This window comes from Nelumbo nucifera, chromosome 4 (assembly GCF_055504915.1).
Source record: "Nelumbo nucifera cultivar China Antique chromosome 4, China Antique-T2T, whole genome shotgun sequence".
Taxonomy (NCBI): Eukaryota; Viridiplantae; Streptophyta; class Magnoliopsida; order Proteales; family Nelumbonaceae; genus Nelumbo; species Nelumbo nucifera.
The window spans coordinates 8,026,890-8,098,978 of NC_142652.1; the positions used below are offsets into that span (position 1 = coordinate 8,026,890).

A 72,089-nucleotide genomic window follows, 5' to 3' on the forward strand; every position below is an offset into this window, starting at 1 on the left:
AGGGATGAATGAGAGAGAATGATTGTGGCCATTGTTGTTTTGCCCGAAGACTGCTCGACGAGGCGATGAGCCCTTCATTCTCTCTCCCTCTCGGCATAGTCGTCGCAGGTGATGATAGCCACCGATGAAGGGCTCCCTCCCTCTCTTTCTCTCCTTTTCTATTCATCCCTTCATTCTCTCTCCCCCATTCACCCTCGTCCCTGTTTCATCACCGTTGTTGTAGCAAGTTGCAGCAACGCGCGGACCCCTCCACGCACTTGGATACAGATGGGTGCTCTGTTCGCTACTTGATGGCAGCCCTTCTACGCACCGGCTTCATACTCAAATCAAATGGGTTTGGTACACGGTTTCTCTCTGCTCTGCTACAACTTTCGTCTGAAACTTGTATGCAAACTGAATTGATGAAGACCAATCCTTTTCGCCATTTGAGAATCCGAGAACCATTGATGAAGATTTTCGAGTGGCGGATTATGGTACATACAATGAAGACGAAGGGGAAGGTTTTAAACTGAAGCATCGACGACGATGCTGCAGCTACGAAGATTGGTTTTCTTGGTCTGACTTCTCTCCCCTCCACACACTGGCTTCTCTTCGCTTCGCTACAACTTTCGACTTCTCTCTTCTCCATGCACCGGCTTCTCTCCGCTCCACTACAACTTTTGTCTGAAACTTGTCTGCAAACTGAATTGATGAAGACCAACTCTTTTCGCCATTTGAGATTCCGAGAACAATTGATGAAGATTTTCGAGTGGCGTATTCTAGTACATACAATGAAGACGAAGGGGAAGGTTTTAAACTGAGGCACCGACGATGATGCAACAACTACGAAGATTGGTTTTCTTGGTCCGACTTCACCAACAACTACAATGGTTCTCGCTGATGCTCTCGACAATCTAGGCTCCGTCGAATATGAAAAGATGCAGAATCTTGGTCACTTCGATGACTCCAAGCAAGAGCAGAGCAAGATTGAAGCTGTTATTCACCAGCGATGATCGGTATAAGTGGAGCAGTGGCATAGATGAACGATCCGTTTCCACCATTTCTAGAGGCGTTAGCAAGCCAAAGGTGGGTTTGCTAAGCAACGATGATCGGTATCTATTTGCATTCGCAGATTGAGAATGGAGAGAGAGACCGAAAAGAGACAAAGGCGGAGGGGGAGGTAATAGAAAAGAGAGAGTGGGGGCTAAGGGTACGAGGGCAATATTGGGTTTTAAAAAAAATGTATAGGTCACGTGGGGTCAAATGTGCATTAATTGTGATGGAGCATTAACGGATGCTAATTATAGGGGTAGAGTTAGTCAATTATCAGAAATAACGTGTTAATGAATTTTCAAACACTTAGTCAATTAGCTAAACCATAACGGTAATTTAAGAAATTTACCCTTCATTTTCTAAACGATAGAGTTACTTTAATAAATTTGCCATATTTTAATCGAACCTATCAAATTATTGGTTCGATTATACCCCAATTTACCATGCGCGTTTTATATCAATAACCGAATGAACTGTGCGTTTTCATCTCCGGCCATTTGCGTCCACGATTCTTTTTTTTGAGAGGAATCGGTCATTAAACACATCCCCGCCAAAATCCTCCAAATCAATATCGAGTAATTCGACTATCCTTTTACAAATTTATCGTTTCTCGAAGGATTTCGGAACCCTAACCTACATCACCATTCCTCTCTCTCTCTCTCTCTCTCTCTCCGCCCTTCAACCGGCCTAGATTAGGTTTGCATGAGAAATTGACATCACTATATAGATCAGGCACTGCATAGAAGATCTACAACCGGCGTAGATAAGATCCGAACGCAGACGCCTCTATCGATATGGTGAGGGCAAAACCAAGATCGTGCTCTCCTACTTGTTACAGGTATCCTAAAACGAAGAAAAATAATAAGGAAAGTTTTAGAACTCAACCGTTGGATTAGTTTATAATCTAACGATGGGTGTGGTCCAGGTTTTACTTATGAAAGGTTTGTTTTGGGAAAACTTTTCTGGTTTATTGTTTAGGAAAAAAAAGAAAACAAGAGAGGTTTTGAGAAGAATGTGATAGGTGTAAGAGCAAGTTCTCTTATATTTTATTTTTGTATAGGGAGTAGAGTAGGTAGGTGAACAAGTTAGGTTGCAAGGTAAAGGTATTGTATATTATTTCTCATTTTCTTTTATAGTGAAGAACGGTTTCATCCCTAGGCATAGATGGTAAGGATCGACCACCTAAATCCATTGTTTTGTTGATATTACTTGTTCTCTTTTTTGTCTTTGTTTGGATTTCCTTATTAATGTTATTAGATTTTTTGTTTGCTATTTCATTCAATCACTTTATTGGTTTTATCCTGTGAGTGGTTAGTCTAACAAAGTAGAATCAGAGCTCCCAGGCTGGTGTGCATAATGTGTTTGTAAAATTACTTAAAATATAACAACAAAAGATATACATTCTTAATTACATATTGAGAGGTTTGGTGGTAGAGGAACTTTTCCCTATGATAGAGGAGGGTGGATATCTTGGTTTAACAACGCTTAGAGTGAAGTGGGTTAACTCGAAATTGACATGTTTATTAATCGGGTTAAACGGGTTGACAAAATTTTGACACGAGCACAATTAAAGTCAACCCAAGCCCACTAACTTCGTGTTGTGTTAGAGTTGTGTTCACATGTCGTGTCAAATATTGCTAGTCTTAGTGGTATGCCTAGATCTAAAGTTAGAAATAAGGGTGAGGTATAATGTTATAGGTGCAAAGAGTTTAGTCACATGAAAAGAGATTGTGTTGTATGGAAAATGAGTGATGATGAATTTGGAAGTGTGGCAATTGCATTGGATGACAAGGGAGATGTTCTCACAATCTTTAAAGTCATGCACATTTCTTCTATAAATGAGTGAGTTTTAGATTTCAGATGTTGTATGTTTATTCCAAGGGGAAATATTTTGATATTGTAAGAGTTAGCCGAATGAGGGGTAGATTAGTCTTTTCCAGCCACCTTAAGTTATGTGCTTATGTGGCAGTTCTAATTAGACTTCCTGTCCCATACTTAAGTGGGGACAGTTTAGTCTTTGTACTTAATTAATTCCCTAATCCATATTATGGTCGAATGGCTAAACCAGCAGGACGTTGCTCTCTAAATCTCCTCCCCTGCTCCTCTCTGGTCGTGACCTCATTTTTTTTTCTTCTTTATGGGTTGAAAACGGAGAACACAGATTCGACCTAGGTCTGAGAACACTTCAGTCTTTCCTCTGCGTAGAACTTGATTGTTTTTCAAGAAAAACAACTCCAGAAGTAAGTGGATGGTCGACTGAAGCTCTCCATTAGAGGTTGGTTACCTTTTTTTTGTGCTGTTGGTATTTTTGGGTTGAAAGCCTTCAAAATCTTATTGGACTGATCAGAACCTAGAGAACTAGGTTGTTTGTAGCCTTGGTTCTTGGAAAAAGGTCCAATAACAGGCTGTGCTTACAGTGGCTGAATGGTGTAAGGGTATGTTTGACCCTTTTATGTGGGTCTGTAGTTGTTTTGAAGCCTTTGTTGGTCACAAGTGACCTGAATTGAATGACAGGTTACTACAGTGGTAGTAGTTGATGTTTTCTTTGGACTTGTAGTGCCTTCTGAAAAGGTCAAACAAATCTATACCATGTGTGACAGCTATGGTTGTGTGGTGGTGCTTGTGATGTTCAACCTCTATTGAGCAGCTTCAAGAGGGCTTGTATGTGGTTAGTGAGTTGCTGAATTAATGTCAGTGTGATTTATGGTTTTGTGAAATCATTAGTGGTGTGAACAAGAACAAAAGTTTGTGTACCTATCAACTGTGTTTGGGGACGGTTGTAGTGTCTGGGACATCTGTGCGTTTGGGGATTGATTGATTGTGGTTGGTTGTGAACAATGGTGATTGGTTGTGACTTGTTGTGAGTCTATCATCTGTGTTTGGGGACTGCTGTAGTGTCTGAAACATCAAACTCTTGACAACAGTACTTAGTTGGCGACTGGGAATTCAGATTAGAAGTAGCATTGGAAGGGCATCATGGCAGCAATTGGAGATGGTTGTAGTGATCAGAAACCTAGTGTGGTGATTCCCTTTGACTATCTGGGTGTGTAGATGACTTCAATTAAACTTAATGGTGAGAACTATGTATCATGGGCCAAGTCAGTGGAAGTTTTTTCAAGGCAAAGAGGAAAGTGAAGCATGTGAAGGAAGATAAACCACCAGCTGACTCTTCAGATCATGACATGGTTATGGAATAGTATGAAACCTAAAATAAGTGCCAATTTTATGTTCTTAGATACAACTAAGGACATATGGGAACATGCCAAGAAGCTTTATTCTGGGCAAGATATCACTACGAGAGTATATCAGCTCTATTAGGAGTATTTTGATCTGCAACAAGGGAGTAAAACCTTAGAAGAGTACTATGCCAGCATGAAAAACATCAGAAATGAACTAAATGTCTATCACCCCTAACTCTGGATGTTAAGGTTCAACAACAACAAAGGGAAGAAGATAGTGTTGGACTGTAAGAATCTAATATCACTTGGCTAGTTGGACTGTAAGAGTTATAAGATCTTTGTTGTAGGTGGAGTCATGAAAATCATATGCGATGGTATGGTCTTGATGAAGGGAGAAAAGTGCATGGGCTTATATAATTCTTTTAGGAATCTGGTGGTTCTTAAGGCCTTAATGAGTTGTTGGAAATGGAGTGTACAAGGCAGTGCGGCCACACGTGTGGTGGGGGATTTTTTTCCAGCTTGTAGGGCTTGTCCCTTTTCTGCAGACCTTTGGGCTTGGCTACTTTCGTTGTTTGGGGGTAGTTGGAGTCTACCAGCAGAAACTCACATGCTCTTCAACCATTCTACCTTTTATTGGCGTACAAAAATAGGGAGGATTATGTGGAGATGTGCTCGTGCTGCTTTGACTTGGACTCTTTGGGAAGAAAGGAATCTCAGAATTTTTCAAGATAAGGAAAGGAACAGCCAAGATTTGAAAGACTGTGTGTTAAACAGGGCAATACATTGGTTGAAGACCTTGGAAATCTTTCATCAATTCTCCTTTAATGACATTTGGAGAAATTGGTCAGCAGTAGCAAGGTGTTCATCTTTAAAGGCCAAATCAATTACAAGCTGGTCTCCTCCACCCGAAGGCTCAATTAAGTTGAACTTTGATGGAAGTAGCATGGGTAATTCAGGATTATCCGAAGTGGGGGGTGCTTTGAGAAATGAGAAGGGAGATATTTTGTTGCTCTACTCAGGTCCTTTGGGAATTGGGAATTGGGAATTCCATCAGGGCAGAACTTTTAGCTGCTATACAAGGGGTCCAATTTGCAAACCAGCTGGGGGTACAACACCTAATAATCGAGGGGGATTCCAAAGTGGTGGTGGGTTGGTTGAAAAATTCTGAAGAGGCTATGTGGCGATACAAGAATGAAATGAAGAAATTTAGTTGGTTGACAAGGAATATGTTGGTCACTGTACAGTGGGTGGGGAGATCAACAAATACCTTGTCAGATGTGTTAGCTAAGCAAGGGATAAATAGGGAAGAATTATTTTGGGCTTAGTTGTGATTCTTGTTTTTCTTTCCTAGTTTACTTGTAAGTTTCAAGGAGGGGCTGCAGCTCGTGCCTCTCGTTGGGATGATGTATGAACTCACTCTAATTTGCTTCTGAATCAATAAATTTATTATTATTCATCAAAAAAAAGCAAGGGGATCCACTCTCACCCTTCCTTTTTACCTTACTAGATCATTACTAAGGTCAATAGAGAAGATGCCATTAGGGATTGGAGAATAGGGAGACATCAAATCCCAATCACCCACCTTCAGTTTGCAGATGACCTAATGATCTTTTGTGAAGGAGGTTTTAGCGAGAAGGTAGCAAACCTAAAGGAGCTAATCAAAGGATTTGAAAGGGTTTCTAATCTGAAAATAAGTGGAGAAGAGTTGCATAGCGGGTATAAACTTGGAGGTTGGGGAGATTGAGGTTATTGCAGAGTGCCTTGAGTGTTCCATCTCTTCTTGGCCTATGTCTTACTTAGGGCTTCCATTAGGGGCAAATCCTAGGGAGAGTAGATTTTGGACCCCAATGCTAGAAAAGTTCAAGAAGTGATTAGCTTCGTGGAAGAAGAATTATATCTTTTTAAGAGGGAGAATCACCTTAATAAGAGCTACTTTGGCTAACTTACCTATTTACTTTATGTCTGTTTTTAGGATACCAGCTAGGGAAGCTAGGAAGCTGGAGAAGTTGATGAGAGGCTTCTTGTGGGAGCCGGGACAAGAAAAAAAGGATCGTTTGTTAAATGGGAACATGTTTGCAGAAGTAAAGAAGAGGGGGGTTTGGGTGATTGAAAAAAATCAAGCTCTGTTAGGGAAATGATTGTGGCGATGGCCATTGGAAAGTGAGAGGCTGTGGCATGAGGTGGTGGGAAGCATTTCTGGGAGTTTAGAGAATGGATGGGATGTTAGTGTATCAAGGCAGGCTAACCTGGCAACACCTTGGAAGGCCATTTACAACACCCTTCCTCAATTTCTCAATTTTATTAGGTATGGAGTTTGTGTTGGCAATGCTGTTCGCTTTTGGGAGGATATATTTGGGTAGGAGACACCCCTTTAAAGGACATTTTCCCTTTGTTATTTTTTGTTTCTTTGTATAAAAAGGAGGTGGTCTTAAAATTTGTCTCACCATTGGGAACACCCTTGGCTCCTAATTGGGATTTTGGATTTCGTAGGGGACCAAGGGATGATGAAATTGAATCTCTCTCTGACTTGCTATGTTGCCTTAATCAGGTTTGCTTGGATCTCTCTAGGCCAGATAAAAGGGTGTGGGCTCCTAGACCCAAAGTAACCTTTACTTGTGCTTCTTATTTCAAGTCCATCTCTCAGCCTTACGCTCAACAACCCTTTTCGTCAAAGGAAATTTGGTGTAGGCCAGTTCCCCCAAGGACTATGGCGTTTTGCTGGGAAGTATTCTATTGGAAAGTAAACACTCTAGATAACCTACAAAAGAGAAGACCTTTCCTTTTTATTTCTCCCAATTGGTGTATCCTCTGCAAATCTCATGGGGAGGATTGTTACCATCTACTAATATCTTGTCCTTTTTCTGCAGACCTTTGGGCTTGGCTACTATCGTTGTTTGGGAGTAGTTAGAGCCTACCAGTAGAAGTTTGCATGATTTTTAACCATTCTACTTTCTCTTGGCCTACAAAAAGAGGGAGACTTATGTGGAGATGTGATCGTGCTGCCCTGATTTGGACTCTTTGGGAAGAAAGGAATGCTAGAATTTTTCAAGAAAGGAAAGGAGCAGTCGAGAATTGAAAGATTGTGTGTTGCATAGGGCAATACTTTGGATGAAGACTTTGAAAATCTTTCACCAATTATCTTTTAATGACCTTTGGAGAAATTGGTTAGCAGTAGCGAGGTGTTCACCCTTAAAGGACAAGTTAATTACAAGTTGGTCTCCTCCATCTGAAGGTTCACTGAAGTTGAACTTTGATGGAAGTAGCATTGGGTAATCCAAGATTATCTGGAAAAGGGGGTGTTTTGAGAAATGAGGATGGAGAGATTGTATTGCTCTACTTGGGTCCTTTAGGAGTTGGAGACTCTATTAGGGCAGAGCTATTAGCTACTGTACAAGGGGTGCAGTTTGCAAACCAGCTGGGGGTACAACATCAAATAATTGAAGGGGATTCCAAGGTGGTGGTGGGCTGGTTGAAAAATCTTGAAGATGCTATATGGTGCTACAAGAACGAAATGAAGAAATTCAGTTGGTTGACAAGGAATATGTTGGTCCCTTTACAGTGGGTGGGGAGATTAGCAAATACTTTGTCTGATGTGTTAGCCAAGCAAGGGGTAAATAGGGAAGAATTGTTTTGGGCTCAGTTGTGATTCCTGTATTTCTTTCCTAGTTTACTTGTAAGATTCAAGGAGGGGCTGCAGCTCACGCCTCTCCCTGGGATGTTGTATGAATTTACAACTCTAAATCAGTTTTTGAATTAATAAAATTTACTATTACTCATCAAAAAAGGCGGTGCAGCCACACAAAGTCTTTTTCATAGTCAAGGTGAAGACAAATACGATATGCTTCCAAGGTACAAATCATGATGAAAGGAATGTTCTTGTTGGGAAAAATGAAGGATCGAGGTCTCTCTTTGGTGTTAACTAGGATTGTTAACTTGAGTGCATGTAAACAGATTGGTTGCTTTCTTTGAATCAAGTAGAGTTAGGATGAAGTGATTTAAGTTATGTGAAGCTAGTAGTGTTTTTACTATTATTCATCAAAAAAAGCTAGTAGTGTTTTTCAAGGCCAATGAATGTTTGCGGTATTTGCGAACATGTAGAGGCACAAATGGAATATCTCCAAGGTAGTTGAAAAATAAGCTAAAGTGGAGATTAGTGGGGTTGTGTCTTATTTTTCAACCATTGGATGAAGTTATAATCTAAAAGTGGGTGTGGTCCCTCCTTTAGGCTAAGGTGGGTTTTACATATAAAACGATTCTTTTGTATGTAGGATTTGGGGGAAGTTTGCTCTTTTCCTTGTTGAAAAGTAAAAAAAAAGAGGGATTGGGAAGAGTGCTCTTGGTGTAAGAATGTGTGTTTTTTTTTTTTTCCTTTTGTTTTGTTCTTTGAGTTGATAGAGGAAAGGGAGAACATGTGTACAAGGGTTAAGGGTTGTAAGCCACAAGGTATCATGTACTATTTCTCATTTTCTTTCATAGTAAAGAACAAATTTCGTCTCTCCTATGAAAATAGGCGGTAAGACTGATCCATGTAAATCTTTTGTATTCTTGGTGTACTTGTTTTCTTTTGTCGTTGCTTGGATTTCTTTATTTTTGTTGCTATTAGATTCTTTTGGTTGTTATTTTGTTGAAGTACTTTGTGGCTTTATCTTGTGGGTGGTCATTGTAGCCTAACAAGCATGACCTCTACAAAATCTACATAATAATGAATTGTTAAAATGTTTCATTTTACAATTTTATTTTATATATTTTAGAAGTCTTTATGTATCATCCAATGTTATATCGGGTATGTGTTGTGTTTGACATCGGTATGCTAGGTGTGTGTAGGTGTTCGAGTACCATAGCCAAACCATAGGTTTAATCAAAGCGAATTAGGTTTTATTATTATCACATAAAAGTTAGTAATAGATATCAAAACTTACTTGATGCTTGTTATGTCTTTCAACATAGAAGACTTAGTTGGTGAATCTCATACCATTTTTCTTTTTCTTTTTTTTTTTTTTATGTGGGGCAAGTTGTGAATCCATGTACCACTTAGTAATCTCTTGTTTTTTTTTTCTGTTGGTATCTAAGAGCATTTCTTTCTAAGTGAGACTGATAGCTTATATCAACATTCCTTCTTTTTGAGATGCATGAACAACTATTCTCGATGATTTAAAAGATGCGCATATGTGCCTAGGCACACAGGTGAGGTGCATGTTAAGGTTTGCACCTTGCCTAGCCCCTAGGCACATCACTTTCAAAAGCTTACGCTTGGTGCACCTTGTGCTTCAGTTCAGGCATGCGCCTTTTGAAAATTTGTGCCTTTTTTATTTTATTTTTTTGTTTTTTATGCTTAGCGGCTGGGCTAACCCCATATTTGCTAATGTTACTCATTCATTCATCTTAATAAAAGATATTTTTAGAAGACAATTAAAATTATAAAATCTTTTTTTATACAGATTAAGAATTTAAGACCTTGATATGGACTTGTTTGGGCTTGTACAAAGGTGGTTCATAGAATTAGGAATGCATAGTGTTTAACATCACATTAGCTATTTGAAGCAATGCAATTGGTTCATAGAATTATGCTTGATTTTATTTTTAAATTTTCATTTTAAATATGTTTTACGTGTTATGTTATGTATCTTAATTTGAGTTAATAGGTTTTTTTAAATATTTATTTTAAAATTTAAGTTTATATTTTTAATTAATGGTATGTTTAATAAATATATTTTATTATTTTATTATTTTTTGGCTTTTTCTTGAAGTTTTTGGCATTTTTTGAAAATTTTAGCATTTATTTTTTGCATTTTTGTGCCTTGCTTCAAAAAGGCATGCGCCTTGCCTTGCGCCTCGCGCCTCGAGCGCAAAATGCCCCTTGCAATTTTAAAACACTGGTTATTCTAGGGATGAGAAGAGAGAACATAAACATCTTTTTCAACAGAAGTTGGGGTCAAGTGGTCTTAGTTAAGTTTATATCCATCAGGGTGGGGTACATAATAGTATAAGGGAGAGAGGTGGACTCTTAGGAATTAGGACTAAGTATTGGAAATGCTTGAGAATTGTCCCTAGGGATGACTTAGGGCTTATTTTAGTCATCCTAGCTAATATAAAACTCGAGTATCAACCACAGGTTATCTGTCACATAAGTCCGGGCTAGTGTTAGCCATAGTTTTGAAGGTGCCAAGGTGAGACTAGGTAGTGTAGGATAGGTTTGCTTGTTGCCTAGTTGACTAGGTGGGTCCCTAGGCATTGCCTAGGTGTTATTTATTTATTTTTAAATAAAAACATTAAATCCTAGGTAAGTCTCTAGGATCCATGGCAACCAGCCACCATCATCCAATAACAAAAAGAACAAAATAAAAAAATAACCCAAAAAGCAACCATCTTTCTCTAATAATTATCAATGTTTGTCTTTTTTTATAGATAAAAGTAATTTTATTAATTAGAATAAAAAAGCACAGTATACATCATACAACTCTCCACAAATAGGTGCGAGGTGCAGCCTCTAAACTACATCATAAAGCTTACATGTGAGCCCAAAATAGTTGATTTCTATGTACTCCTTGTTTGGCTAGAAAATCTGCCAGCCCATTTTCTGATCTTCTTTCCCATTGAACTATAACTGAGATATTTGATATTAGCCATTTAAATCTTCTCAAGTTGCCCCTGTAGGGCCAAGCTGCCATCTCTGGCTCTTTTAGCCATCCTATATTTGGAGTCACCTTCAATCAATAAATGCTCCATTGCCATCTCTTTTGCAATTTCTGCTCCTTGTAGTACAGCTTGGACTTCTGCATTAACTGAATCTCCTATCCCGATAGGACCAGAAAATAGAGCTACAATCTGTCCCTAAGCATTTCTGAAGACTCCCCCAATTCCAGATGGTCCTGGTTACCCAAGTTGCTGCCATCAAAATTTAATTTAATAACACCTACATCAGGAGGCTTCCGTTCCACCAAAGGCTTGTTCTTGACTTAAGAACATTTGGCTACTTGCTCCCAATTCCTCCTTATATCATCGAATGAGTAGGGAGTGAGCAGGTCCAAGGATTGTACCCAACTTATGGCTCTACTTAAAATACTTCCAGCACACAAGTCTGATCCCTCTCCTTATCATTAAAGATTCTGGCATGTCGTTCCTCCCAAACTGTCCACACCAAAGCAGCTCTAACACACCTTCACAAGACTCTTCCTCTTCCTGAAAGTTGTAGGGTAAAAAAGACTACAAATCTGCTCTGGTTCTGTCCACCTACACCCAAAAAGATCAAAAAGCTTTTCCCAAAGGCTTACAACAAAAGGGCAAGAGATTAGTAGATGGTAACAACTTTCTTCATTTGCTTTGCAGAGGGTACACCAGTTAGGGAGATACAAAGACCAAGCCTTCTTTTTGCAAAACATCCAAGGTGTTTATTTTTCCAAGAGAGACTTCCTAAGTCCCAACAGAGGGCTCCCACTTTTGGAGGGACAGGTTTGGACCAAATGTCCTTGTTATGAAAAGGCCGAGGCATAGAAAAGGAACACAAGGAGGTGAAGAAGGAAGAACAAGAAAAGGAGCCCAGGGATAAAGGCTTCCAAATGCGAGTATCTGGGGAGGAAGAGTCCAAGCAAATAGGATCAAGAGTTTTAAGGAGCAAAGCAACCTGGTCAAGCTTAAAACCTCTTAAATTTCTTCTAAAACCCAAATTCCAGTTGAGGACAAGGAAATTGGATAAGGACAAAAACCTTTGAATTGGCTCATTTTTAAAACACGAAAGGGAATACAAGGAGGGAAAAAGGTCTTAAGGTAAAGTCAACAATCCTAACATCCTCCCAGAACAAACCCTATCTAGTACAAGTATCATACTCGATCAAGTTCAAGAAAACAGAAAGCATACTATGAATAGCCTTCCATGGAGAATTTAGCATAACTTGCTGAGGTACACCAGCATCCCAACCATTGCTTGCAACACAATGCACACTTCTTACAACTTTGTGCCAAAGTCTTTCCCCTTCTAGAGGCAACCTCCACAACCATTTGCCTTGCAGAGCTATATTCTTCTTCCTTAGATTGCCTAAGCCCAAGCCCCCTGCTCCTCCTTCCTACACACTATTTCCCACCTAACCACATGATTCTTCCTCCCTTCCCTAGTCTCCCACAAGAAATCCCTCATAAATTTCTCTATCTTCAATATCACCCTTTGTCTCATTCTAAAGACTGAGAGAAAGTAAGTTGGCAGGTTTGTTAGAGTAGCTTTTATTAAGGTGATGCGATCCCCGAGGGTGATATGGTTTCCCTTCCAAACTGCCAACTTCTTTGTGCATTTTTCCACAATCAAATTTCAATATCTTCCTGCTCTTGGACTATCTCCTAAAGGCAACCCAAGTACTTCAAAGGCCAACTAGATGTAGGGCAACCTAAGGACTTTGCTATCTCACTCATCTCCTCTGACTCCAAATTTACCCCCACTACGCAACTCTTTATGAAATTAATCTTAAACTTGGACACATTCAAACAACTTTTACTCGCTTCAAATTCCTAGCCTTTAGTGGGTCTCTAGTATCACAAAAAATGATTGTATCATCCACAAATTGCAAATGTGTTACTACAATACCCTCTCTACCTATCCTCTAGCCTCTAAAAATATCCAAACCATCAACTCTTGAGATGAGTCTACTAAACACATCAGCTATTAGAGTGAAAAGGAAGGGAGAAAGGGGGTCCCCTTGTCTCAAACCTCTAGAAGCTGGAAATGAGTCCCTAACCACTCCATTAACTATAATCGAATAATGGCAAGTTTTTAAACAAGAAGGCTCCTTGACATACGCTTTCTCTCCAAAACCATAGTTTCTCAAGGACTCCAACAAAAAAGATCAATCAGCCATATCATACGCTTTCTCCAAATCTTGTTTAGACACAAAACCTTTCTGTCCCCTTCTCTTGAAGTCCTCCACACATTCATTTGCTATCAAAATTTGATCTATAATATGTCTTCCTTGAATGAAGGCCCCTTGACATTGGCTTATTAAATTGGGTAGGGCTAGTTTTAATCTTTAGGACAACACTTTGGTCATAATCTTATAAATGCTAGTCACTAGGCTGATAGGTCTAAAGTCTTTCAATTGGAATGCAACTCCCTTTTTAGGTATCAAGGCCAGGAAAGTGGAGTTGATCCCTGGACTGATAAAATGATCATCTGCAAACTCCACAAAGACTACCCACAAATCTAACTTGACAAATAATTATCATAAAAATGTATATACTTCATATTAAAACATAAAAAATCAACATATCTTTTTATTGGTAACATGCAACTTTATTGATTTAAAAAAATAATTAGATATGTTTACGAGAATGATAAGTGCCAATCACCCCAAAGTGGCGACCTTTCCCCCCTTTCTCTATCCCTAAAGTGTTTGAAATCATGTTACAAACTTGTAACTAAGACCCATCATAAAGAAATCAAAGTTCATAAAAGATAAAGGTAGAAGTAGGAGGAGGAATTGGACAAAATGTTACGTTCTTCATTGCTTGTCAGTTCTGGTTTTGAAGTGTTCAAGGGTTCTAGATAGCATATACTGATTATTGACATGCTTGTTGATTGAACCTTAACAAATAAAGAATAATAAAAAGAAAGCTAAATGGCTGAAACCTCCTCTGAAGTTTGGTAATTGCAATAACTTCCCCTGAGCTTTTTGACACAGTTGCAAGTAGACCCCCTATGTAGGAATCCTCTAACAAGATGCACGAAAATGTCTAAAATACCCATGCAGTTACTTTTGACCAAAATGTTTATTTTCCAAAATTTTCTGTATATCAATCACTACCCCAAGCTTCTCCAATCTCTTTTCCAAAATTGATTTATTTTTCAAATTTGCCCTTCATTTCACTCCCTCAAAGGTAAAGCTACAACTTCAAGCTCTATTTTTTCTTGTTGTTCGTAAAGTTTGTATTGCTTTTTATGTAGAAATCAGCATTAGTGCTAATTGCTTGGTTATTTTGGACATTTTTGTACCTATTATTAGAGGATTTTAACATAGGGGGTCTACTTGCAACTATGTCAGAAAGTTCAGGGGAGGTGATTACAATTACCAAACTTTAGGGGAGGTTTCAGCAACAGTCAGAAACTTCAGGGGAGGTTTCAGCAATTTACCCTAAAAAGAAACTAGTATATAAACCCATGAAATGAACAATTTAGTATGATAATGACTATTTTATTGTTATAATCTCAAAAATAAAAATATAAAGGTATTTTATAGCATCATATGGAAAATAGCTAGGCACTTGGAAAAAAAGATCATTTGATTAAATGGGATATGGTCTACAAAAGCAAAATACAGGGTGGTTTGGGTGTTGGAAATATAGAAATGAGAAACTTAGCACTTTTGGGAAAGTGGTTGTGGAGACTGCTATTGGATAAAGTTAAACTTTGGCATAAGGTGTTACTTAGTATATATGGTTAATTGGACGACGGTTGGGATGCTAGAGCTGTTGCTAGAACTACAAAGAGATCCCCTTGAAAGGCTATCGATGCAATTCTCCCATAGTTTCTTCCATTTGTCAGGTATAATGTTTGCATGAGTAACTTAGTTAAATTTTGGGGACCTACTTGGGTGGGTCTAACCCCTATATTGATTTCCTTCTCTTTTGCCCTATCTTCCTTTAAGGGGGGCCCATTACAAAATTTGTGGTCCTTTCAAATTCAAACAATGGTTATGATTTGGGTTTCAAAAGGGGGCTAAGGGAGTTTTAGGTTCCAATTTCCATTGGTGCTTGACTTGTAAAACTCCTTGGTGGTGTGTTCTTGGATTCTCTTAAATCTAATGGCTGATTTTGAACCCTTTACCCTTTGGATCCTTTTAACATGCTTATTTTTTTAAGACATTAGTTTATCCTTTGCCTTCATTGCAGTCTTTTCTAATGAAAGATGTTTGGGGAGACCCATTGCACCTAGAGTAGGAGGTTTTGATTGGGGGGTTTACCATGAGAAAATTAACACTTGTGACTTTTTACAGAGAAGGAGAGTAGGAGACATCACTCCTGCTTATCTCCTTATCGGCGTGTTCTTTGCAAGGCAAATGATGAATCCTATTTTCACTTACTAATCTCCTGTCCATTTGCTATTGGCATTTGGGACTGGGATTGGTTTCTTCCTAATTAAGGATATGTGTTAGGGTGTAATAACCGATGTTACAAAGCCTGTAGGAGAGACATCAGATTTTGCAGTTACAATGGGTCTTCACCAAGGTTCATCACTTAGCCCTTATTTATTTGCATTAATCATAGATGAATTGAGTAGACATATTTAGGAGGAGGTCCCATGGTGTGTATGTTGTTTGCTACTAACATTGTCTTAATTGATAAAACTAAAAAAGGTTTAAATGCAAAATTATGTTTATGGACAATGCAATATGACCTTTATTAGGAGGAGGTCCCATGGTGTATGTTGTTTGCCGATACCTTTTTTTGGTATCAAGGGACTTTGCTGATAACATTGTCTTAATTAATAATATGCAATTTAATAATAATAAAGGATTAAAAGCTTTTAAAATAAGTAGGAAAAACGTAATATATGATATGTAAATTTAATAATAATAATAGGAGTGCAAAGGAGGATACACTTAGGATTGTAGATCAAGGGATAATGCAATTTGACCTTTTTTGGTACCTTAGTTTGATAATTGATAACAAGGCAGAGGTTGGGGAGGATGTCACTCATAGAATTAGAGCAGTATGGACAAAATGGTGGGTGCATCTAGAGTCTTGTGTGATAGATCAATGCCACTTAGATTGAAGGGAAAATTTCATATAATAGTTGTAAGGCCAGCAATGTTGTATGGAGCAGAATGTTGGGCAATCAAGAAACTACATGTCCAAAAAATGAGTGTTGCAGAAATGTGCATGCTAAAGTGGATGAGTGGAAAAACTAGAAAAGATAGGGTCAGAAATAGTTATTTGAAAGAACCTAGGAGTAGCTCCAATAAGTGACAAAATGAGAGAAAGTAGACTAAGATGGTTGGTTCATGTGCATAGAAGACTACCAACAAAACCTGTAAGAAGAAGCTATATGTTGCAAGTTGAAGGGGTAGAAGGGCTAGGGGTAGACTAAAAAGAAATTGGGTTAAAGTAGTTAGAAATGACTTAAGTGTCCATAATTTAATAGTGGATATGTCATTAAATAGAATGGAATGGCAAAACTGGATTCATGTGGCCAACCCCATATAGCCGGGATAAGGCTTGGATGTCGATGATGATTTAGGATTGGTTTCTTGATTTGTTTGGTTAAAGGTGGAATCCTCCATCCAACATGTCAAGCTTCTTTGCTCTCACCTTGTTTCTTTGACCAAAGAAGAGAGGTAGAACATATGGGGAAGCCTAAGAGCTGCAGTAACATGGACTGTCTGGGAGGAGAGGAAGACAAGAATTTTCAAAGAAAAAGAAAGGAGTAAGGAGGCACTGATTGAAGATATCATCATCAGAGCGGTTCACTAGCTACAATCCCTAAGAGTTGTTCTTGGACTTCTCAGTGGATGATATCATGAGGAAATGGCTAATACATCAACAATGAAAGTTACGATTAGTAGGTCTTGGACACCACAGACTGATGGGTACATAAAACTAAACTTTGATGGAAGTAGTAAAGCAAACCTAGGCCCTTCAGGTCTAGGAGGCATATTAATGAGTAAGGGCATGCGGTGGCACTTTTCTCAGATCCGATTGGCATTGGTGATTCTTTGAAGGCTAAAGTGATGGCAGTTATGGAAGGGGAAAATAGAGCAAAGGAGCTGAATGTACAAAACTGATTGTTGAAGGGAACTTACAATTGGTGATTAAGTGGCTACTAAACAAGGGAAATGATTTGTGGATGTACAAAAATGAGTCAAAAAAGTTTAAATGGATAATCAGTGGTATAAATATTAGAATTCAATAGGTGCAAAGGACGGCTAACAGCATGGATGACTCTTTGGCAAATCAAGGGGTTGGGATGGATCAGATTTTTTGGTTTTAGTTGTAAAGATTTTTGATATTGATCATAAGCTCTTTTATCTCCAATTTGTACACTTTGTAATTCACCATTATTCCTTTCAATGAAAGTTAATGTTATTGATAAGAAAAGCTAGGCACTTGAGTGAGGTGACCCTCCATGGGTGCCTTGTAGCTTAGGCACCACCCTGATTCAATGGTATTAGGGTTGTGAAATGACCCTAAATTAGGATAAATAGATATTTAGGCGTGTTAAATGAAAGTTTTTTTTTTTTTTTTTTTAATCAATGGTTTCAAAATGATAGTTATGAAACCTATAGGGTAGGGTGATTTATCATAGGGATATAACAATATTTTCTTTTCCCTTGAGGACAAATCTTGGGAGTCAAATAGAAGCAAGAATCAAAGGATAAGGTAGTAAAATATGTTTCAGCAAGCAATAACTTCAAAAAAGAAGAATTTGCTATCAAGAATTTATAAGAAATCAAAAAAGATTAAAAAAGGCAAATGGCAACAAAGCAAGGAATCAAGGAAGGAACCAAGATCTAATCAAGGTCAAACTAAAAGAGTCTTAAGGTTCAAGAAAGGATGCAAAGAAATTAGATTTGAATGCAAGAGATGCAAGAAAGTTTAGATCTTACCCAAGAAAAAGAGCAGAGAAGAAGATGAAAACCCAATATTTATTGCATAAACTATTCACTCACTCTATATCTGGATGGCCTTACAAAATCTTATTTAAGGAAGAGAGGATTGGCTATATCTTAGAGCCACTTTCGTACTATTTTTTTATCAGAAAAGAGATACTTTCCTACTATTACCCATCTAATGGCGTTAAAACTACTGAAGATGGACAAGTTTTGGTACTGTAACATAGGTGACAGAAAAATGATGAACCTACAACTTTAACAGAAGAACTTCATCATAAGCAGATCCCATGTGCTAAGACAACTTGAAGAAAATCTTTTATAACACTAACTCAGTAGCACTCTAAAAAGCTGAAACAAATATCTACATCTAGAGAACTCAATTAATAAAACAGCCAGAAACAAGCATCATATAGAAATTTTTTTCATAACACTACTCTAACCCATTGGCACTTAAAAAGTTGAAACAAATACCTACATCTAGAGAACCCAATTATGAAACTGCCACTGGAACCCAAAGAAAGGAGATTCCAAGCATCTCTCATATGAGTGAGAGTTTTTATCTACTGATTTCATTGCCTAACATGTGTAGGCATGGCATGCCCTTGGTGGAACGCCTTGCCTGGATGCCATGGCTTATATTAAAAAGGCACCTGGCTAGGCTACAAAAGTCACAAAGTTGGCACCTTATCAAAACATTATCACTGTTGCTACATCTTATTACTATGTGTTTTAGTACATCTTGTCATATATTATGCATATTATTTATGCTTTGTTTAGGGTTTTATTATTGATTCATAAAAGATCCAAGGGTTTTAAGAAGAGAAAAAAGAAAGAAGGATAAAGAGTTCTTTTCATTTTTCAGTCGTTACTCTCTCGTTAACTAGAAAAGGGACGCTGATCCTTCTTCTACCATTTTTGATACTCTATATCTCTCTCATTATTATTTTATTGTATAAACTTATAGTCTTCTTTTGTTGCTAATAATTTTTGGCATGAAATTTTCCATTAAATATTTATTTTCTTGATGAGTAATTTTGCACCTTTATTGATTACAGAAAACAATAATATATGTAGAAGTGGGTTCAAGTATTTGAATATTAATTTTGTTATAGTGCTGTTTGAATATAATTGATTTAAAATGCCATGATCTCTTAAATACAATGATTTATTATGTTTTGTGAGGAAAATTAATGTTGTTAGTAAAGAGTATTGTTATTTTTCAATTTATGTGCATGCTGTTTGGTATTTAAAATTAAAGAATTAGTCTAAAACCTTGATTTTTTTTTTTTTAAATAAAAAGGTGTTTCCTAAGCGACTAGACAATCCACTATCCCCTAGAATCGCCTAGTTGCCTTGATGACTATGCTAGAGACTGCGAGCCCCACTTTCCTAGGTTTCTCTTCATTCTCTCTCTTCTCTTGTCTTCTCTTTCAACTTTTTTGAGCTCAACTATCAAAGACTAGGGAAAAAGCAATGAAAAGCCATCATTCATCATCAAATAAAGGATTGATCTAGGTAAGTCTCCTATCAATTCCCTTCAATTCTTAACATCCACATACCTTTTCTAGAGATAAACTCTCTCTCTAAATCACCCTTATCAAACCTTAGTGAAAGCTAGGCTAAATTACTGATAAAAAACAGGTTTGGTTCAGTCATCCCCATACCTAAAGATCCTTTTCATCCCAGTAAAACAGTTCAAAAAAAAATCTCACTAAAATGCCTAGATATTAAAAGCTTATAATTTTGAAACCTTCTCAAAACCCCTACAAGTTCAATCCTTTTCTTTAGTTCACCAACCTAAACATTCCTTTAGAACAGTCCGAAGAAATTTCCTTCTAATCTGAAGATATTGTTTTTTTTTCTCTCTAGTAATTATTCTGTATATATAATTACTTGCCATATAGGTGATGGGGTAGTCTGCGGTGTTCTTTGATCTTTTTTTTTTGGATTTTAAGACCTCTTTTTAGTTTAATGCACAGTTACTGTATAGGTGCCAAGCTTATAGTACCTATTGAGGGGACTCATCCCTATTTTGAATTGAAATACATATACTGATATACCTAACATTTCTTCAAAAAACAAAAAAAGAAAAGAAAAATTCATACAGCCATATAACCCTAAACAAACTCTCATCCAGCTTTCCTATATCTGCCTCTGCCCCTAGCCCCTCAAACCCGAACCTTGGGCTTAATCCCATGTAATCATGATTTATTTTTTTAGTTTCTTTCAAATTTGTTACCAATTGAGTGCTGGAACATAGCAGTCCTACATCAAATTGGTATTAAAGCTATCAATCCTACACAATAGTTTGGGATCAGAGCAGGTAGTCCTATATCATTTGATATCAGATACCAGTCCTACATCAGTGTGGCTTATGCTTTTCATTGACCTCAATGTCCTCTTTTGCTGGAACAATGTCAGCTTTCTTTCTCTTTTGAACTTCACTCATTTCTCCTTATAACTTTTAACCACTGTCACATCAGTCAAGTATTTCAATTTGATCATGGTAATTGTTGTGTGCAGCTGAGCTATATACTGTTGTGATGTCAGAAGCTCTAAGGATTTCAGTGGCTCATGCTGAAGAGAAGGAAGTAGGACCTAATTACTTTGGTTACTATATACGTGAAATACTGGAGCTATCCTCTCAAAAAGAAGATGATCTTTTGCCTCTTTCTTTTGAAGCTTCTATGTTAGCTTCAAAGACATATACAAAGGAGAATGCTGGGGACATAATTGACCCAAATTGTAATGGTAGAGATGCTAACAGCCTTATTGGTTCAAATTCTTTGTTTAGTAATAGCATTGGATATGGACTTCCAGACATCAAGAGAGAAAGACTGAAAGCATCACTTAAGCAAGCTGTGCTTGCCCTGAGTCAGGAAGTTGATGAGGTATATTTGGATATTTGTTTTTAATGCACAGATATTCATGCAAGAACAGATCAATCATAGGTGTAGATTTGGTGAATTGCTACTATGTGCATGATAAATCATATGAATTCTTTGCTTGTTTTAGAAACAAAGTCATGTCTTTTGATTCTATATGGTTTAGCTGGCCTATCTAAGCATTTCAAAAGTCCAGTTAGAGTAAGAGGTCAGTGGGTCATTTATTGGATGAGGATATCTCAGAAGCATTGTCAGTTGGATCTTTAATTAATTATAGTGAACTAAACTTGACTGATAAATTGCAATGGTAATGTATGATCCATAGTTTTCAAGGCGTCTAGGCGATTCTGGGTGACACTGGGACTGGGGCACCTAGTCGCTTAGGCGATAAAAATTTTTAACATAAAAATCTAACTTTTGGCTAGTTCCCTAGTTTTATATACCATTCAGCATGTACATTAATTGAAAAAATAGAATTTCTCTTTATTTAGAACAATAAATTTCCTCTAAAATGTAGCAAATCATCACATCTAAAAGATAAAAATCCTTTTCATATATTAATTTCATTATTTTAAAAAATAATACTGCTATAATAAGGATTTAATAGAGAAATTTCATATCAATTAGCAACTAAAGAAGGCTAGCTTTACATGATAAATATTCAAGATGAGAAGTAAAATAGAAAAAACAAGGACAGAGTTTCTGTTTTATTTAATCAGAGAGAGAGAGAGAGAATAGAAAAAAAAACAGAACCTCTTTATAATTCTTTTCTTTCTTTCTTTCTTTTTCTCACCTCAATACCCTTTGATCTTTTAAATTTCAATAGTAAAACATTAAAACAAAGTATATTGATAATTTGATATATAGTGTATAATAAAATGTATTAATACATACATTAATAAGATACATCAGTATAAATGATATTATAAAAGGCGCCCACCTTGTCATTTTTGTTGCCTAGGCGGGCGCTTAGTCGCCTCGGCAGACGCCTAGTTGCTAAAAGTCAAGGCGTTTGGGCTGGGCGCCTCGGCGACGCCTTGACAAATATAAGGTATGACCATACATTTGCATGATTTTGACAGCATGACTTTGTCCAAAAGGAGTTTCAGTGATTGAATGTTTTGGTATTTTGGCTGTTTTTCATTTTGGTTGGTTAGGACATTTTTTACAGAAATGATTCTATGGTTCTTCAATTCCCCATGCGTCTCAGCTTATGGTGAGTTTTTCAATAATCCTGTAGTTACAATAGTAATGCATAATATACTGTATGCAGATGCTTGGTCCTGTCTTCCGTATGTGCCGGATACAAGCACATCTAAAGGGCAAAGAGCACTTACAGAATTGTTCAAGCACATTTGATAGGGGTGTGGTCCAACCTCCTAGTAAGAAGCAGAAATTATCCTCTACCCCCCATATGAGTGGTATCATGACATATTGTGGAACTGATGGCTGTGGATCCTATCAAGAGGTTTGTATATGTCACTGCCCTGTCTCAAAATTTCTTGTATTCTTATTTTTTTTTTGATAAGTTAAAAGCTTTATCAATATCAATAAATTTTAAGTATTACAATCATCCCTCGGAGAGGCGTAAGATGCAACCTCTCCCAACAATGTAACATTTAATAACTTATAGCTGGGCCCAATACAATAAACTCCTGCTCACCCCCTGTTTAGCTAGACAACCAGTCATTGCATTTTCTGACCTCATCCAATGTACCATCACATTCATGTTCCTCATTAGTCATTTGAATTTCTTGATTTCATTTCTGTAGCACCACATCTTCAGCCACCCCACTACCAACTTAGAATCTCCTTCAATCAACAAATTTTCTAAATTCATCTCCTTTGCAATTTAAACTCCTTGCAGAGCAGAAAACATTTCAGCTCTAACAGAAACCCCTACTCCCACTGGTCCCAAGAATAAAGCAATGACATGTCATATTCTTATTATTTTATACCAACACAAAACTCAATTGTAAAAGAGATACAGGTGCATCTATGCATCTTTCAAAATGGTAGTGGATTCATCTGATGCTAATGGGAGCCTTGGACCAAGAGCCCACAAATCTACACTCATAAACCCATGTAAGGGGCCTGTGAAAAGCACTGGAGGAATTCCTCCAGGTGGGGTGCTAAGGAAACATGTAAAGGCGTACCTCTAGCCTGGAGGTACTTAGAAAGGTATACACATTGTAGTGGAGTCATCTGATGCTAATGGGAGCCTTGGACCGAGGACCCACAAATCTACACTCATAAGCCCATGTAAGGTTCATGTGAAAAGCACTGGAGGAATTCCTCCAGGTGGGGTGCAAGGAAACATGTAAAGGCGTACCTCTAGCCTGGAGGTACTTAAAAAGGTATACACGTATGAGACTTGTGTGTCATATGCTCTTACCTTCTAAGCAATTTTTTTACAAGAAAATATCATATAAGTTGGGGCACCATTTTATCATATGCCCCATTACATATTAATATAATACAAAGGAAAACCCTGTGAGTTTGTTTCTTTAAATTTTTATTGTAAAAGATTGTAAATAGAAGTGGGGGCACAATTGCTTTGATTGCTTTCAATCTTTTACATTCATTCGAGTATGAGATTACACACTTGTTTATGTTAATGCGATGCAATTTATGTAAAATGTTAATTCTTAAATTCTGATTTGCCACACCACATGTATTGATGGCTGATGGTACTTGTATAATAATGGATTATGATATTTCATGTGCTGAGATTTCAATTTGTGATGATTTTATTATTTGAAATTGCAAATATGAAAGAGGAGGAGATGGGTTGGTGGGACTATATTAACAAAAAAAAGAAAGTTTAAGTGGCTGATGCAAGGAATGGAAGTTGTTTTGATATGGACAAAAAGAGATGCTAATTGCTTTGCTGATTTGTTGGCTAAACAAGGGGTAGGAAGAAATCATATGTTTTGGGCTGTTTTGTAAGTGTGTATATTTGTTTGGGGAGAGTTAAGAGTGTTTACCTCTCCTCCTCTTCGTACCTTTTTATTTTCCTTTCTTAATGAAATTCAGTTATTGATAAAAAAAATGAAAATTTCTAATATTTCACAAAACTTCCTTTTTTGGATATTTTCTATATTTATTTATCTGTTTACTTATTTTCAACTATTTAATAATTTAAAAACCCATGATTGGGAGGTTCGTGCATCTTGTGTTCTGGTTTATGCCTCATGCCTTAGGATAGTGGAATGATTTGTGTCGTGTCTCTCTGTTTTAAAACATTAATTAAAAGCTCTGCATTTATGAGGTACCTGTTGCACCTTGAAATATATTTTCAAGAGGTTTTATTTGTAAGGTTGATGCAAGGTTCAGAATATCGATACACTATGCAAAGCTGGAAGAGGTGTATTGATACTTTGAACCTTTTGCTTTTATTTTTTTTTTAGTTTTTCCCAAAATTTCAGAGGGGCTATTTTTATATTCTTTAATTATTAAAGAAAGAATTTCTTAAAACTGCATTAGAATAGGCATATTGTTAGTCAAAAGATACAATATAACAAGCCCTGTATCGGGTGTGTCATATCGAAATTTTGAACATTGGGTAGATGTTGATATTGTCTCTGAGCTACCTTCTAAGTCTCATATTAACTAAGATATGAATCATAAAACTAGTTACCCACATCTCTCTCTCTCTCTCTCTCTGACAGTGCATTAGGGTGCCTCTGCACCATTCATGAGGGTGACGTTTGGTAAATGGTACCATGGCTATTTCTACTTGAAACGCTGCCACATCAGCACCACCTAGGGGTTTTGAGTTTAAATGTGAATTTTCTGTTTGGTTGACACTGTTTTGTGTTGCAAAAGTTGTAAAATGTTTAAAATAAGCATATTGTTAGTCAAAAGATATGATACAATACACCCAATACAGGGCATATGGTATCAAAATTTTGATTCTTGATGCCGACTGAAGAAGTTTCATGTCAAAACGCCTGTATTTGCATTTTGACATGTAATGCCATTGCCTCTCTAAACGTTTGTGCCTGAAATGGCAATGGTACCAAACACAACCTAGATCAGGTGTGGCAATTCCTTGTGGACAGTGGTGGCAGCACCTTATGACTGCATGCCCATAAGGTTAGCATTCATGTATCTTCTCAACTTGCTCTATTTGACTGAAAAATTATCACATCTTGGGATTTCTTCTCAGGAAAAAAAAAACAGGAGGATAAAAGGAATGAGAGAATAGGGGAAAACTTGAATATATAGGTACAGCGCACACTTTTTAAAATTTAAACACTAGAACCATGTTAATAATAGAAAAAACTAATTAAAATCTAATATTCATTATCTTTTTGTGATTCCTTGAATTTAGGAGAAGCCACAATTATTAAAAATGAAATTATAAAGTAAAGTTTAAATTTAAATAAAAGATTGATTACATTAACCAAAAATTGTTGATGATACTAACTTTTTTTAAGCAAAGTTGAACCTTTTAGGAAATTTAGGAAGCAAAAATTTGATTTTTAATGGAAGCTAAATTAAATTCTTTTTAATATGGCTAGATAATCCCCATTGATGAAATTCAGTCATGTTAACTGATCCAGAGGTTCTTTTGTACAGGTAGGTTTTGTTAGATTGCACCAAATCTGTAGAATGAATAAGGTTAATTTAGTAGAAGGAAAATAAATACTTCTAATTCCAAAACTAGTTTTTCTCCTTGTTACCAAAAAAGCAAAAAGGAAATTTTACGTTTCTTTTAGTACTTGCAAACTTTGGAGTTTGGTAAGCAATTGCCTAGTAGAAAAAGTGAGAGTAGATCAAGTCAAACTAAAATATTTAAAAGTTGAAAACCAAACATCGGAAAACTAAAGTATATTTATATTTACTACACAATAGAAATTTGTATATTTGTAGTTTAAGTCAATTGGGATGTTAAAAATTATTAAAAACTCTGAAAATAAAACTTAGATAACATGGATAACATGCATAAATGCTTGATACTGTATATTTGAGATACGATAACATCTACGGAATGATTTAAAGATTCATAGTCTAGCCCAAGACCACTAAATTATTCTCAGCCCTACAACACCATGATGGTCTCCTGAAGTGTAATTTCTGCCTTTTTTTAACAGAAAATCTGGAGATTTCATTATCGGGCAGTTGAGTCGCCTTGTACAGACGATGTTGAGGGCCCTTTACTCCTTCCCCTGCCCCTAGCTTCAGCTATGTAAAGTAGAATTGGAGATTATGGCAATTGAAACTGCAGAATCATTTACTCTATTGGGTTTCAATAGGGAGAACAAACATGCTGTTGTTTCTAATTTAAGAGAACCTATAGCTGTTCCTCTTCTGGCACAGGGATCAGAGTCTGGAGACATGAGCAATGCCTACAGTGATGCAGTTTTATCTAGCCAGCTTAGTGATACCAAAAAGAGATGTGCTGAATGCCATACTACAAAAGCCCCTCAATGGAAGGGTGGTCATGCTGGGCCTAAGGTTTTTGACAAAATCTATTTCCTAGGTTCCTTTCTCATCCTTTTTCTTTTCCTTTGATGTTATATTGGTTTCTCATGGTTTATGTTATTGTTTCAGCCTCTATGTAATGCTTGCTGGATGAGATACAAAAAGAAAAAGATGTCTTTTTCGGATTTGAACAGAGAAGAAAAGGAAAGTGAAGAGGTACTAGCATTGAGATTGTTGTTTCTCTAAGCTTAGGTTTTTGGCTTTAGTAAGAGAGTAACTACACATATATATGATAGGGAAACTGAGAAGTTGGATGAGGAAGGACAACTCTCCCTCTCCCTCTCTCTCTCAGACCCAAAAACTAATAATATGGACTTTATTGATTAAAATTGCCATATTGAATTATTTTAGCTTAATCTTGTTAAATCTTGGCTCGGAAGATCTTGTTTACATTTGTTGATGCTCGGTTTGGCCGAGGACAACACTGTACCTCGGTCCGAGGACGGGTGTAGCCGAGGACTTGTGACCGAGGTGATGGATATCCGAGGTCCACGGTGTCTGATATCATAGGTAGGCGAGGATCATGGGGTTGGTTCTGCAAGGAGAGCAATGTCAGAGGCCTCAGGTGAAGACCCGAGGCGAGGACTCCGACGGTCAAGTTAGTATTGTGGTGCGTGGTGGACGAGGTCTGAGGTGCAGGCACCCTGACGAGGTCATTGGAGAGCAATGAATCTCAAGTGCTAGTGAGAGAGCTCAAGTATTCGATCCTTTACCTGGAGGGGGGTCACCCCATATTTATACTTGAAACCGCCTGGAGGTAGGTGAGCTCGGATGGCGGGGATTGAGTCCGTACGTGGGGTGCATGGCCATCCTAGGCCGCCAAGTGACCCCGCGCTATTGGTTCCTTGAGTTTTGTCAAGCTGGGCAGTGTGCATTCGCCAGTTGGCTCTGCTCTGGTGTCCGCAGCCTGACACGTGTGAGTCCCGCGATTGGTCAGGGCCATCCGCGCCTACATCAACATTCTTATTTGGAGCATTTCCATATGTCAATCTAGAATGGGTTCTGAGAACAAATCCTATGAGGTAGGTGATTGTGGGCTGTCTTGGGCTATGTGTAGCACTGGGTGTAAGCTTTATCATTTCTATTTTTGTATTGTGTTGATTATTCAAGATATAACAAAGATCATTACCCAATGTTGGTCCCAAATATCTGAGATCTTGGGAGGGTTGGACTGGATATGCAATCATATGTTATATTTCTGCGAGACCTTTGTCTATTAGAAACAGATGAATTCTAAGCTGAGTTCCAATCCATGCTACAAGGGATACAAATTGCTAGAAGTTTGAACCTTAACAAATTGCTCATTGAAAGGGGATTCTAAGTTAGTGGTTGGGTGGCTGAAAGAATCCGAGTACAGTAATATGGACTTCTAGGGAGGCTATCAAGAGAATTGAATGGCTGACTACCAATATGGAAATGAGGATTCAATGGGAAAGGAGGTCAACAAATGGACTATCTGACTATTTAGCCAAAGGAAGGGGTGAATAGGGATCAGTTGTTTTGGGCTCAGTTGCAATTCATGTTTTATACCTGGACCGCATCTCGTGCCTTGGGTCCGGATGTATTGATTGTTGTATTTCTTTTGCTTTTTTCTCTTCAATCTTGTTTTAGTAATAAATTCTCTTTTATTTATAAAAAAACACGAGTATATGGAGAGATTTAAATCCAAGCCTAATAAAGTGACCACAAGATCATATACGGATATATCACCTTAGCACCACTCAATTACATGTATAAATCTTCAAAAAAAAAAAAAAAACTTAAATATCATCTTCTTTACTATACAATGCTGATACTTGCCTTGGTTTCACATTCAAACCACCATGCAAAAAATCTAGTCCATTTATTTACTCTCTTCACACCCTCTCTCTCTCTCCCTCCCACCCCTCTTGCACATGCTCCTCAACTAGTATTTATAATTAAGGTACATGTAAAGTGTCAGGCCAGGCTTGATCGAGCATTCTAGGTATCTAGCCAAAATCCTGGCCTGTTCTTAATTGATATACAGTGGACCCAGGGTCAGGTCTGGTCATTGCATCAAAATCTGGGCTGCCCATGTTGATCCCTACTTTTGAGTACTTGCACTGTGCCCCAAGTGACTGATAAAGTGTGGTACCATGTTTTCTTTTTGTTTCCTCAGGTGAAGGATGACTTACTAGTTCTCCTAGATAATTGCGGACCAAGGGCTGTGGAAACTGTAAAGAGATATTCCAATGAATTATCTGCAAAGGTAATTCGATGAAATTATTCTTAATTACTTGTAGGTACATCCATATTGTGTAATGTGCTATCTGAAGTCTGAGCATCTGTGTTTTTCTGTCTGATAGAATTTGGTATACTATGTATTCTTATTTTAAACTCATATAATTTTTACATAACTAGTTATTCCTTACATGAACGAAGATATGTATTATAATGTATGAAATGGATTGTTTGCTCTTGACTTGGTGTTTGTACTTGTAATGTGTTTTCTTCTGATGGCACAGTGGATGCCCTGCATCACTGTCAGACACCAACAGACATTTGTGTCCTTGTGATATGGGTAGTAACATTTTTTTTTTTTTATCAATTATAGGCAGTAACATGTGGCTCATAATATTGTTAAATAGTTCACTCTTAATTCTTGTCTTTATGATATTAAGTTGTTTGGTTTGAGGCCTCACTCAATGCCAAGACCATGTAGTTGTAGGGACCTAAAAAGAATGATTATGGATGTGTCTAGCTGAACTAAGTTACTTGTTTCCAGCTAGGGCACATGGAGCAGCAGCTTGAAGAACTTCTTGACATAGTAATGTCAAAATGCAGGTATTGTATTTTCATGTAATTGAATGCATATACTGATTAATAACAAGATCAAAATGCTTAATTACCAATGAGAGCAATATAAAGTAGTACATCACAATGAGATGAAGAACCAAAAAACAAAACAAAAACAACCACCAAGGTTGACCGCTTTATGTGTCCACCTTACATATATAAAAAAGGTTGCATCCTTTATTATCAATAATTTTTTTTTGATAAATGATTGACATTTTATTCAAGAAATTCAATAAGATATTTCAATACAGCTTGCCCAAAGGAGGGGCACGAGCTGGTGCCTCTCCACAACAACAACAATGTACTACCTCAGACTAGTAACAAAAAATTTACAAAGCTGCCCAGAATAAACGTTCCCTTGACACCCCTTGTTTAGCTAACCCATCCGCTATGGTGTTAGCTGGTCTACCCACCCACTGAAAATTAACATTCATGTTCCTTGAGAACCATTTAGCTTTCCTCATAAAATCCCTGTGGCACCAAATCACTGAATCTGGATTTTTTAGCCAACCCACAACAACTTTGGAATCTCTTTCAATAATCAAATTTTGAACTCCTAACTGGTCCGCAATCTGAATGCCTTGTACTGCCGCTAGAAGCTCAGCTCTATTAGAGTCTCCTATACCCACAGAGCATGAGAATAAAGCTAAAATCTCTCAGCACCTCACCAATCCCTGATGGACCCGGATTTCCTTGGCTGCTACCATCAAAGTTCATCTTTGTCCAGTCTTCTGAAGGAGGTACCCACACATCTGGTACCCTGTTCTTTCTGTTACTGCTACTAGCCACAGCCATCCAGTTCCTCCACGTGTCATCAAAGGAATATAATTTGAAGGAATCTAATGATCTCAACCAATGGATTGCCCTGGTCATAATGCAATCCTTTACATTTTGAACATTTCTCTCCTACTCTTGGAATATCCTCGCATTTCTTTCCTCCCAAATTGTCCACAAAGCAGCAGCTCTAATGCTCCTCCACATTGTTTTACCAATTTTTGTGGGCCACACAAAGAATGAAGGATCAAAAATCTGATCTATGGCTGTGGTCAAATTCCATCTGCAACCAAACAAAGCATAGATCCAACCCCAAATAGCAACAGAAAAAGGACAGGTTAAAAGTAAGTGAGAGCAGTCCTCACCATTAGCCTTGCAAGGTACACACCAATCAGGAGACAAATACATAGAAGGCCTTCTCTTCTGCAATAAGTCTGAAGTGTTGATTTTCTTATAGAACACCTCCCAGCAGAACATAATAATTTTAGGAGGTACATGTTTAGACCAAATCTCCTTAGCTGGGAAACCCACTTGTCCCGAGGGAGAGCAAAGGGACTTAAACAATGAAGCACATGTAAAGTAACCTTTTGGGTTTGGAGACCAAAGTCTCACATCAGAACTGGAAGGGTCTAGAAAAACGTTTTCAAGTAGTGACAACAGGTCTGAAACTCAGGAGAGTTCATGATCCCTCAAACCCTTACAAAACCCAAAGTCCCAACTCAAAGGATATGGAGATCTAGATGTTGGAAGAAAGTGAGAGATTGTTTTACCTTTGTAGCAAGAAATGGAATTGAGAGAAGGGAAATTTTCCTTAAGGGCAGAATTGCCCACCCAGATGTCCTCCCAGAACAAAACAGAAGTACCAGAATTGACATCATACCTGATATAGTTGAGGAAAAGAGAAAGAATACTCTGAATTGCTTTCCAAGGAGTTGCCAGAGTGGCTCAACGCGATACACCAGCATCCCATCCATTTCCCAAACTGCCATGTATACTATCTATCACCTCATGCCAAAGTCTCTCCTGTTCTAAGGGCCATCTCCACAACCATTTTCCTAGGACTGCTTTATTCTTCAAAACTAATTTCCCCAGTCCCAATCCACCTTCCTCTTTCCTCCTACACACTATTCCCCAATTTATTAAGTGATCCTTTTTTTCCTCACCTGGCTCCCAAAGAAAAATTCTCATTAAATTCTCTAATTTCTTGGCACCTTTATTATCAATAATTAAAATTTATAAATGGTTAAAAGTGGAGAAATAGAATGAAAGTAGAATACAAGGAGAGGACTGAGGGGCTTATTCAAGTACAGCCCCCACAATGAACAAGTCATAAACTAGAATACAATCACCAGGAACACAAAACAGCTTGGGCCTTTGAAATGCACTCTTGGCTAAGCTACCAAGCAGCTTTGGAGTCTGTACGAATGAGTTTTCCATAGTATATAATTATAAAAAGAAAATGAAAAATACAATAATAAGTTCACAACACCAAACAACGAAACATAGTAATAGTTTGTCCAGTGGAACCTATCATTCATTAAAGGAGGGAGGAATCAAGGATTAAAGTATTGGCATCGGGTATAGTATTCGAGAATTCGGAGACAAATACACTTTGGAAACGCATGGATATGAACGAAAAATATGAAAACAGATGGATACATTAGGGAAATACATACAAATTCCACAAATACATTAATAACACTAAATTTAAGACCAATATAGTCACAAATAGTATATAAATACAAAGAAAAATTATATTTTAATGGTGTATATAAAAAAATATATTACAATTAATATATTGAGATGCCTAGATATCATATAATTTTATTTATAATGCATCAATCAAGAGTCCAAGACACTAAACACATGTGCATATTATATTTTAATTATTATATCACTTATTTTTTATTTTACTATTTCAATTTTTTAACATTAACGAAAAAATCAACTAAATATTAAATTCTCAAATGCAAATTAAAATACCAAAACATAATTCAAAAAAATATAATATTAACTTAAAGTATATTAAATTTGTTAAACTTTTTAAGATACATATCCTATACAAATTCATAATTTTTAATTACTAAAATAATTATTCAATTGTTAATATTTTTATTTCTATAAATAATTTGAAATAAAAAATCATTTTTTGAAATAAATGTAGATTAGTGAATTTAATAGATTCAATTTAATATTATATTCTTCTATATTTTGTAAACAATATTTTTATTTTTTATAAATAATAAATATTTTGTTATTACTTTTTAATGTAAATTAAAACATTAATTAATAATTTTTAAAAATGTATAAAAATTTAAAATGCATATCATGTGCAATTTAAATATTAAAATAATCATTTTATTATTAATATTTTGTTTGTATAATTTTATTGATATTAAAAAGCATCTTTTTATATAAATATGGACTTGATAGATTATTTGTTTTATTAATTTATAAAATACTATTTTTGAATGTTATTCCTTGGAATAGTTAGAATTGTTAAATATAAACACGTGTTTTTTGTTTAAATTGTATGTCAATACAAAAACGTAATAAAATTTATTTTATTCTATTTAGTAACATATGATAAAGCCTGGCTTGATGGTTCAGAGTGTAGCGAAAAATGGCACGTCCGAATGACCTGGGTTTGAATCGGAATAGCTGCATTTTTTATGAAGTATAGAGAGACAGGTGTTTCATGTGTATCGCCTTGTACCAGTGCATATCGGCCGATATAGATACATGCCGATACACATCCGTATCGGTGCAATACGAATGACTTAAGGGATAGGGGATACGTTTCTATTCGTAGCGTATCCCGTACCGTTGTCAACTGTACCAATACAATACGCCCCGTATCGGGCGTATTGTGTCAATATTTAAATCCTTGAGAGGAATACACTTTACATGCTATGTTTATGTATTTTAATTTTAGATAATGGGTTTTTTAAAAAAATTATTTTAAAATTTAAGTTATATATTTTATTAATATTATGTTTAATATTTTTTTTTAATTTTTTAAGCTTTTTTTTTGTATTTTTGCGCTTTGCATAAAAAGATGCGTGTCTCACCTTGCGCCTTGGGCATAAATTGCCCCTTGTGCTTTTTTTGCGCCTTGCGCTTTTTTTGCACCTAGCGCTTTTTTTGCGCCTTGCGCTTTTAAAACATCGAGTATGACAGATCTCCATGCCCTAGGCCTTTAAATGTGGAGCTGTCTCCTTCGTGCCACACCTTTATCTGGGCATAATATCCCGAACATCCATGATTCAAAGTATTGGTACTCTCATTATGCGAAAAAGTTTTATTGAATCGAAACACTTAATTTGTTTCATCTGTTTTGTATGACAATTTGTAAGTGGGTATGTTTTATTATATATTTACATTTAAAACGGTTAAAATAGTCTAATTCATAGTATTTGGAGTATCGATGTTTTTGAAAACTGGTACATATTGTATGATACTATAGATACTTCAACCCTGTTAACAGCCATGAAAGTTGGTGATTCTTGGATTGTTTTACAGTGAAGCATAGTCACCCTTCACCTTTAAGAGATGGAGCTATCTTTCTAATTATTTAAAGATTTTTAAAGCAATGGACGATGGACACCAAATATCTTCCAAAATACCTTTCCTACACTTTCCAGTTCATTAGTGCATGGAACCCACCAGTTATGTGAAACCTGAATCTTCTGCTTTTTTGCATATAATACTAAACTTTAAGATCTAGAAAACATGTTTTTTTTTTCAATGGATAAGATCTAAAAAACATGTTTCAGGCATGATGATGGCTGATATATTAAATTTTCTAAGTCAGCATAAGTACCTCTATAGGGTTTCTGTACATAACCTGGGTAGCTCATTTGGATTAAATCTCTTCCATCAGAAGTGTAGAGTTTGATTATACATGCATAACCTGAATAATTATCTATTTTTAGCCCTACTTTTCTATGGTTTTATTGCTTGTTCTTGGTTGTTAAAGGTTTCGCCTCTGGCTTTTCAGTTTCCCTGCCTATACTGAAATCTATCCTCCCTATTTGCAGACCAATGTCTCTCACTGAGAAGCAAGAACTTAGAAATTTGATCCAGAAGATGCCACCAAAAAACCTTGATCGCATTGTGGAAATTGTCCAACGCAATAAGCAGGAAGAAAGTCATTCTTGCAAAGAGATAAGTATTGAATTGGAAAAGGAGGTAATATCAAAGTTTAAGTGATCAATCAGCGTACATGTATATTTACATATGACCTAATACTAATGATCTGTTTCATGGGTTCTTTAGGACAATGCGACACTTTGGAGATTGTACTACTATGTTGAAGCAGTTGCAAATGCTGAAAAGCTATCACCATAAGTTCACTCTGGATTCCCCATTTCTTTTCTGATTTTCTTTCTAGGCTTCTCTATCTTGATACTGGAATCTCAGTAAAACCTTCTTGAATATGGCATGAGGTGTTGTATCAACAAGAGCCTTCTTAAGTGGAAGGTAGAGAAGTTCTGGGACATCTTAAAGCTACGCATGTCGAACAAGTTCCCCTTTGTATTGATATGGGGCAAGAACCGCACGATGCATCATTTTGGTATTTACCGAAAACAAGGCCATCTGTTTGGCTATTAGTAGTACTAAGTGCTGTGGACATCTAGCCACTGAAATATTGCATAATCTGTAAATATTTTGATTTTCTGGTTTAACTTTTGGCTTAGTGACATAGATGTATGAACATGAACTTGAGGTTTATCTCCTGAACATCTGCGGATTGCAAGCTACTTTGCTGACACATTTGCTGTATCACCCAATTCACCAATTCTGGTGTTACAGTTGCAACCTGCTTTACTTGGGTCCTTTCTTGTTTGACCTCTTGCCACCAACGTCAGATTTAACATGCAGGCTCTACGATATACATTGAGCTGCATATACATGTATGCAAAATTGTTTGATTAGCTTGCATTACACCAACAGAAATGTCTGTTCTGTAAAAAAAAAAAAAATAAAGTAACACATGCTACCTTTTTATTAATATTTTCTTCTTTGTTTCATGAATTTAACTTGGAATTGATTGTCTTACATCGTGGAGTTCATGTTTTCATGAATATTTTCCTTTTGACAACGAGTATTTGGATGCAGTAGGGCCTGTCATTTCTCCTTAGCTTATTCTTTCCTGTAGTAGGGGATTGGATCGAATGGGATAGAGACAGAGTAGATCCAAATTTGATTTGTTTATATTCGAATTGATTTGAATCTTATCTATGAGATTTATAACGGATTCCAACAGAACTCAAAATTGTGATAGGATATTGAATAGCATCGATAAACTAAAGGGCAAATCTCTCAAATACTCTTAAGCTTTAGGAAATTAACTTATTCATCCCTACTGTTAAGAAATTGTCTTAAAATACCCTCAAGTTTGCTGACAAATGATTAAAACCTCCCTTGTTATCGGCGTCTGTTAATAGAAAGATGGAAAAGACTATTTTAACCATCATTCTTCTTTAAATTTTTTAAATGAAACATTTGAAACAAAGAAAAAATCCTTTGGTTTTGGGGCATGAAGCCAAAAGAAAATCCTTTGGTTTTACCGTTTTAGAGCATGAATCCAAAGCATAAAACCCAATCTGACATGTTTCCCCCACTTGTAAACTACCCAAAACGGACCTTTGCATTTTTCAACAATTGATGGTACCCCACTTTGATATCTCTCAAGACTTTTTGCCCGGAATAAACTGAAGATTGGGCAGTTACATGATTGCGTTTTCCCCTACTGATGGTTCTAGATTACTCGAAGAGTTCTATTCCAACTGAGGGAACAGGAAGGGGAAATGCAATACTTTTTCTTCTATTCCTCCACTAGTAAGTTTTTGAAAAAAACTGAAATATGGGGAAGATTGGTTATCCAGATCCAATTTGATTATTGAAAACTTGCATTTGAATCTGATCCTGAAATTTGATCGGATTTGAAGACCTTGAATTTGAATTTAAATCTTAATGGATTCAGGTTGGGTTCGGATTTAATCTGACTGCATTTGTTTTTTTTTTAAATACAAAAAAATAAAAAGTTTTATGTATAATAAATTAGTATAAATATACATACTGAATTTATGATATATATAAATTCATATATAATATAATATAATATATAAAATATATTTTTATAATTTTAAATATAATTATAAAAAATTTATATATTAAAATCAATAAATATTATAATATAATTGACTTCAGATTTTAACCAGAATTTGACTCAATTATTAATTGGATGTAGATTGCAAAATCTGAACCCGATCCGATTACATAAATACATCTCTGAATCTGAGATATTTGGATCAAATGTCAGATCAGGCTATAGATTTTCGGGTATCATTTACAAGCCTATCACTAACCCATTTTAGTTTCATTAGCAGATGCTGAGATCTCTAGCAAGATGAGTATAAACTATGGTCAGATTGGATTCAAATTGAACTCAGATGCAATTCCATTCATTGACAATCCTGTACAGAACAAAGTTATCCGTTGTTTCACTATGAATTTAGTGGTATGGAACTAGACATAAGTTGTAAGAAAAATCCAGAGACTACCAGAAAAAAGAATAGATATCTTCAAAGGAGTTGGAATACAAGAGACTAACTAATTTTTAGTTAGACTCCTTAGACTCAAACCCTTGCAGTTACGCTTTTGAATGTCTTCCTTTTGGTTTTTCTAGTTCAGATGCATTTGTCTTGAAGTAGTCATGATGAAACATAGCTTCCCAGTTTGAACATGGTGGCATGCCCAGAATATTATGTGATCTAAATCACCTCTCTACTGATGTGCTTGATAAAATTTCTTCCACCCTTAACAGACATGGATATGTAACTGCTGGCAAGTGAAATTTGGAGATATTGAATTTTATTTTGAAATTTTAAAAAATAATAGAGGGCAAAATTGATCACAAACAGGTAATATTAGGTTTTAAAAAAGTTTATAGTTGGTGTCACATGTGAACAGATTGTAATGGAACACTCATGGAGGGTTTAGTCAATTATTATAAAACTTAGGGATACTTTATCACAATTTCTAAATTTCTAAACAGGAGAGAGTCAATTTCAAACTTAGAGATGGTTTAATAAATTTGCTGTAAATTAAACTAAAACTGACTTTGATGTTATATGAAAGTAATAACACAACACTCAAACCAATTCTACTAATAGATAAATATAACCCATTTGTAGCATATTGCCTTCAATTAAGTCAGAAAATATTTTAGAAGCAACTAATTATTTGGTCCTAATTTTGGCTACGGAAGATATTTCACAGGGAAATTTGTACACGCTGAATCAATCAAAAGCATGATTTTCAAACCATTGTTGATTCGGATGGTTGGACCATTTGGCTCGAAAATTAGTTCTATTTCACCCTTGCCTGTTCCTTGGCCAAAAATTATTGATTTGGTCAGTGGTCTGTTGATCTGGGCAGTTGAACTGCCAACCCATTTGACCTGAACAATAATTTTTTGCTGTTTTTTATTTATTTAATTATTTTTTTAATTAAAATAGATTGTCCATTCGAACCAGACGTTCAATCTCCTAACCCAGAAACTAGTAGCCAAAATGATTTCAATTCTAAGTCGATTGGGTGGTAAATTGCTGTAAGGGGCAAACCGGGATTTTTGAAAATTTAAATAGGTCACGTGATGTTATTTGTTAATAACATTTTAATAATAAAAGGTATACTTAAGTCTTTTGCCCTAATAAAATTTGGGGAAGATAACTGACTAACTAACTAATTAATGATTTATGTTTGTTTACGGGACTAAAGTTAGCTGATCGCTAGGTTTCAATGTTCACTTGGCATAAAGGGCAAAACATGGAGCTAGAATTAATAATGTCCAGCTGGGTTAATTAATACAGATCCTGTTATTATCTGGGTTGGTACTTGGTAGAGTGAGTTACAATTTTTGTACGTGGTATCTATTAATGATGGATAAATAAGGACATGAAGACGCTCATTAAAGAGAGAGGCAACCGTGAGCAACCCAACTTAAAGAGGCGCTATGATTGATTGGGGTTTAATCACTTATCTTTAAACTGATGCAATCCGTTATCCATTGCTTCCTTCAACTTATTCAATTTAGAGGGTGAGTAACAGCTTTTGGCTTTCCCGCGGGTTTCATACAGTTGTGTGTTTGATAAAAATCTGGAGAACCCAAATCAGCTGTCAGTTGGTAACTTGAAGAGTTGTGTGTTTTTACCATAGTTGCAGGTCACGGCCGTGAGTTTGAAATTTCTCCTCAAAGAATCTTTTTCACACCCACCAAAACAATTCTCAACCCCCATTCCATCAGATCGGAGAAGTCAGGTCCCGGTCGGAATGGGGAAAATTGCCATCCCTACCCTGTTACCCATACACCCTTATGTAGATCTTACATCCAGGATATGCAATGATGTTAATTAGATGCGGGATTTTCTATCCACGAGAACTCTGCCAACGTCTGCTCACAACACACTACCCCTGGGAATTGGATACATCTCCCCCTGATTAATATTATGCAGGAGGATGAGATATTCTTTATGTGTGGCTGTGATGTTATATGGGCAAACGTGAGCAGAGTTCTTGTGGACAGGAGATCCGGACTCTGTTAATTAGTACCTAATAAGGTAATAATTGTGAGCTCCTGCGTCACTTCTTACATGATTTGTATATAATATGTAGGTGTTTAGGAAGTGTATATGAATATTACTAATAATAAAATGAGGACAGAAGCGTAAAATTTAAGAAAGAATAATTTAGTAGTAAGAAATAAAAAAAAATTAAGAGAAAATAATTTAATTGACACTAAAAATAAAAGAAATGCAACAAAGCCTGCATGATCAGCCATTTGATTTACGCGATATTTTCATAGCCAAGACTCAAGAGTTTTCTGTAGAGAAAAGGAAAAGAAAAAACTCACATATTTATGATCTTATTAATATCTCATTTTCAATGTATTGGAATCAAAAATAATATTGATGATGTTAGAAGAAGAAGAAGTTTATTTCTAAGTTGGTGCATATTGTTGCTTGGCCGTAAATTTTATTAAATGCTTTAAAAACTGACCCAGAAGGGTCAGAATCAGAACTGCTTTGACCATCAGTTTTTAGGTCAGCAGTCCAATCGTCTGGTTCAAACAGATGGTCCATTATAGTTTAAAAAAATAAAAAAATAATAATTAAAATAAAAATGACAAAAAAAGTTATCTAAATTGAACAGATTGAAGATTTAACTGCCTGAATCATGATCAAATGAAAGGTTTTTGACAAAAGAACGATTTAACAAAGATTCAAAAGCCATGGTTTTACTTCTTTATATTGGACAGGATGATATGGGGAATACACAGTTTAGGTCATAAATGGATTACATACAGCCGCAATATTTCCTAGACCAGGTGGCTGGATATTTTGTAAGATGGTCTCAACACAGACAGCCTATAAGTTATATATCTTTGATGAAAAAGGTGGGAATTACTATGCTGTCATTGGTGAAACTTCATCAAAACAGCCCAATGAAAGCAGCTCAATGGAAATTTCAGCCAACGTGAGGTCTAGTATTGACCTTATTTACTAAATAGAGTCTCCCATCATTATCATCATCATCATCATTATTATTATTATTATTTGATAGAATAGTACTGTCTCTATTATTTCATCATTGGGTTATTCTTTAGATGTTCAAGAGTGAATATATATATATATATATATATATTAAAACAAATCAGTCAAGAAATTTTCTTCTTGTTTTAAATTTTTTATTTTTTTTATTTCATGTCATTTTTGAAACAACCAATGAGATGCAATTTTCCAATAACCTAAATAATCTCTTCTCCTAAAATTTATCCTAAACTACCTCCCCCACTTTCTCCAGAATTATCTCTAATTCCTATTTATCTTATAAATTATCTCTAATTACTATTTATCTCCAAAATTAACTCTAAACAGTTTCTCTCCTAAATTATCTCTAATTCCTATTTATCCTCTCCCCTACTTTTTATCTATATCTATCTAAAGAAAGTTTGGAATAAAAAATTTAAGAATTATTTAAATATTCTAATAAAATTATATAATAACTTTAAAATATTTATTAAAAACACAAAAAATAATTTTACATTTCTATAAAATATATCACAAAATTATGTACTAACAATTTAAGTTATGCTTTTACAGATTATCAATTTAAATTCTTTTTCAAATACTTAATAATATGTAATAGCTTTAAATTAATAAAATTAAAATAACAAAAAAATTTAAATATTTTATAGAATATTTAAATATTTAAATAACTAAATATTTATCATAACTATATTTTAAATAGTTAAAATAACAAAATTATCTAATAAATAATTTTATATTTTTACAAAATATATCACGAAATTATGTACTAACAAGTTAAATTATGTTTTTCCGGACTATCAGTTTAAATGATTTTCAAATATTTAATAATATGTAATAGCTTTAAATAAATAAAATTAAAATAACAAAAATATTTAAAAATTTCATAGATTATTTAAATATTTAAATAACTAGATATTTATCATAACTAGATTTTAAATAGTTAAAATAACGAAATTATGTAATAAATTAAAAAAATCTTTAAAGCAGAAAAATAACTATAACATAATATTGAAATTAATAATAATTTAATATATTACAAAATTAATAACAAAATTATGTAATATTAGTATAAATTATGATTTTATGGATAATTAAATTCAATAAATAATTAATATTTTAAAATTTAAATATTTTACATATTATTTAAGTATTTAATTAACTCGGTATTTTAAATAAAAAAATATTTAACATAACTAGATCTTAAGTAGTTAAAATAAAGAAATTATGTAATAAATTTATAAAAAAAATCTCTAAAATAGAAAAATAATTATGACATAATTTGAGAAAATAACTTAAAAAATTAATATTTATTAATAATATTTTTAAACTCTCAATATGTATTTATTATATAATTATATATACTAAAATTAATATTTATTGTATTTTAGTAATTATTTATTATTTTTTGTGATAAATGTATTTTCAATGATTATGTATAAATTTATTTTACTTTTTTAATTAATAGAAAACTTTCAATAATTATTGGATATTAAACTATTATTATTGAAATTTTTAAATTTAATTTATTGTACTTATTGTATTTTAATTATAACTTATTGATTAATATTTATTAGAAATTAAACTATTATTTGAGATTATACTATTTATTGACTAAGTTAATATATTTTTAGTACTTATTGTATTTTTTTCACTATCAATATATTTTCAATAAATGTATATTTTCGCTATAAATTTTTAATAATTATTAGAGATTAAACTATTGTTATTTATTAGAGATGAGACTTGAAGGTGCGTGATCTGGAAGCTCCTAGTTGGAAGATTACCTTGACACTAGTCGCATAGCGAGCTGGACCAAGCTGCAAGACAAAGGATCAGAGAACCCGAGGTGGCTAACCCGAAGAGGTCACTCCGATGCTTAAGTCAGTATCGTATTCAGATTGCGAGCTGAAAGCTTGAATGCTAGAATGGTAGTGAGCAAGTAATCGCGCGTACCTGAGTCTTGGGGGTTGATGCCCTTATATAGCTCGGTTGTCGTGGGTCTCGCGAAACACTCCCAGAATCCCCAGCCCATGATGTAGGGATCTGTTCCGCTTTGGAAGGAGGATAACGTACCAGTTAATGAGGCTTACCGTTTCCCTCCGATTCGGGCAAGGTGAGGATAAGGCCTACAGTTACGCGGTATGATCTCGAGAAGTTCAGAGACAACTGGCAAACTTCTAGGTTCGGTTATGTGGCACCTCGGTTCATGTGGGTATCGAGGTGCTCTGACTCCGAAGTGACCGAGCACCCGAGGTCCTGCGATCTGATGACATGGCACCACATGTTGAATTGTCGTCTAGCTGGCAGGCCACATCCACGTGTCCTTTACTTATTAGGTCGGGCCAAATCACCCTTTATCAATTGCCCCCCAGTCCTCGTGCCAAGGGTCCTGACCCGGCGTGGGGAGTTCATGGCGAGCCCAGGTGGATTTGGCACGACTTCTAGGCAGTTTGAAGGGCGGCTCTTCGGTCGGACCTTCATGACCCGTTTGGCTCGACCAGGGAATACCCCAGATCGCATACTAGGTACGCGCGGACGCCATTCCATTTATAAACTCTATGGACGTCAAATCATGCGCTCAATCGATTTCAATCTCGGGTGGCGTGCATCCGGTTTTCATGGGAGCCATCGGATCGTGTAGATCTCGACCGTTGAGTCCCGGTCACGGCAGTTATAAATAAGGGCCAGAGGGGCCCATTTTTCTCGCCACATATTGCATGCTCGAGTTTGTTGAGGTTGTGCTTCAGTCTTCCAGGTTGTCTCATTTTTGGAAACCATTATGTGGACCGTCTCCTCCATCAGGGCAGCTCGCTCCTCAGTGTACTCTGCTGGTTGCTCTAGCTCGACATCATCAACCAACTTCGCCTTACCTTTTAGTGCAGCCATGTAGCACTTGTAGTACTCAAGTTGGTCACCTCGTACGACCCCTACTCCGTAATCTGTCGGGAGCTTCATCGCCAAGTAGTATGTTGATACTATCGCACGTAAGATGTGCTGGATGGGCCGACCTACGATCGCGTTGTAGGGAGACGGAGTCGCGACCACTAGGAAAGTATGCTCGAATCGCACTATCTTTGGCCATGTCCCTACCTTTACTTATACCGTGACCCGGCCAAGGGGTCTAACTTCTTCGCTGCTGAACCCCACTAAGGGGTTATCTGCTGGTTTCAAGTTGCCCTACTTCAGCTGTAGCCTGTCGAAGGTCCCTTTGAATAGGATGTCGGTCGAACTGCCTGAGTCCACCAAGATCCGCTTCACTTCAAAATCATTTACGATGAGTTTCACGACCAGAGCGTCGTCGTGAGGATACTGTATCCCATCCGCATCGTCCTCGGTGAAATAAATGGGCTCTTCCACCCAAGGTCGCTTCGGTGGGTTTTCTGCTTCATGCTCCAGTTCTCTGACCGAGGTCTTCCTTGCTGCTGCGATACGCCCTACTACAATGGATCCGCCAGTGATCATGTTGATCACCTCGCGGATTGGTATCTCTTCAGGTAACTACCAAGGTGGTTGCTCGTTCTGTCTACTCGACTCCGGAGCGTCTCTCCTTCGGTCTTCTTGTCGGTCCCTCTATTCTTTCTCGTCGTGCAAGATGTACTTCTTCAGGTACCTGTGGCGTAGACGTTCGAGTTCCTGGTTGCTGGGTCTCCCCGTAGCCTGGGTGAACACTTGACGAAGGAGGAGTCCTTTATTGCCATCAGGATTTCTCCTCGCTTCGCGTTGAGGGGAGTAAAGGTTGTTCTCTCTAAAGGAGGGGTCCTGGATCGCCGACCTAACCTATAACTTTTGGAGGGGGACTTACTTCTCGAGCGAGGTGACTTGCTTCATCTCAACGATTTGCTCTTCTTTCTTTTGTGCTTGTTGTTGCTTGCTCCTTCGTCTTCTCTTTTCCTCTTCTTGCTCTGTTGGCTTTCCGATTTTTGGCTGAGCTCTTCTTCTGTGCTTATGAACCTCTCCGCAAATGCTAGGAATTCCGTGATGTTTTTCGGGCGATTTACTCTGACATACCATCTGAACTCCTTGTGTGTAACTCCCTTCTGTGCTACGGTGAGGCGCACTGTTGGGTCAAGATTCGGTATCTACAAGCACGTTTCATTGAAATGCTTGATGTAGCTCCGAGTTGATTTGTTTTCCCTCTACACCATGTTCAGAAGGCTCTCTTGTGATTTCGGGCACTTCTTACTAGTATGAAGTGGGCCGTGAACATATCGACGAACCGTGCCCAACTTTTGATTGAGGCCAGCGCAATGTTCATGTACCACACGCATGCACGCTTCGTCTGCTCCGGCGAAATGCATTTGAGATTGAAACGCGTCTACATGATTGTTGGGATTGAAACTTCCATCGTACTTTTCCAACGGGCGTACCTTGAAATCCTTCGGCATCGAGGTTGCTAGTAGTTCGGGTGACAGGGGGGAGGGCCGACTCAACAAGGTAGGAGCAGGCTGTGTAGCTACCGAGCTCACTTCCTCCCTTTCCCTACTTCGTTCTTGCAGGCGGCTGCTCCTTGCTGGTGGGTTGTTCCTAGCGGAAGACCGACGAGTCTTACAACGCCGTTGCTGTTGCTTCTTTGCTGGCTCCACGTTGGTGTTGTTGACTTCTGTGTTATCGAGTACTTCGATTTTGGTCTGCTCTCGCTCTTGAACACTGTTGCAAGGTGGATTAGGGTTCTTTCCTTTTGCTTCTTCCTAGTCGCGAGACCGGCGCTGGCTGTTGTGGGGTGCCGAGGGGTCTCGTCTCGAGGCCGCACCTCGGGCCCCAAGTTGGTGATCATCGAGTCATGACTCGCGATTCTCAGGCTGTGAGTGTTGTTGCTGACTATTCCTTTCACGCTGGCTAACCTCGGGCGTATCTTTCGGGTTCCCCCTTTGAGAAACCGGGGGGGAGTGATGGCCGTTGATCCTACCCTGAGGTGGGGTCCGACTCCTAGGAGGGACCGGAACCTGTGAATTTCCCTCACCTCAAAGAGAAGATCGGTGAACACTTTGATGAGGTTGTTGGTTCTGAGTTTGATTATGGTATTGACCTGGTTGCTGATTCAGCTGTAGTGGTGGAAATTGCTGCTGGTACTGCTGATAGAAATAATATTGCTGAAACTGTTGGAACTGATGCATTTGTTGCATCTGAATCTGCATGGTTCTAACACTTTGAACTAAATCATCGAACTGGTGATGCCCTACCCAGGAGGAATCACCGAGGGTTCCAAGAAAGTGGTGTTTACTTGGGGCAGCGGGATGCTTATCTGCTGACTCGTCTGCTGCATCGACACAGTAGGAACCCCTGAGGTAGTGAGGGGGATGGTGAACGGCTTGATAGTCACTGAAGGGCCTTGGGAGAGTGATGTCGGGTGGTCTTGCCCCCTAGTGACGCTCATGTCGATGCCCTTGCTGGTGTTGCTTGAAGATGCCATTGAGAGAGAGTAAGGTGAGGTGTGAGGTTGACCTTTTAAAGCTCCTAGCTGGAAGATTACCTAGACACTAGTCGCGTAGAGAGTTGGACCAAGCTACAAGACAAAGGATCAGAGAACCTAGGGTAGCTAATCTTGTGAGGTCGCTCTGATGTTTAAGTTAGTATTGTATTCTGATTGCGAGTTGAAAGCTTGAATGCTAGAATGCTAGTGAGCAAGTAATCGGGCATACCTGAATCTTGGGGGCTGATGCCCTTATGTAGCTGGGCCGTTGTGGATCTCACGAAATGCTCTTGGAATCTCCGACCCATGACATAGGGATCCGTTCCTCTTCAGAAGGAGGATAACGTACTAGTCAACATCATCATTTTTCACTGTCATCTAATGGAAGATTGATTAAATCCATTGCAAATTATAAGTGGTGTTTTAGTAAAATTTTAACTATAGGGTAGATTTTAGAAAGTCCATAAAACTATAAGGGGTATTTTAGTAAATGACCATTTCTATGATTTAGCCTTCCTTAATAAATCCCGTGCATCGCATGGGTCTCTGCTAGTATATTTATAAAACCAACAACCATGATCGGTCTACTAATCAAACTTAAAGCCGACTCACCATTGTATATAATAATAATAATAATAATAATAATAATAATAATAATAATAATAATAATAATAATAAATGAATTAAGGGTCCGTTTGTTTTATAGTCCGAATCAGAATTGGAATTGAAACAAGTAAGAATGAGATTTCATTCGCTAGGGAGGGGCAGAGAATGGCCATTCCCTCAAATGGGATAATACCATTCTTACAGAAATGGGAATGTGATTCCGATTACATCCAATCAAACAATTGGAATCAGAATATCCCATTCCGATTCCGATTCCGATTCCAGACCCCCATTCCCACGAACCAAATGGGGCCTAAATTTTTCATATGGTGGTCTTGAAGCCAAGACAAACAAGTATCCGCCGCACTACAGTAAAGATTTTCCATATGGAATAGCTTTCAATTTCAGAAGCCCAACGACCCAAATTTTTTTGAAAGACCCCAGTCTAATTCCATTTATTAATCAATCAAGGATTCACAATTCTCATGGTGTCCTCAGACAAAGCATCATCAATACAGAACATTTATCCCACTTATCAGTTACAACCCAAAGACCCAAATGAGTTCAACTCATCACTGGTTCATATCCCCAACCCTCTACCAAGCTAGGCAAATGATATTCAAGGCACTGGTTTCATATAACTTGATTCGCTTCATGAACCAGCTAGTGACTTGAATTTGAATCTGATGTGCGTACTCCCATTGATTTCTTATTTTACAAGTTTTGGTTAAGAGGTGGTTGAGAGATGAGTCTATTAATGGTGGAAATCCTAACAATATGTACGGTCCCACTTAGAGTTTAATACAAACGCAAATCACGTAAAGAGGTAGGTGCAAATACAACTTCAAGAGGCTAACTCTGGGTTTTCTCCATTTTTCACGTATACAAATTGAGTATCTTGTACTTGCAGTCCATTGGTCTCATCGTAAATCATCATCTAGCTAGAATCTAGTTCGTCTCATCTTCGTTCCCTTTGTTTTTTTATCCAACTGTTTTAGCAACAAAATCTCCCACGCAAAGTAAGAGATGCTCGAAAAGGCTCTGTTCTCTGACTTCTCTCAGACGAAGGAATTGTTGGCAGCTCACGTAAGGGTTTCTGGTGTAGCCGCGGCTGTTTTGGGTCTATTTATCTTCACAGCTTTGGTTCAGAAACTCACCAACAAGGGACCCCTGTTATGGCCAGTTCTTGGGATCATGCCCACCTTGTTCTTCAATATCAACCGAGCCTATGATTGGATTACCGAAACTCTCATCAAATCTGGAGGCACATTTCGTTTTAGAGGGATGTGGACCAGCGGCGCATATGTCATCGTCACTTCTGATCCTTCCAACATCGAGTACATGCTCAAGACAAGATTCAAGAACTTCCCTAAAGGGCAGTACTTCCGGGAGAGGTTCTCCGACTTGCTCGGCGATGGCATCTTTAACGCCGATGATGATTTGTGGAAGGAACAAAGGCGGATCGCGACGTCGGAGATGCATTCGAGACGGTTCCTCCAGTATTCTCTTCAAACCATTCAGGACCTGGTGCACCAGAAGCTCTTGAAATTGCTAAACAAGCTTGCGGTTTCGGGGGAGAGCATCGATCTCCAAGACGTTCTCCTCCGGTTCACATTCGATAACATCTGCACCGCCGCATTCGGAGTCGACCCGGACTGCTTGGCCATCGACCTTCCCGAGGTCCCTTTCGCGAAAGCTTTCGAGCTAGCCACCGAGTTCAGTGTGTTGAGGTTCGTAACGCCTCCTTTGTTATGGAAGTCCATGAAGTACTTTGGGGTGGGATCCGAGAAGCGACTCAAGGAGGCGGTTGAAATAGTTCACAAATTCGCGGAGAAGACGGTGATCGATAGGAGGACGGAAAACTGCAAGCTCGGCAACCTAAATGGTCGTTCTGATCTATTGTCAAGGATCATTGAGATGGAAGACCCAGATGAAAAGGGCAAGAAGAAGTTGTCGGACAAGTTTCTTAAAGATTTCTGCATAAGCTTTACCTTGGCGGGACGGGATACAAGCTCGGTAGCACTAGCATGGTTCTTCTGGCTATTACACGAGCACCCGAGAGTCGAACAGCGAATTCTGGAGGAGATCAAGGAGATGATCGACCTTCGGGAGTCGAAGAAGGGGAAGGTTGACGATGTAACTTTTTCCATGGACGAGCTAAAGAAGATGGTGTACCTTGAAGCAACCCTATCAGAAACCCTCAGGCTGTACCCGTCGGTGCCGGTGGACTTCAAGGAGGTTCAAGAAGACGACGTGTTCCCTACAGGAACGGACGTCAAAAAGGGTGCTCGAGTGTTCTACAGCATTTACTCGATGGCTAGAATGGAGGACATATGGGGAAAAGACTGCAGGGAGTTTAAGCCGGAGAGATGGATCAAAGACGACGGGGAACTGGTGAACGAGAGCCAGTTTAAGTTCGCAGTGTTTAATGCAGGACCGAGGTTGTGTGTAGGGAAGAAATTCGCTTACATGCAGATGAAGTTGGTGGCTGCTTCTATCCTATTGAGGTACTCGGTTAAGGTGGTAGAGGGCCAAACCATTGTTCCAAAATTAACCACCACACTTTACATGAAGAATGGCTTGATGGTTACTCTCCAGCCAAGGATGAAGTGAATCTGCTGCTGTAGCCTGTACTCTGTAGCATTTGCTTTGAAGCCGGCCTGTTGATTAATTAATTGGGCAATAATACAGATTACTGATAAATTAAAATTAAGGTATATCCAAGAAAAAAATTCTCAAGTGTGTGTCGTAAAATAAATGTATATATAAATGGAGCAGACATTATTTGCTTTGATTGTACTATGATATATAATTGGGCCTGATTTAATAAAACAGCCCCTATATATGGTTTGCATTTTACTAAAATACTTGTAATTTTTTACCGATTTACTTAACCCACCTTCCATTATACGGAGGTGGAAAATAATGGTTTTGACCCTAAGGCTCCTCAGTTTGGTTGGAAAGAGTACAAATACAAATTTGTGGAGGGACTTACTAAATATAATTGAGCTGACATGAATTAATTAATGTTTATGATGAGGTTATGTACCAAAGATGTATGTCTAGATCTAGTATAGACATCTTGCATTTTTAAGGGATAAATAACTTGATAATTAAGGAAGGAGAAACAGTGTTTGACAAGGTTGATTCATACAAACAGTGTTTGAACTTGAATTGGTTTTGTCCCTCCTAGGCAATAAATTGATGTAATTAAATAGCAGGCTTATCCAACCTGATCCTAAACGGCCGGTCAAACTCTCATATATATATATATATACATATAACTACCTCATAGCTAGTCTCTCAACCTTATCTCATTACAATATTCCCTAACAGCTAGGATTTTAATTCTATCTGTATATGTAGATGTGCGCTTTCTCCTTCTGTGGTTTTCAGGATAAACGAAAGAAAAAAGAGCGGTTGGCAGATTCTTCATATTGAGAGATAAACCTTAAAGAGTTTCATGGTTTCTTCAAAACGTCGAGCAGTGCTAAATTATGCAAGAGTGTGAAGACGCTAAGGTATAATAAAGTAGAGTTGAATTAGTTAAAATTTGTAGGTAAGGGTCGGTTGGTGGCATCTGGACACTCCTGCTAACAGGTCAAGTGGTTCCTGGGACTTGAATAAAAGGAGACAATAGTCATAAATACGGCCTCATTGACTGGGTTTGAAATTAATTTAAATGAGACAATTCCATTTCCACCTCAAGTCAAGCTTCAGTGTTAATTGGGTGCGTGGGAATTGAATCAATACAGGATACTCTGGTGTTTGGTGGGTGGATCATGGATGGAGCTGGCTCCATCCAACTTAGCCAGGCCAGATATGGGTCTACACTCTACAGGTGGAGTTTTTTATAATATAATATATGATCACTTGACTTGACGATATGTTCATTCATTCATTCATTCCCCTTTCAGCTTACACATGCACAACACACGATCCCTTAATTTGTACAGTACAGATAAGAAGAACACCACCACCATAGTCCATGGATGCAACTTATAACACATGCAGGCGGTCTCTTTGGACTCCATTTGTTTGTGGTGCAATTTCATATGCCTTAGTACAAATGAATGCAAGTGTAAGGGATAAGAGTTGATCCGGCCGGTTAGCTTTTGTCTCAGGTTTTATTTTACTTCATCCACAATGTGCAAACGAATTGAAATAGACAAAGCAAAACCTAAAAAAAGAATGAATTGAACCTGCAGAATTTGCACCCGATCCGCAAAAATACTACTCTAGGCAATAGGAATAGATGATTGGCAATATGTTAGGCTGTGTACGTGATTTCTATCAGCCATGCATGCATTAAGTAGTTGCACCTTCCAACTGAATCAAGAAATTAAATTCCAACCAAGCAAGGGCCCATTTGCATTATCACCTCATTGAAATATATTTGACATCGTCACAAATTACGTAATCCTTCTACCCATTGGACATAATTTGTTATTTTGTTATTGCTTTCAAGGGTGTGTGTTTAGTAACGAGGGAGCTCGAGAGGGAATATACATTTACATATTACTCATTACATTCAATCGGGCCGGGGTCCATTTGCTTGAGGTCCACTGACCTTACCACACACAACTTGCAGTTGCATCAACTTGACCATTCAGCTACTGGTCTCTGATTCTAATCTCACACTATTAGCATGCATTTCTCTTAGCTTTCAAGACAGAAAAGATTGAAAGTTTGGACTGTTAATAGCTCATTAATTCTATGCATTGGAATTAAGTAGCTAATGAACAGTTTGCCTGGAAAAACAAAAATAATAATCTAGGACACTTGAAAAGTTTAGGCATTTAGGCATAGCCTAAGAGGGTTCTATGTAATTGTCGCGTTAATATTACGAAATGGTTAAGTTTTAGCCATTGCGCGCCTATTCACAAATTTAGTATTTCTGTATCTTAGTTCCTGTTTGGACCTGTAACCTGCTTTTGGGTTAATCAACACAAATTGGCATACAACTGTTATTTGAGGCTGTTTATAATTGAAACAGGTATAGATAAAAATGCATGTAGGAGGTTGTTCATAGAAACCTTTAATTGGAGTCCCGATCTCCTGCAGATTTTTCTGTACATTAAATTAGAGAATTCCATGTCAGTACCCTCTCATGTGTGCGAGTAATTCTCTCATCCCATTTTTTATATATTAAAAATTACATTAAATTTTAAATCATAAGATTTATTCTTCTCCTCTTTCGTCAATTTTTTCTCAAAATAACTAAATAATCCTAGCTACCAGAAAGAAAAACAGGGGATAAGGGTTCACCGAATGCACAATTCTCACATCAATTTAACATTGATTTTTTTTCTTTCTTCTTCTTTTTCTTCATTTTTTTTTTTATTTTTTTGCTAAGGGATGAGGCCACTAGCATGAACCTTAAGGCTGCACTTGTTTTCTTGAGAATGAACATAAAATATTTTTACTTTAAATATTTCAGCAACTTTTGCTCCCCTTTTAATTCATTTATTGCAAATAAAACAAAGTGTTTATTGTGCAAGAGGGTACAATATAGCTCAAATATTTCAGCCTGAATTTTTTTTCAACATTTTTAGGTTGAAACAAACAAAGCATGGGAAAACTACAAGGGAAAAAAAATGAAAGGATATTATTTAAAGCCCACCATGACTTTTCAAAACCTCGCCCATATCAGTGAGTTTTGTCCTCTAAAACTCACATTCCATTAGATTTCTGTTAAGTTACCATTGGTGGTTATTGGCAGAAATAGTCCATCATATCCCAAAAAGAAAATTTCATCATAAATGCAACATTAAATTTTGTAGGCTCATTAATGGAATAGTACTAATAAAATAAAAAAAAGGAAATTGTCAGTGATTTTTTGTTTTCCAAAACTCACCATCTATTAGAACATTATGTGTTCATCAACAAAAATTGTCCATCTCTCTCTCAATAATGATTTCAGGCCAAAGCCCCCTACAGTGAGACCTGTGGCCCACTTACATTTAGATATTTGTCCTTCCAAGAAAGAGACCATTAACTTGCATACTAACAAAACCCAAAGCTAACTACCATGTAGACACATTGCCACCTATGATTTTGTTTTCTCTTACTGCTTTTACATATGTGATATTGTAACTTTTCAGACGTGAGAAGTGGAAAGTTCCCAGGTACAATATCAAACAATTTTCAATCTTCTTGCACATTTACTCTAACTGAACTTTTTACACATTCAACCATCTCCTCCCATTCTCCCCTCACTCACACACTTGGTGTCCCATTTTTACAGAAAATAAAATTTCAATTCAACTGCCACTTTCCCATTTTTACGGGAAATAGAATTCAAATATAGTAATGTACTTCATTGTGGGTAAACCCATGTTGCTTACTTTTAGGAAACAAATACACACATCTACTTTTTTTTTTTCGAGAGAGAAAGATAACCAGATTTCATTAAAGAACTCAATCCAACTTCCAACTTACTCGGTGTGTAATCTATATAGACGTAGGCTTTTTTACACTAAAAATCAATTCAGTCGGATTAACCAACCGACTGCAAGATTGAATTATTTCTGAACTGTCACTGACCGTCGGTAAACAAGGATTAAAAAAAATTTACCATTATAAACATACCTTCCACAAGAGAAACAAATATTACACCTTTTGGGCACAGACAATCTGATGCGTGGCATCTGATGCTGCTATTAGCTTCTAAAACCAATTCTTTGAACAAGGGTAACCTTTCAATTGCCTTGTACGTTTAAAGAGTATTATAACGGAAGTATATCTTTACCAACAGAACAAAAAAAAGAATAAAAAGAAATAAGTAAAAAGCATGTTAACTGACCAAAAAACTTTCCTGTCACTAGCTAATAAAATCAAAAGAAACAAATTGAGCATTGAATCATGCCTCCAAAATAGAACCTACACAGTTACAAAAAGAGAGCCTAAAGAACTGAAAGCTCCTCTCTCTAAATCAAAAGGAGCCACGCCTTGGTCTTTCTTCCGCAACATTCACTCTAATTGCTCTTCCATCCAAACTCTGCATGAGGAATGATGGCCAGGTTATTTGTTTTAACAAAAGTGTTGTACGACAAAACAGAGGACTATTGCCAATATACTAGTTACACAGCAAAACCAAGTATAATTTAGTAACATCTGCATGGTGATCATGGGTCGGGCTGGGTTTAGAACCTATGATAAGGGTTATAGCCTGCACCTGGGGCTGGCCAAGACCCAGGCCTGAATTGCCCAGACATGGGCCGAGTTCCAGGCCAATGAATTTAAATATAAATTATATAATATTTTATATTATATGACATAATATATGTTTGCAATTTTTGTTATATATCATATAATGTAAAATATGATATAAAATAACACATACACACACGACCTAACCACCACCATGCTCGCATTCCATTCTTCATCCATATAATTAGCAAAAGAAAAGTTACTTAAAATAAAATAAAAAATGTGGCATTAGAATAAATTTGGGACAATATCAATTACACTCGAGGGAAACATAAGACCACTTGTTCTCTCATCCTTCTTAATGGAACCACATGATTAATTAAAGAAAAAGGTATGCATCTTACCTGTCCATCAAGGGCAGCAATGGCATCATCCAACTCGGTTTGCGACGACATCGTCACAAAGCCAAACCCACGTGAACGTCCAGTCTCCCGATCATAAACAATCCTGGCATCCACAACCTTACCGTGTTCACTGAATACTTGCTCCAGGCGAGAGTTATCAACTTGCCATGGCAAGTTTCCAACATAGATCCTAAATGATGGTTCTAACACTCGTGGGGGTCGCTCTGGTCTGGACCCTCTTGGAGCAGCCTTGTTCACAGTCAGAAGCCTGCCACCAGCATCCTGTTTCAACACATGGAGAAATAGTAAAACAAAGTGGGCCGATTGAGTTACCATTTAATGATAAGAGTGTAAACTAAGCAAATTACTGCAACACACCAAACAAGGACACAACATTTTTACAAATGGTTGACATGCTTAGTACACAACAATTGTACTGAACACATTATATAGCTGTTGGCCAATGTTCGACTGTTATTGGTTTAACTAAAAAGAAAAGGAAATCCAACCCAACACAGATGGAGCAAATTATGCAGCATTATATCAATTAAGACATCAGAAACTTGTTACAGGTCTTAATACAGGAAGAAAGTTCAACTGTCTAAAGATCAAAGATGGCCATTGCAATGATGGGTGCATCTTCATTGCTATATTCAATTGACATTCAAATTATATGGACAAACCATATGATGTGAGTAATCTTTCTTGATCCTGCATCTGTCATCAAAATCAGTACTTAATAAGTGAACATGCTTGTTTCAGAATTTAATATTCCTCCTACTCTTATCACATCTATCTCGTATACCATGCCTATAATAGTGTGTCTGACTTCTTGAGCATCAAGCATTTAACTCCGTAATATGTGGTTTGTTCTTTACACTTCCTATTAAAACCTCCCTTCAAATTCAGGTATATGCCAATTGAACAGTATTCCTGAGTATTTTATCCACCAGCATCTAGTTGTATGGACAACAGCCTCTCAATATCACCTCCATATTGAAGTATAGTGAAAACAATCACCTTGGCAAAGTCTGCATGACCATTCTTAAACAACTCCCTACTTCCATTCCCATGACCCTATTTCTCCTAAAATTAAACAAAATGTTCTGTGTTAGCATGGTTGTCAAGGTGTTGACTAGGCAATGAAGTAATCTTGGGAGACCACTTACAGGTGGATCCATGAATATATTATTTAAGGCACCCCACACCCGCCCAATACACAAGGTGCTTGCCTAGGTGGTAAGATGGGCACCCATAAACAGTTTACTATTCCTCTTATGGCATCTCCTATTGTATATGCCTAATCAATTCGTAAACAATCAATTCAAAAATATATTTTCTCAATGCCGATTCTTGAATATGTGGCTCCAAGTGAACAAAAAACCACAAAGAAGAATCAAAGAGACAATGCTGAAAGTGTGTGTTTGTGTTTCTATTTTATGAAATTGTCAAGTTGAAATACAACTATTAACTAATAATAAGTTAGCACTGGTTTGTCCAACATCAGATAAAAGAGGCGTGTTCATTAGGAGATGCAACCTGAGCCGAGCTGACCAGAACAGGTCATGCAAAAAGGGCACTTGCATTTGGTGGTAGTGTGTGTCACAGCACAAAACATGAGGCACCACGTCCCCTCGTGGGATTTTTGATTAGCCACAATTCCAACAATCCAACTTCCAAAAGGACCAAATGGTTTGGTCCTCTTGGCTTGTCTGCAATCATCAGGTTTGGTCCTTACAGGCACGCCAAATGGTTTATAAGAAGTAAGCACCCCCATCCCCACCCCACCCCCCAAGAAAAAGAAGGGCAAATTTCTTAAAGTACCCTTAAGGTTTAGCTAATTGACTAACTCCAACCATACTGTTTGACTATTGTCTTAAAGTATCCCTACTGTTTATGGCAATTGCCCTCATCATTAAATTCTAACAGAGGAAGGTGAATTGTCACTTTTGCCCCTATCTCAGATAAACGTGCCAAAATGTAAATTACATTTTTGACCATCGCTTTAATACAGTTTTGTTGACCGAGTGGAGAAAGAACACCATTGTCTGCATGGGTTACCGCTGCAACTCCCGGTGGTGTGACAACATGAAAGATTCGTCTAGGTAAGGGTTTTTAAAGGGAAAATGATTTAAAGAGGATGAAGAGATCAGATTACATCATTTCCTCTCTACAGAATGGCGATAAAATGATTTTTTTTCCTATTTCCAACATGACCCCTCTTCTCTCTCTCTTTCCCTGTGAACCATTGCAGAAGCACTTCTCTAGGGTTCCATTTCTCTTTTAGTATTTTCCCTGCATTCCTTTCGCTTGTGTGGCTCCACGCGTCAAGGCTCTGTTGCCTCTGTTGCCATAAATCCAGCTCTCCTTCCCATCACAGATTCGATGTTCTAACTTCAACCATCAGAAGAAAAAAATCAATACACTAAAGAGATGAGCTAATTCCTAAGCTTTGAGATCTGAAGAAAGGGGTGGAAATTTGAGGACTTAGTTGAAGAAAGGTGATGCCCTTGCATTTCTGTCACTGTGAAAAGCCCTCATCGTCTGACTATCATTCCGTCGTCATTCCACCATCATTGCCACGCCACCATTGCCGAAGCCAACAATTAGCTTCATTCATACAACCATTGCCTGGTCCATTCCTTTATTCACCAGAAGCCCTCTGAACTCCTCTTAGTCTTCCACCTCAAAACCCACTTCCAAGAAAACGTTTTCACCAGAAGCTCTCCGTGGCACTGGCATGCCAAATCATTGCCAAGAGGGAAATTATCAAACATCTGAAGGCTGAAGCACTTCATGGCCTGCCAGATCATTGCCGAATCTGCAGCTGAGAAGCCAGTTGCTGGTTCTTCTGCTAGTAATGGTGTTGGTAGCACTTCATGACCTGCCATATTTTCTTATATGCCTCCACATCTCCATAACTGGTCTTCTTCTTCGAAACCTTTGGTGGCTCAGGCATAGAGTGGCCCTTTCGTGAGTAGTGGTCGATTGTGTTATGGTAGTCAGCTAACTTAGGTGGAGGTGGCGGTCCCCTCATCATCTACGGTGGTGGAATAGACCCAAACCCTGATGATCCAGTAGTGCTGGAGATTTTTCACATGGCTATCAAATCTTGAAGAATAAACTGCAACAAATGGAGCCACCGGAGAGATTGATTATTTTCAGTTCATACGTTGTTTCTGTTTGTTTCTATTGTTGTTCCCATTTCTGCAGTGGTGGTAGCGGGTAGAGACAATAACAGGGAGGGAGATTCCATTTTTTACCCAAACTAGTGGATCAGATTTAACAGAGAACAACAGTAATTGTAGCAGCAGCAGAAGCATTTTCTCGACGGAGGAAGTGATGTTGAGGGTAGGACATGTTTGCCCATTCAAGGGTACTTTTGGTATTATCTGATGATAATCAACCATGTGATGTTACATGTGAACGAGTCGTGACGGAGACTTAACAGTAAGGGATGTGTTAGTCAATTGTCAGAAACAGTAGGGGTACTTTAAGACAATAGTCAAACAGTAGGGGTGGAGTTAGTCAATTAGCTAAACCTTAAGGGTACTTTAAGAAATTTGCCCAAAGAAGAAATATAAAAAAGTAAATACAATAGCTATCATCATCCACTCCAAAAAAATAAATAAATAAATAACCATTCTAACCTTCATGGAGCCACAAAAAAAAATTATCCAAGGAATGCTCTTGATATGAGGATCTGTTATGAGCATAAAGCTAGCATGTTCCACTTTATTATTGCAGTTTCTACATTAAGAACCTCTCACACTAACTCAATGTTTTAAAATGTGGAGGTGTGATGCAAGGTGTCCCACTACCTATAAGCGTTAGGTAGTTCAGAACGCAAGAGGCGTAAGCCTCCCAGACACAAGGAGGTGTAAGCCTCCTTAAGAGGAGGGGGGTTAGGAGGAGGATGAAGAGTAAGGGGGGATCTCATTTTTTCTTTATTTTTTCTTTTTCTTTTCCTTTCCTTTCCTTTTTTTTTTTCTTTTTCCTTTTTTTTCTATCTTTTTATATAAGATGTGCATGAGGCGCATGATGCGTACGCCTCTAGCACGCCTCATGAAAAAAGCGCAAGAGGTGTCGGTGCCTCTGGCATACGCCTCAGGGCGTTTTGGGAGAGCCTCCAGGTGTACACCTCCCACGCCTTTTAAAACACTGTACTAACTTCATTTATAATATCTATGATAATTCAATAATGCACTACAAAGAAAATTTTATCAGGATCAACCAATAAAATAACCACTTCTAATTATGGGAATAATTAAGGTATCTTTCTAAGTTGAAAACCAAAAACTTTTAGTAAGAGTGCAAGCATCATGAAATGTTAACATACTCATCGCTAGACTTAAACTTGGCCAGTGCTTTATCCTAATTAGTCTAAATTTTAAAAAACAAAGGTATAGACTCCACCAAGTAAGAGTGCAAGCCTACTTGTGCTCTATAAGCTTTTTTTTTCATAAGAGGCTGGATGTTATATAAAACTTAGCTAGTTATTGCTTCCAGATGATGGCATAAACCACAATTAACCTAGAAACCTCATAATGAATTTTGTTTCCTTCTTGGATATTTCAATTCAGAAAAAAAAAATCTGTATCAATTCTAGTGTTTTAAAAGTGCAAGGCACAAAAAAAGATGCAGAGGTCAATTTGCGCTTGAGGAGCAAGGCATAAAAGTACCAAAAAAAATTGCTAAAAGTAAAAACATTCAAAAAAATAAAAAATATTAAACATAATATTAATAAAAAATATAAACTTAAATTTTAAAATAAATGTTTTAAAAAACCTATTATCTAAAATTAAAATACATAAACATAAGATGTAAAGCATATTCAAATGATAATTTAAAAATAGGATCAAACATATAAAACATTTTCAAGCATGTAAAACCTCTAATCTCTTTTTTCACTCAATTGCATTACTTCAAGTAGCTAATGTAATGTAAAACATATTACATTCCTGATTCTACGAGCCACCTTTGTGCCATGCCCCTTGAGGCAAGCCCAAAAAAATCCATGTTAGATTGTTAGGTGTTAAATTCTTAGTTTACACACAAAAAATAATGAATTTATAATTTTAATTGCTTTTTAAGAAAATATCGTATTAGGATGAATGAATGAACATTAGCAAATAAGGGGTTCTCGGAGTCAGAGAAAAAAAAAAGCGTCAAATTTTCAAAAGGCACATGCCTGGGCTGAGGTGCAAGGCGCATCAGGCGCGCACGCCTAGGTGCACCAGGCGTGCGCCTTTTGAAAGGGCTGTGCCTAGGACCTAGGTGAGGCACATACCCTAAAATGTGCCTCGCCTGTGCACCTAGGTGCGCCAAATCACTGATCAATTCCCTATTCATATTGTGCCCTGCCAGTAATTGGAAAACATAGTTAAATAATCATGTCGCCCAAGTGGATAAGAAATAAATAACCAAAAAATAGACTTACAGATTAGACAGAAAAGCTACAGACCTCAAAGAGATTGATAAAAAAACACAAAAGGAAACTCAATAAGCATATGTTGGATTGACTATAACCAACAGAGTAGGAAGCTGTAAGCAGAGAAATACACCCTCCTAAATCAACATAACCAAGTAAAAACTCCATCAACAGAATACGATAATAAAATCGTAAATGACTAATAAAATTGAAACAACGTTTTTCACTTTCTTATCCATGCATATAACCTTTTAGAAAAATATACAATTTCTACAAACTAGCTGCTATAGAATGAATAATCAACGAATAGATAAGCAAATTTAAAAGAAAGGAGGACAAATATTTACATAACGGTTGAACATTTCGATAGCTTTCTCCGCTTCTTCAACAGTACTCATCGTGACGAACCCGAACCCACGACTCTGATCTGTCTCTCGATTGTAAATTACCTAAAAATGAAACAAACGCAATAAAACCCCCAAGAAGTCTTCTAGCCAATACATATATGCAGAAACTAAGCATCGGTAATAACAAAAAAGTTACCTCAGCAACCTCAACAACTCCAGCCTGGTCGAAGAGCTGAGCCAACTTCTCACTATCAATGTCATAAGGTAAGTTGCCAACATAAAGTTTTGCCTCTTCAGGGGGTTCCGAATAAGACTCATCACTCTCCCCGAGAAACCCGTCCACGCCGCTCTCTTCTCCATCTTCAGGCGCACTCCCTTCTGTCGCCGCATCTTCCCCTTCACCTTCCCAGTCCGACAAACGAGCTTCGGTCTCCTCGCCCTCTTGATTCTCCCAATTGAACCCCTCCTCCTCAACCTCATTCTCTTCCTCTTGTTGAGCCCAGTCGGAGGTCTGTGCTACTAGAGCGATTATGGTCGAAGAAGAAAGCTTCTTTTTCAGAGACATCCATGAAGGAAGTGACGAAGAAGAAGAGCATGAGAGATGAAGAAGTTTAATTGGTTTAGAAGGGAGAGAGAGAAACGGGGATGAAGTTTTGGTTGTGAAGAGGGTTGGGAGAGAGGTTAAGTATCTGTCCGCCATTGGTACAGTCTTGAATAGAGGTTTAGTTACAGAAGCCATGGCAGCCGAGAAGAGAGAGATTTGGAATTTGGGAGGGAGGGGAGAGGATAAGGGATAGAAGAGGGAGCGGGGTTTATAGAGAATGAGGGTTCCAAAGCGAACAGCCGGTCCAAGAACGGCCAGAACGGGTCGAACCAGAGAGGTCTTCGGGCTTCATCTAGTACTTTAGATATTTTCATTTTGTTGATAGACCGATTCTCCTCGTGGACTCGTGACTCGTGACTCGTGAGGACATAAGAGATTAAGAGGTTGTTGGTGCGTGGATCCGTATAATGGCCCGGCACGATTTTGCAGGCTGCCTGTCTTTTAGCGGGCCGGCCGTGCTGGGACACTGGCATGGAAGTAGGGAGTGTAAATGTGTAATAGATCGGTTTTGGATTGGACCCCATATCAAAATCCATTTGGACGGATTGAATGGACTAACAACACATTGAATGGGATCAGTTCGGACTTAATGGTCCAAAGTATTTATTGGATTGGATTGGACCTGATCCATCCATAATGAATTTATATTGGATTGGGTTGGATTGAGATAATGTATGGTCCATTTGGTAGAAGATAAAAATATAAGTGTCAATGAATCAGGTTTGGGTTAGAATTAATCTAAAGAAAAATAAATTTGAACAGTCGAGACATTTGAATTGGACAATCTATAAAAAAAAAAAAAAAAAAACTATCAAAAAAGACATTGAATTGGACAGGTCTAAAATACTCATTGGATTGGATTGGATTGATCATTTGTAATGGACTCACATTGGTTTGGATTGGACCAAATCTAGTCCAATTGACACCCCTACATGGAACCCTTCACAGGTCAAGCAGGGGTTAGGGTGGGGTGGAGGCCTCATGACCCACCCCAATCCCGACGTTGATCGGGATTGCAAATCTAGTCAAATTGTTTTCGTAAAATTTGAAAAACAATTTGCAAATCATCTAGCAAAAAATTTGAATATTGGGTCTTCACGACCATGTCATGAACATAGCATTCGACTTTATTGCCGATTAACGGCTCAAAAATTTTGTTTACAAGTCTTTGAAAGGTTGTCCTAGCATTTTTTAGTCCGAAGGGAATGACCTTGTAGCAATACAACCCGAGCCCGGTTATAAATGCAGTTTTTTCTTCATTAGCGGGGTCCATCCTAATCTGATTGTAATCGGAATAGGCATCCAGGAAGCTCAACAACTTATGCCCTGAGGTCGCGTCCACTAAGCGGTCGATCTTGGGCTGTGGGAAGTAGTCTTTCGAGTAGACTCTATTTAGGTCGGTGTAATCGACGGGCATGCGCCACTTGCCGTTGGCCTTTTTTACTAGAACTGGGTTAGCTACCCAGCTCGGGTAATGGACTTCCCTGATGAAGTATGCCGCTAAGAGCTTCCTGACCTCTTCATCGACTATCCTCCAACATTCTGGGGCGAGGTTTCACTTTTTTTGTGTAACCAGTCTAACTAAGGGATCGGTATTTAACTTATGAGTTAGAATCTATTCCGGGCATCTCTACCGTGGACCAAGGAAATATATCTAAATTTTGTAGTAAGAAACTTATCAGCTGAGAGTGAAGTGGCTCCTTGATCGAAGCGCCAATCTGGAGAGTCTTGGCTGGGTCATCGGTTGAGACCGGGATGTGGACCATCTCCTCTGTTGGTGCAGCTCACTTGTCAGCATACTCCGTTGGTCGCTCGAGCTCGATGTTAGCCGCTTGCTTTGCTTTCCCCTTGAGGGCAGCTACGTAGCACTTGCGAGATTCGAGCTGGTCACCTTGCACAACCCCTACTCCATAATTTGTTGGGAACTTCATTGCCAGGTAGTAGGTGGATACTACCGCACGTAAGGCATGCATAATGGGTCGACCTACTATGACATTGTAAGGAGAGGGAGTCGCGACCACCAAAAACGTGTAATCGAACCTCACGATATTCGGCCACGTGCCGACCTCTACAGGTACTGAGACTCGCCTGAGAGGTCTGACCTCCTCGCCGCTAAAGCCTACCAGGGGAGTGTCTATCGGCTTTAAGTCACTTTTCTGGAGCTGCAACTTATCGAAGGTGTCCTTGAACAACATGTTTGCCAAGCTACCCGAGTCCACCAGGATGCGCATGACTTCGAAGTCGTTGAGCCTCAATTTTATCACCGGAGCGTCGCCGTGAGGATATTGGATCTCGCGCGCATCGTCCTCCATGAAGTAAACTGGTTCTTCAAGTCAAGTTTGCTTTGGCGGGTTCTCCTCTTCATTTTCTAGCTCGCGGACTGAGGTTCGTTCAGCTGCCGAAGTACACCTTGCAATGATGGACCCGCTAGTGATCATATTGATCACCCCGCGGATTGGTCTCTCCTCGGGCAACTGCCGTGGTGGCTGCTCGTTCTGCCTGTTGTTGGTCTCAGGGGCATTCTTTCTCTGGTCCCCCTGTCGGTCTGCTTGCCGATCTGCCTGGCTTCTTTCTTCTCGTTGTACAAAATTTTTCAAGTACTCGCGGCGGATGAGCTCCTCGATCTCATCGTGGAGGTTTTTTTAGTTCTCCGTGTTGTGCCTGTGGTCTCTGTGGAAATGACAGTAGATGTTTCGGTTTCTTGTTGCAGGATCTCCCCTCAACCTAGGAGGCCAATTGACAAAGGAGGAGTCCTTGATGGCCATTAAGATTTCTCCTTGCTTAGCATTGCGAGGTGTATAGTTCATCCTTTCAACAAGTGGGGTCCTGGAGCGCTGACCTGACTTGCGAGATCGCGAAGGAGATCGACTCCCAGACTTGTTTCCTCCCCTGCTTGGGGACTTACTCTTTCTTCTTTTGTACCCGTCATTACTTGTGTTGCCACTCTCTTTTTCTTTTTTCTGTCAGGTTGTCAGTCTTTTGGTTCATTTTCTCTTCGGTTCCGATGAACTGGTCGGCTAGCTTGAGGAATTCTGTAATGTCTTTTGGTTTATTGGCCACCACATGCCATTTGAACTCTCTATGAGTTATTCCTTTCTTGGCTGTCGTGAGTCTTACAGGGTCTAAGTTGGGGATCTGCAGGCAGGTGTCGTTGAAGTGCTTGATGTAGCTTTTAATCAACTCTCTTTCTCTTTGAACCACATTGAGGAGGCTCTCCTGCGACCTTGGGCACTTCTTGCTGGTGATGAAGTGCGAGGTAAACAACTCTGCGAACTGCGCCCAGCTCTTGATCAATCCCGGTGTGAGGTTCCGGTACTAGGTCCGAACTACCCCCTTAAAAGTGGTGGAGAAAGCCACGCACATGCAAGACTCGTCAGCCCCAGCTTGGTGCATCTAGGACTAGAAGGAGTCCACATGATCATTAGGATCAAAAGACCCGTCATACTTGTTTAGTGGAGGCATTTTGAAATCTTTGGGCATCGGGGTCGCCAAGAGTTCGGGAGACAGGGGAGACAACCTGGAAAGTAGGGGAGGAGCGGCCTTTGTAGCTACCAAGCTTGCCTCCTCCTTACCTTTAGCATGTCCTTCTTGTTGGTTCGGTCTTGCTGGCTGGCTATTATGAGCTGAAATACAACGTGCCTTGCGACGCCTCCGTTGCTGCTAATCTTGGTATGCTCTGGTACTGTTCTGCCGCGAGGTAGCTCCTGGTTCCTCGTGGGATTTTGGGGCTGGTTATCATGGATGGAGAGGCCTTGCCTTGAGTTCGTGCCTAGAACCCCGAATCGGTCACCTGCAAGCGACCCACCTTCTTGCTACGAACGTCGAGGAAAATTGGCCCTATTAGGCTGAGTATCCCCGGATCTGTTTCTGAGGTTCCCTTGCAAAGCAAGTGGGGTGATTTGATCGTCTCTCCTCCCGCGAGGTGAGACCTAACTCCTGGGAGGAACTGGGACTTGCAAAGTCTCTTCACCTCGGTGGGGAGATCGAATGATGTCCTGGTTTACGCGAGGTCAGTTTTGATTCTGTTGGGCCCCTGGGTACCAAGGTGGAACCGGTTGTTGGCTCTGCGACAGTGGGGGAACTGCTTCTAGTAGAATAGGTACTGCTGGAATTGCTGAACCTGCTGCATTTGGACCTGGATGGCCCATACACACTGCACCAGGTCGTCAAACTGGGACTGTCCAACTCCGAGGGGAACCATTGAAGGCTCATAAAAGGTTACGCCTACCACTGGGGGAAGTGGGGCGTTCACCTGTGTGGTGCTTGGTGGCATGGTCAGCGTTGGAACCCCAGCCGCAGTAAGCGGGATGGTGAACTGGCCGATGCACACTGATGGGAGTTGGGGTTGTCCCCCGTAGACGTTCATCTAGCTGCTTTGTCCGACGTGACTGGAAGATGTCATTGATTCAGAGGAAAGTTGATGACTGTAAAGAAGGCTTTTCGATCGATTTCCCACAGACGACGCCAATTGATGTAGTGCGATTTGACTACTCCCTGTTGGAGGATGATCTGGCTTCCAGTCGGGCAGCGAACTAGGTGAATCTACAAGACAATGGATCAGAGAACCCGGGGTGGCTAACCCGACGAGGTCACTCCGATGCTTAAGTCAGTAAACTATGATGCGAGCTGAAAAAGCTTTGAGAGCTAGAGAGCTAGAGAGTAGAAAAATCACACGTACCTTGTGTCATTGGGATTGGTGCCTTTATATAGTTGAGCCCTCGCGGGTTTTGTGGATCGGTTCCGGGATCTTCATCTTGATGGTATCCGTTTCCGCTTTAATTAGAGCATAACGTTATCAACTAATAAAGATTATCAATTTCGCCCGAACCGGGCAGGGGGAAGGTAAAGCCTACCGTTACGCGGCGTGATCCCGTGAGGTTCGGAGTCTGTTGGAGAGACTTTCGGGATCGTTACGTGGTGGTCCGGGTCGGTAGCCCCGAGTTGATACTTCAGTCATTTAGTTCCAAACTGGATTGAATGCCGATGTGACTCTGTGTCGAGGTGACCCTGTGCCGAGGTGAGCCTTGTGCCGAGCTCAATTGTTGCGAACTAATCTTGCCAGACTGAGTTGTCATCTCTTAGTCAGGTCGTGTCTATGTGTCCCCTTTTCGCTAGGTCGGGCCAAATCACCCATCATCAAAAGAGTCCCACATTGGAAAGACACAAGAAGTGCAAAGGACTTATACAAGAGTGGTCTATAACTCAATAGCTTAGGCTTTTGGATTGTACGTAAGTGGTGCCCATCTCTTGTGTATACGTCTTACACATGTGTACATGTATGAGCCCTTGGTTTTGGTGCGACTCCTCATGGTCTATGACCCCCTTGAGGCACAACAAGTGATATTAGAGCCTCAGGTTTGACTGGGTGCAAACATTGACAGATGCACATGGTGACTCCCATGGCTTTCCCTCTTTCCCCATGGTTAAATAATTTGCATGTGATGGCTTTTATGGCTTTGTTGAATCCCCATGGTCGAATGGGTTGGGCGAGAGCAGTTTTTAAGAATGTATGTGGTTATCATGATACCACCCATGGTGGCGTGTGTCCGGATATGTAGCAGTAAGTGGTAGGCTCCCTATGGTCATAAGTATGTTGCATGTCAAGCTTGGTGATCGATTTTGTGTTGTGAGTATGGTGCACAATACAAAGTTTTGCACTCTACATATTTGTATTTGTGCTCCTTCCAAACTTTTACCCTACGGCTGTGTTTGGTTGCAGCTCAATTTTATTTGCACTAGTATAAACGCATGGGAGTGCAAATGAAAAATGCAAATTTTTGTTTAATTCTATTTCGGGTTTTACTTTATTTTGCTTCATGTTTTAATTTACTCCATTTGTATTGCAGTCAAACAAAATAAACTAAAATTTGAAACAAAAATAGATCAGAATTTACACTCAAATCATTTGCACTGTCATAGATTTGCATTGCAACCAAACAGAGCCTTAGGGATGACAATTTACAACCATTGATGCATAGGGTAAAAGTTTCCCATCAACGTAAGTGATCCGGAGAAAACTGTTGTTGTTTTCAGTACTCTTATGTCTTGCCAAGTTATGCAACCTTTTTGGCCCTTATAGTTCCATTTCTTTGAAGTGTGAATTTCATTTGAAGTGGTGCAAATCAGTATAAATGAATAGGAGTACAAATGGGCTGTAATCTTGATTTATTTCTCTACCAAATTTGACTGTTTTGGTTGTTTGAAGGAGTAAAATGATGTGGTTCCTACTCCATGTAAGAGAGAATATAGGTGAGAGAAAGATATTTCTTTCGGAAAAAAAAGTGGTAAGCTTTTTAAATGCAAAATTGGCACTGCAAATGAAATAAAAAAAAATTATAAATTTTGCATCAGATAAGAATGTAAATGATAATTACAAATAAATGTACAAAATTCGTATTTGACTCAAATTTGCATGGCAAACAAACGGATTAGTGTTTAGTGGAGTTATATTAATTTCATTCATGATTACAATCATGATCGTGTATTAGGGCATGCTCAGTTGTTCACGAACGCTTATATTTTGTTTCTCAAAATAAACACAACTGCTACATCAGCAAAAATATATAATTCTGCTTATGCATAAATCATTTTTGTTTGAAAAAATTAAACCAATCATGCTTCCCAAACACCCCCTTAAATCTGTTCCATACTTTCACATAGGCTATGTTTGGTTTGAAGGGAAAGGAAGGGAAACATAGGCTTTGTTTGGTTTGTATAAGTTTCCCTGTATTTTCCTTCCTTTCCTTACTTTTTCCTTCAAATCAAACACAGCCATGGTTCAAGTTTGCATAGTGTGTTTCCCAGAGTGAAACCTTTTTTTTTTTTAATATTATAAAACAAATGAAAGAAAACAAAAATTATCACTTATCAAACATCAATATCTACTAATTTGGCAACTTCTCTGGCCAAGGAGGACCTTTAGCATCAGTGCACGAAACCTGATTCAGTCAGTGCATTGAAAATGTTTTCCAGTACAAAATATTCCCAAAGTGTCCCAACGGATCTTAGACTGACTGAAGCCGATGTTTCAGTGCATTATAGCTGATGCAACCTGGACTATGCATTTTATGGGCCGCAATGACATGGGCCACCGCATTTGCGGAAGCCTCATGCACTAGGCTCCTCTTTAATTACATGGGCCACTGAGTTGTCTGAACGCCTGATCCACTGGAACGATATATGTTTTGAAACCGGCCTCCTATCCTATATCGCTTGGAAGATGAATTAACGTGGTAATGGTGTAGCTCATTTTATTGCTAGGTTTGTTTGTAAGCTATATATCTAGAACACGGAAGACTTAGCTATTCTCTCCATACATGGATTGTAAAAGCAATAAAAGATAAATATAGGAAAAATAATAGAACAATTATTTTATAGAAGCAGTATAGTGTTGTCCTCTTCCTTCCCTCATCTGAATCAGGTTACTCAATCACATACTGGTTTGAAGTTTCTGTAAGCTATTACTGCATAGAAAGGGTCTGCTCCAGACAAAAGCCCAAGCAACTTCATGATCCAATCGAAGGGAGAATCGTTTGCTTGAGTAGCACCACTGTCACTGCTTATTAACTTTCGAATGATTTCTGGCTCTGTGAACCCTTCCACGCTTTGGAAGTATTGGACCACCAATTGAACCCGACTATATGCGGTCCCATCTCTCCATGCGCTAACGGCTTTTTCATAGAACATCCGATTGCTGAAGCTCACAATAAACACTCCTCCAGGCTTCAGCACCCTAACAACCTCAGCAAATACCTGAAGACAAGGAAGTCAGTAACTCGATTAATATTGGGAAATTTTTGTGTCTTTGTCCTAATCCAATCTCTTTATCAACCTCTCTTACATTTCACAGCTCATTTATACATGGGAGGCTTAGTTGTAGGTACCATCTTTCCCTACCTTCCTTAGAAGAAAACTGATAATTATGTGAGACTAATTAATTCCAGGCCCATTCAGCCTGGAACAAGTTCAGATCTCGTCCCACCATCTGAACAAGCCATTATATTGCAGCCGTACAATGACTTGTTGGGGCCATGTGTCCAGATCCAAATTCACCTACCGACCTTGTAGGGTCCAATTGGTCCAATAATTCAGAACTTATTCTGCACATTTGGGGAGTGTTGGACAACATCGTTGGCTTTTGTTTTTGAAAACAAAAACAAGTGTAGTGCTAATGCTGGATGGTGCAGGCGTCCATCAAGAAATATGGACATGTAACGAAGACGCCAGGTCTATGCTTGTCAAGAGAAAACCTTTTCCAGCTAATAATTAATTAAAGAAACAAACCATCGTATCCATCTTACCTTCTCAGGCTGTTGGAGATACTGCACACTAACTGTGCACAAGACCGCATCCAAACTACAACTCTCAATTGCAAGCTCTTGATCCTGATTGAGGTCCTTCACAAAAAAATAATCAAATCTTGGGTTCTTGGAGAGCTCTTGCGCATTTAGCCCATGTCCCACCACCCTCTTGTACTCAACCTCTTTTGGGAGATGGCTAACCCAAGAGCTCATAAGGTCAAGTATGTGTGAACCAGGCTTCAGCCGTTGCCTATAGAGTTCAGTTAAGGTGGATATAAAACCATCATCGACATGGGTGACGAAACGCGGGTAGGAGTAAAATTCTCTATCAGGGTAAGTGTTGAGCTTGGTTCTACCTTCTTGTGTGAGAACAAGGCGTTTGATTTTGCCTCCTGAGGATGCTTTGATTTGCTTGCTTTCATGGTGGGTATCCGACAAGGATGTTATTACAACAACTCCCGTCCGCCTAGAGAAAGCGGATGCTGCTGCTATTAGCGGAGGAGAAGAGTGGTTTTGAAGTTGCCAAGGAGAAGACAGATACCATGGCTTGGGGAGCGGATGAATCGTGAGCATTGGGGCTTTCTTATTTATGAAATCATACATTGGAAACGGGATCTTAATTATTAGGTAGCGATAAGTGATCAGTGGTTGTGGTTTTTGCAAAATCTTGTGGCATACAATACAATTGAGAGAGAGAGATGCCTTTACATATTTATTTTTTACAATGATGAACAGTGAGAGTTGTCATGACGACGAGTGCCTGTGGGGAGCCCATCCCAACTGGTTGTTTATGTTATGAGCCTAGGAAATTTTGGTCGAGTTGGGTCCGTTTGATAACAGCTGAAGATACTGATCTGAAAAGTTTATCGTTTTGTCTTTTAATAAATAAGATTTTAAGGAGGTTGTAGACTCCTTAATGACTGATAAGGGTGAATCCCAATCAAGTCGAGCTGAATATTTGATTATTTGAGTTCGGCTCGCTGAAACTGTGTTAGGTTCAAGTTCAAGTTCAATTCGAGGTAGAGACTTGAGTTTGAATATGGCTCAGTTCAAAGCTTGCAAGTTCAAATTCGGCTCGACTCGAACCCGATTGCAAATCAAGTTTTTTTTCTAAAAAATACGAATTATACATATAAAAAATATTTTTTATTTTACATACAAAAAATTAAGAATTATAAAAATTATTTACTATTATACATAAAAATAAAAGTGTTATATATAAAATATTATTATATATAATAAAAAATATTTAGTATATATATGTATGTATGTATATATATAATAAAAAAATATTTATTATACTAGACTCCCGGGTCTCATGAGCTGAGCTTCATTGTATCGACTGACTGAAACTGAAGTTGAATATATCATTATATTCTTTAAACTTTTATTATTTAATTATTTTAACAATTAATAAAAATAATAAAATTTTCAGTTTACAATTTCAACCGTTATGAAGCAGCAATATCGTTCAGTATTTTAGCTGAAGGTCCATGTCCAATTTCAAAGCAGTCCACAACAGGCTTGGCCCTGAAAGGTTTAAAGTGGCCACTTCACACTTGGGGCTGCAACCCGCTATGGCTGTTTTGATGGGCTCTATCATCTTGGGCTTGGGCCTTTTTTTTATTTGTAAGAAAGAAGCTAAGCAACCGTGGGGCAAAGCAGAAACCGAGTAATCAGTAATAGCAAGAAACAGGAGCTTCATTAATATAAACCTATCTTTGTTCATTTCTTATATATATATATATATATATATATATATATATATATATATTTTTTTTTTTTCTTCTATATTTAGTTTAGGTTGGACTATGATACAAACTTGTAACCAATGAACCCATATCATAAATTATTGATTTAGGTTTATCGTATCGTATCTTTGGTATCTGATACACCTGTTTACAGGTTTTTAGGACCCCAATTTTTTTATTGATTAAATAATATAAAAATCTTTATAAAAATGAAATTGAAAAAAATAAAAACATAAAAAAAACGTGGCCAAAAAAATATCGATACACCCTGCCAATACACAAAAGTATATCAATGCTTTTAAACCTTGCATAAAAATAGTAACTGATCACGTAGTATTTATCGAAATTCAACTGGGGGTTGGTTGGTCAGGCCCTTCCGGCATCATGTCTTTCAGGCAGCATAGTTTTTCCCTTAATTCTATATATTTATGCTAGTTTTGCATGAATTTACTGATTTTGAATTAAGTCTATATTTCACGTGTTTCTTGGACATCATTTTTTTTTTGGAAAATTGCTCTTAGGTATCATCCATTCATCAACAAAGTCAGTTACATCTCCCTGTCAATAGTATGATAAAAAAAATAGGGATTTCAATGTCCCAGTATGACTGTATTCTTATTCTATTTAAGCTGCTCTAAACCAACTTGTTCCGGGTTCTTATTGAATCAGATTCACACATATTGCCTGGGCTTAGGGTTAGATTTGAGTTGAGTCGAGCCGAATACTTGGTTATTCAAGTTTGACTCGTAGGATTAGTATTAGGCTCGAGTTCGATTCAAACTAGAGACTTGAGCTCGAACTTGGCTCAGTTCATAGTTCACAAGTTCGAGCTCAACTTGGCTCGAACTTGACTATAAGCCATGTTTTTTTTTTTGAAAAATAAAAATTATATGTATAAAAATATTTCTTTTATACTTTTCAAACAAAAATTAAGAATTATAAAAATTATTTACTATTATACATAAAAATAAAATATTATTATATATATGTATGTATGTAATAAAAATTATTTATTTAATACTAGGCTCGCGAGCCTCACGAGCTGAGGTTCATTGGGCTTGAATTTAGCTTGAAGCTCGATTTAAACTGAGCCAAGCCGAGCTTTTCACAAGCCAAGCTTGAAAAGCTCGTGAAAGGCTTGGGTCGTGGCCACCCCTACTATCAACGGATTGAGTCTGGTCAAGTCTAGGTAGAACCATTCATGAACTGATTATTAATTGGGACAAAATCACAGATCTAGAACCATCCTAGTTAATAGTTAGGTATCAGGTCTAGACATGATAGACCCAATTAAATTAAAAATTATATTTATTTATATTAAATAATATCTTAAAATTTAATTTAAATTTTGATAATATAACCTTAATAAAAATGATAAAAAATATTAAATTTTACATGTTAATAAATTAAAAAAAATTATTTAATATGATCTTATTTATTATCTATTAAATTTACCATTTCAAACATAAAATATGATAAAAATTATAAGAAAATTAAGAAGCATATATATATTTAATAAAATAATCAGCTTCGCGTTTGAATCAATTTGTAATAGCCATAACTAACCCATTTATTTATCAGAACAAAATCATAAAATCAGAACCATTATAATTGATTCGGTTGGTTCAGCTCCATTGGATAGACCCGACCCATTGACAATCTTATCATTATGAATAATATCGTGAAACTAAATACATTTTTCACATAATTTTACCTTATAAAAGATTGGAGCCGTGAACATGTAACAAATACATTGAGTGATTTCAGGTTGGGTGCGGGTTGAATCAAGCCCATTCTAAACCCAACTCTAAAAAGGATATAATAGGAAAAGGTGAAGTATCTAAAAATTGAAAATTGATTATTGAGTTAACGGGGTTTAAGACAGATTTTAATGGAGAGAATTAAGAATTACATACATTTTTTAATTTAAATATAAAGAAACGACAAGTGTAAGAAAGGTGAGATGAGACGACTTGCCTCCCCATTTCCTCTAATATAATGTAGATTTAGATTTTATTTATCAGTATCATTCCATTCTTTTGGTCTTTTCATGGCCATGAAGAGGTTTTAATAATAATAATAAAAAAAAACAAATAAATTTTGTGCCCCCACCATGCACGCCTCTCATGAGTGTTTTTGATTGAAGACCAATAAGTTCAATCTTGCCCACAATTAGGGCTTTACCTTTTAATAAAAGCAATTAAATCAATCAATCAAGCTTTCTCTATTCTACCCTGTAGGAGTGGTGTTGCAATTCGAATTTGGAGGACCCAACACGGAACTATAATAATATATGTTGCATAAACGTGCAATCAGGGTCTTGTAGACATAAATACAGATTGATAAAGCAGGCTTTGATTGGTCATTTTCCCTCCTTTTTTCACCCCCTAGACGATAGAGTTGGATTACAGTCCAAAACATCTTGCTTTCCATCCAATCCGGCACTCCCAATGTCCAATCAATGCTCCCCTACCTCACTAAGATCTCTCTCCCTCCCTCTAACATAAGCAAATACATTGATTAAGGATGGAATTTGTCTAAAGCCTCTTGCCACGTGGTCCCTATATATTCATATGGGTTTTATCTTTTAGGAACATCCATCTTACTTTTTATTGAATGTGATTCAAAAAGCTCAATCGCACTGAGAGTGGCATGCGGCCCAGGCACCTTGGGCCAAAGACACAAAGCTTGCAGCTCCAGC

General features: G+C 37.9%; 4 protein-coding genes across 4 annotated transcripts; 2 read left to right on the forward strand and 2 right to left on the reverse strand.

Annotated features, from left to right (window-relative positions):
- The first annotated feature begins 2,112 nt into the window (after nucleotides 1-2,112).
- On the forward strand, nucleotides 2,113-34,605 carry LOC104591545 (uncharacterized). The gene is made up of 9 exons (XM_088903927.1): nucleotides 2,113-2,135; nucleotides 20,324-20,691; nucleotides 21,959-22,153; nucleotides 26,011-26,148; nucleotides 26,245-26,331; nucleotides 28,316-28,405; nucleotides 28,922-28,980; nucleotides 33,807-33,957; nucleotides 34,045-34,605. Exons 2-9 carry the CDS (start codon nucleotides 20,344-20,346, stop codon nucleotides 34,114-34,116), a joined length of 1,140 nt encoding a protein of 379 aa, XP_088760053.1. The 5' UTR covers nucleotides 2,113-2,135; nucleotides 20,324-20,343; the 3' UTR covers nucleotides 34,117-34,605.
- Nucleotides 34,606-46,352: 11,747 nt separating this feature from the next.
- Nucleotides 46,353-48,264, forward strand: LOC104591977 (cytochrome P450 86B1). Its single transcript, XM_010251130.3, has one exon. The coding sequence runs from the start codon at nucleotides 46,426-46,428 to the stop codon at nucleotides 48,010-48,012; it is 1,587 nt and encodes a 528-aa protein (XP_010249432.1). The 5' UTR covers nucleotides 46,353-46,425; the 3' UTR covers nucleotides 48,013-48,264.
- Nucleotides 48,265-52,081: 3,817 nt separating this feature from the next.
- LOC104591544 (28 kDa ribonucleoprotein, chloroplastic-like) lies at nucleotides 52,082-59,526 on the reverse strand. Its single transcript, XM_010250412.3, has 4 exons — nucleotides 58,930-59,526; nucleotides 58,734-58,835; nucleotides 52,956-53,237; nucleotides 52,082-52,399 (listed from the first exon to the last, which is right to left on the reverse strand). The coding sequence occupies exons 1-4, from the start codon at nucleotides 59,470-59,472 to the stop codon at nucleotides 52,334-52,336; spliced, it is 993 nt and encodes a 330-aa protein (XP_010248714.1). The 5' UTR covers nucleotides 59,473-59,526; the 3' UTR covers nucleotides 52,082-52,333.
- A 7,132-nt stretch (nucleotides 59,527-66,658) lies between these two features.
- Nucleotides 66,659-68,482, reverse strand: LOC104591543 (S-adenosyl-L-methionine-dependent methyltransferases superfamily protein). The gene is made up of 2 exons (XM_010250410.3): nucleotides 67,638-68,482; nucleotides 66,659-67,089 (listed from the first exon to the last, which is right to left on the reverse strand). Exons 1-2 carry the CDS (start codon nucleotides 68,238-68,240, stop codon nucleotides 66,763-66,765), a joined length of 930 nt encoding a protein of 309 aa, XP_010248712.1. The 5' UTR covers nucleotides 68,241-68,482; the 3' UTR covers nucleotides 66,659-66,762.
- Nucleotides 68,483-72,089: the final 3,607 nt, after the last annotated feature.

What these genes read in the sequence shown, in the direction of transcription:
- LOC104591545 (XM_088903927.1), top strand. Translation starts at nt 20,344, where the DNA reads ATGTCAGAAGCTCTAAGGATTTCAGTGGCTCATGCTGAAGAGAAGGAA. An exon ending in GCTGTGGATCCTATCAAGAG is followed by an intron (nt 22,154 to 26,010) that starts GTTTGTATATGT and finishes CTTCTGGCACAG; the next exon opens with GGATCAGAGTCTGGAGACAT. An exon ending in CCAATGAATTATCTGCAAAG is followed by an intron (nt 28,406 to 28,921) that starts GTAATTCGATGA and finishes ACTTGTTTCCAG; the next exon opens with CTAGGGCACATGGAGCAGCA.
- LOC104591977 (XM_010251130.3), top strand. Translation starts at nt 46,426, where the DNA reads ATGCTCGAAAAGGCTCTGTTCTCTGACTTCTCTCAGACGAAGGAATTG.
- LOC104591544 (XM_010250412.3), bottom strand. Translation starts at nt 59,472, where the DNA reads ATGGCTTCTGTAACTAAACCTCTATTCAAGACTGTACCAATGGCGGAC. An exon ending in TCGAAATGTTCAACCGTTAT is followed by an intron (nt 53,238 to 58,733) that starts GTAAATATTTGT and finishes GTGTTGAAACAG; the next exon opens with GATGCTGGTGGCAGGCTTCT. An exon ending in TTGCTGCCCTTGATGGACAG is followed by an intron (nt 52,400 to 52,955) that starts GTAAGATGCATA and finishes TTCCTCATGCAG; the next exon opens with AGTTTGGATGGAAGAGCAAT.
- LOC104591543 (XM_010250410.3), bottom strand. Translation starts at nt 68,240, where the DNA reads ATGTATGATTTCATAAATAAGAAAGCCCCAATGCTCACGATTCATCCG. An exon ending in ATCTCCAACAGCCTGAGAAG is followed by an intron (nt 67,090 to 67,637) that starts GTAAGATGGATA and finishes CCTTGTCTTCAG; the next exon opens with GTATTTGCTGAGGTTGTTAG.